The following is a 72,089-nucleotide window of genomic DNA, read 5'->3' as shown; positions in this document are numbered from 1 at the left end:
GTTCTAGATGTCCTCCAGTAGAATGTATCCTTTGTGAGGCTCTTGTGGAAAACAACATTTCAGGGCTCTGGAATATTTTACTTATACAATTCAAGACAAGAGAGAGGAAGAAAGTCCCCACAGTTTGCCAAAAATGCTTCCATTCCCTCAGAGAATTTTATCTGGAGCCTCCTCAAGGAAAGCAGGAGAGACGAAAAGCACCAAATATGCAACTCCTCCTGCACGGGTCATAAGAGTCAAACTCGTGTCCACAAAAAGCCAAGGACTCCAAAAATTCCACCTCAGATGACTGAAGTAACACAAGAGTTGCATAAAGAAGAATAAAGGTGGCAGGAGCAAGGAGGGATACTTAGAAAAACAGGAGAAGAAATGGACCGTCCAGAACCCGGTCAAGATGAGGCGGCTAAGCAAAGACACAGCCTAGACTCTGAAATCTCAAACACACACAACATAATCCACATATAAATAGGAGGGCGCTTCTACGTCTGAACATAGTGAGGTTGGAGAAAATCCTAGCACTGAAAATCCTGGAAATGTAAGTACAACTTTCCGTGATGTCGTCCCATTGCAGCGTGCGAAAATATTTAGGCAGAGTTGAGTAAGAGGGAAAAGCCAGTGCACAGTTTAGCCCCCCCAAAACAAAATTAGGTCGACTTCTAAAGATTCGGCCAATTCTTTGGGACTTCTGTGGGAGACGCTCTGTTGTTTTGGGGTTTTGATTTGGATGACCAAGTAGTATTTAATCAAGTCTTTGAATGGATGTAAATGTATATGCTAAAAAAAATAAATAAATAAACAGGATCAAGGAACTCTGGGAGAGGGAGGGGAAGTCAGAAGGGAGAAGACCTGGAATGAACATCACCCATTGCCTGAAAGTCAAGGACCAGAGCTTATGCTGGAGCTCAGGGAAACACTGAGTCCACAGAGTCTGGTGTTGCAAGCATGATGCATAAAAGTGATCCATAAGGGTGTTGGAAGAGAATGTTAAATCTTTCATCTTTGTTTATTTTTGTCCCCCCCACACAAAAAAAGGCAGAAATTATGATTTTAAACTACCGACTATGTGGATTGACACTGGGGCCCTCCCTCGGAGAGCCCTGTGTCACGGGGGCTCTGTGGTTAGATTCCTTCATAATGCGAGGAGGTCACCAGCAGAACCATTCGATCATTTGCACTGTCCTGCAATGTGGCCTGTTCAATGGGTAGACAGAGTGTATTGTATAGTTTAAAATACTTGTAAAATAGTGCAAACCATGGCACTCACTTAAAACATCACTGCAAAGAGAGTTAGTGAGGAAAACTGTAAATATGGGAGCACCCGGCTGGCTTAGTCAGTAGAGCATGTGACTCTTGATCTTGGGGTTGTGAGCTCAAAGCCCATGCTGGGTGTAGAAATGACTTGAAAATAAAATATTAAAAAAAAAAGAAGGCAAAGAAAGAAAACTCTAAGTCTGGAAATAACAAGTGAACAAGAAAATGTCCTAGCAGAAACCTCTCCTGGACTGTCCTATGTGACAGCTACAAGCTCTGCGTGGCTATTGAGCACTTGAAATATTGCTTAGTGTGAACGAGGAAATGAAGTTTACATTTTATTTCATTTTAATTAATTTAAATTTGTATTTAAAACCTGGTACTCTGTGGATCCTGAGAAACTGAACAGAAACCCAAGGGGGAGGGGAAAAAAAAAAAAAGAGGTTAGAGTGGGAGAGAGCCAAAGCATAAGAGACTCTTAAAAACTGAGAACAAACTGAGGGGTGATGGGAGGTGGGAGGGAGGGGAGGGTGGGTGACGGGTATTGAGGAGGGCACCTTTTGGGATGAGTACTGGGTGTTGTATGGAAACCAATTTGACAATAAACTTCATATATTGAAAAAAAAAAGTCTCTCTAGTTTCCCACCAATAAAAATATGATATTTGTGGCTCAAAAAAAAAATAAAAAAAATAAAACCTGGTACTCAATTCCATTACTGGAAAACTTTTAATTTTTTTTTTAATGTTTATTTATTTTGAGAGAGAGAGAGAGACAGAGCACGAGCAGGGGAGGGGCAGAGACAGAGGGAGACACAGAATCCGAAGCAGACTCCAGGCTCCGAGCTGTTAGGCTCGAACCCACGAGCTGTGAGTTCCAAGACCCGAGCTGAAGTCGGATGCTTAACCAACGGAGCCACGCAGGCACTCCTTACGTATGCTTGAAATGACGAGTATGAAGCTATTCTGGCCAACTCGCATTCTGAAATTGAAATACGGATCAGGAGCTTCCAATGAGTTTTTAGCAGTGGATGAAGATGTGCTGTTAATGTAAAATACACACTGGGCTTCAAAGACAGGGTCTGAATAATACAAAGTATTTCATTGATCATCTTTAGATTATGTGTTGAAGTGGTAATATATGTAATACACAGGGGTTAAAAATATGTATCGCTAAAATTAATTTCACCTTTTAAAAACTGTTCCAATGTGGCTCTAAGACAATATAAAATTCCATGAGTGACTCACATGAAGTTCCCACTGGACAGACTTGGTTAAGATGATGTGCATTTTCCTGAACGAGAAATCCCGGACCAGGCCCCTCGAGGATCTTGGAAAACGTTCAACGTTGTCTACTCGCTTTGAAGTTCTTTGTTTGGTAACAAAGTCACCAACCAGAAAAGAGAAGAAAGAAAAACCAACACGGGCAGACAAAGTGCAGGGGTCATTTACTCGGTGCCAGACGCGGGGCTCCCAAGGCCATCATTCAAATGGCAAAGCCCTTCAAACTTTCAAAGACAATGGAATGACTCTCACCCCACCGCCGCCCTCCCCACCTCCCAGAGCTATTACGAAGCTAAGTGAGAAGCTATCTGTAGAAACACTGTGACATCTGCCCAAGGCCTGAGTAGAATAGCAGCCAAGTACGCACTTTTCCACATGTTCTGTAATCATCACCGCACTCAGTGGGTAGACGATTATCTCCATCTAATAGAAAACCATGGCACGCTGAGGCTGCGTCTCTAGCTCAGGTCACGTAGCTAACATACAATGGCACCTAGACAGCCACTCGGAACTATCAGGGAGTTCACGGACACTGATGAGGTGGATGAGGGATCTCACGCTCTGGCAACAATTCTCAAATGAGACACGGAGGCTGGAGGTCTCTCTGCCCCTCTGATCTGCAGGTAGCCCTTCCTGGTCCTTGGAGGGTAGACATTCTCTGTGGGAGCAATAGATTCCATGACAGCCGGGAGAGAAACTTCCCGAACGTACCAGGTCTTTCCAGATCTTTTCTGGAAGGAGGCTGGTTCTTGAAAGCCAGGACCTCATTCTTGAGCTAGCTCTGCACATTCAGGTATGCCCCCCGGGTGGCCTCAACATGGCCAATGCTCATTTGTCCAAAGCAACAGTTGACTCTCCAGGGCTGATTGGACCTCCAGCCGAGAAGCTGCCCTCATTCCCACAGCCCACAGCCCTCCGGCCGAATTCCTATTACCTTCAGCCCCGACTGCCTGTTTTTTCCCTTCTCAGTCATTACCAGAGGCAGGCCTGGCATGGGTGGTAGAGAAGGACAGCATTCACTTCCAGCCATTGGTGGTGGTGCACAGGGCCCGCCGCAAGCCATGGCTTCCAGGCCTGGACTTCTCTTTTGAAAGGTGGTAGTTTGACTTGGAATGAGGTGCGCCTGCACCTGCCAAGTTCAACACACAGTGGAGACCAACACAGCTCTATCCCTGAGAGGCCCCGCCTAAGGCAAGGCCCAGACAGGGCAGTTCAAATGGCGACCAGGGCGAGGGGGAGGCCCAGGCTCCAGAGCCGCTGGATAGAAGTGGGGAAACAGTGGTTGGAGGGCTGAGTGGCTGAAAAACAAGGAGGCGGCGATTGACTTTCCGCTGTTGCCTGCCTCTATTTTCCAGTCAGCTACTTTCCCTTTGGCTTAAAGTAACCCTATAAGGTTGATTTGATGTCTTGTGTTGTCCTTTGAACTGGTCCTCCTCAGGGAGGGTTTCCTGAGTTTCCGGGAGCTGGCAGGGCCTCAGAACAAAGCAAGCTCTGCCACACCCAGTCCCTTCCTCACGGGACACAGGCCAGCACCCTGGGCTACAGCTCAGCCGAGGACCTCCTCTCCTCCGCTGGCTTTCACCCCTTCTCTGCCACCATTCACGGGGGTGGAGGGGAGAGGCTGGGTGGTTGGAGGGGAGCACCAAGGTTAAAAGACATTCAGCCCAAATCAGCGACAGCCCTGGAATGCAGAAGAAAGTGCTAGCCCTGAGTTATGTGACCTGGGAGGAAGGCAGGAGAGAGCAGATCATATACCACTTCTAGGTGGCTCCTACCCCCCCAGGATGAGTCAGTTGCCCTGGCTTTCTTGAAGAGCTGTTTCAAGGTCTCCAAATGAGCTGATCTGAGGAGTTTTGTTTTGTTTTGTTCTTAACATTTATTTATTTTTGAGAGAGAAAGAGTGAGCACAAGCAGGGGAGGAGCAGAGGGAGAGAGGGAGACACAGAATCCCAAGCAGGCTCCAGGCCCTGAGCTGTCAGCACAGAGCCTGATGCGGAGCTCGAACTCATGAACCATGCGATCATGACCCGAGCCAAAGTCGGACACATAACCGACTGAGTCCAGGCGCCTGGAGCTGATTTAATTTTTAGCTGCTATTTCCTAACAGAGGTGAATAAAAGACCCCAGGCAATTGCCTACCTGGATAGCAGAAAGGGTCTGTAGGGCCCATTTCTAGATCCAGATGAAGCTACCTGAAACACTAAGTGGCTGCATAGTTTCAGTTAAACTTCACAAATTATTACAGAATTACTAGTTCTACCAGTCCTGACACTTCTAATAGCAGCTTAATGGTTGTTTATGAAACTCTCCCCAGTTATGGCTGCTTAGCATATCAAAAGGCTTGGGAAATACCCCCCAGATAACCTTGGGAAGAGAGACAGGCACAACCATAATGGGTGACTTTGCTGGGCTAAACACAGATCTCCAGAGGAGAGCAAACTCCAGTGAAGGTGAAAGCCATCCTTTAAACCAACCACAGATTTAAAAAGTGCTAAAACATAGACATACAGAGGAGCCACCATACAATATTCAACAACTCTCTTCTAAGTAATTTTAGATACCGAAACAAATGTTCTGCCCTTGGACTCCATATTATGTAATTCCCACTGTGATGACAAGGAAAGTCTCATACATACATGTTACAAGATTATAAACACAAAACCCTGTGTACTGTACCCTCTGGACAAGTAAAGGGATTTTAACCCCTAATATTTACCAAGTTTGATTCTCCCCTTTGCTGTCTTTAGAATATAGCAGTTGAATAGAGAGAGAGAAGATACCCCTCGGCTGCCAGTCATGGCTCCATTGAGATTTTACTGCATGTCAGGTGCTTTACGTACATATTCCTCTAGTCCTTAGAATAGCTCTTGGGGTTTTTCCTCCCATTTTACAGATGAGGCACTGAAGGATCCAAAAGGCTTATATAACATGCCATAATTACGGAGCTTAAAAGCGCCCAAAGCCAGGATTTAACCAGGGGCATCAAACTCCAGATCCCATGGCTTGATCACTATGCAACACTTCCCTAATTTGATAGTCAACTTATTTGTTGACTACTGATTTAAAGTTTTAGCTATCTAATTTACTTTCCTGATTGGGGCGGAGCAGAAATTGTGGAGGCACCACCAGGATCCGCCTCAGATGTTTTTACCATTTCCATGTTCCCCTCCCCCAGCTTCAATGCACCTTTACCTTTGAATTCATTTGCCACAAATTTGCAAGAAGTTTTGCAACAAACTCCCACAAATTTCGTGGTTTAAAACAGTATGTATTTACCTCCTTAACAGTTCTAGAAGTCAGAAGTCCAAAATAGGTCTCATGGGATTAAAATCGATATTTTAAGCCTCTATTTCTTCCAGAGGCTCTAGAGGAGAACCCATTTCTTGCCTTTTCTGGTTTCTAGAGATTTCCTTCATTCATTGGCTCATGGCCCCTCCATGTGTAAAGTCAGCAGTGGCATCATTCTGAGCTCTGCATCTGCCGTCACATCTCTGACTTTCCCGCCTCCCTCTTTCAGTTATAAGAATCCTGGTGATGACATTGGGACCCCAGGAAAATACAGGATAATCTCTCCATCTCAAGATCCTTATTTGAGTCATATCTGCAAAGTCTCTTTTGTTATCTAAGATAAAGTATTCACGGGTTCTGGGGATTAGGATGTGGAATTCTTTGGGGGTCATTATTCCACCCACCACACCTAATGGATGCAACAGTTTCTTTTCCAAGGACTTCCCTTCAGCTCCTGGAGCCACTTTGCCCCAGTGCACAGAGAGCTAGAAGTTCCTGTTGCTAACTGTCCTGGTTTGCCCCAGGCTGGGGGGTTCCGGAACATGAGACTTTTACTGCTAAAACCAAGATAGTCCTGGACCAACTAGAGGGGTTGGCTGCCCTACCCTAGAGCCAATGACTGATGGTGATACGTTGTGAAACCCAACTCACTTGCCTCAACAAAGACAAATTCTGAGAGCTAATTTATACTCCAGACTTTCCCTAGAAGATCAGGCTTAGGTTTCTGACTCTGCCTAAAATTACATCCTTGCCTCTCCCATCCCTGTCCTTCTTCCCCATTCCCTTAGTAAATTCTACTGGAAGCATTTCCTTAGCAAACCGCCTACACACCAATCTTCATCTCAAGACCCTCCATTGTGGTGACCCGCCTAAAAGGGGGGGAGGGGCACAGGAGAAGGAATAATAGCTTTGTTTCCATTTATTCAACAAACATTATTAAACTCCTATAATGTATCAGGTCCTACACTGATGAAGAGTCACACAGAAGCCAAACCCAATCCTCAGGAGGCTCACTTAAAAAAAACAAAGAGATAACTGAGTAGAACAATACAATGTGATAAGCATAGAGAGAGACATTCAAAGAAGATCACAGAAAACGAAGGGTGCAAACTACAAGAAAAGAGGTACAGGCAAGCATTGATCATCAAAGAAGCTTGGACTTTTTTTTTTTTTTTAGAGGGAGAGTATGAGCAGGGGAGAAGGTCAGAGGGAAAGACAGGAGAGACAGTCTTAAGCAGGTTCCACACTCAGCACAGAGCCCAACATAGGGCTTCATCCTATGACCCTGAAATCATGACCTGAGCCCAAATCAAGAGTTGGGATACTCAATCAACTGAGCCACGAAGTACCCCAAGAAGCTTGGACTCCTTAAAAGCTACTCAAAACCGTTAAAGGTAACACACATTTCAACCAATTTTTGTAAGTCAGAGGGAAAATCTCTCTGAAGATAGGAGATGGAAACAGAGATGGAAAATAGGAAAGAAAAAAAAAATCAGAGAATCATACATACCAGAAGTTCCAACATCTGAATGATAGAAGTTACAGAAAGAGAACACAGAAAATAGGAAAAAATTTTCAATGAGATAAGGAAATCCTCAAAATTGAAAAATATATCACCAAAAAGTGAAAGGACCACCAATGACCTAGAATGACAAGTGAAAAGACTCAGTAAAAGTGTATCTGTAAAATTTCAGAACCTCAAGAACAAAGCAAAGACTCCAAAGCTTCCAGAAAAAATTTAGTTAGGTACATACAAAAGCCACATTGAAATCTCATAGACACGATTGGTCTATGGTCTGTGCCTTCAAACATCTAACAAATAATTATTCTCAGCCTGGAATTCTATGCCCACAAACTGTCAATCATGTGTGAGTTTAAAATATATTTTAATGCATTCAGGAAACCTAAAACTTTTTATCTCCTGCCTTTTCTTAGAAAGCTACTGCTGACGTGTTCCAGAAAAAATAAGGAAGAAAATGAAGAGAAAGGAAAACATGGAGCCCAAGAAAGAAAGAACCCAAAGGAGGAATGACAGCTACATAGTAGGCTTAAAGAGTAACCATTTCAGGAGAAGTAAACTCGTAGAATAGTGTTTGGGGCTTTTTAAAATACACTTTTAACTACCTAAAAAATCATGTTAATACACTGATTCATCTGATGAAGCATTTGAGAAAAAAATTTAAGGATCAGGACACAGGTAATCGGTTGAAAAGGGAAACAATTATTAACACCAAGAAGAAATAAATAAAAAGGAAATATCATTATCGTGTCTTCCTGTACCCTGTCATAAACAGTATTTGCAGAAAGCTAATGATGAAGAATGCAAACTGACTATTGAATAAACCCAAAGTTTGCAAACATATAAATAAATAGGTGTAGTTGGTGTTACAAGCTGAATGGTATCCAAAATTCATATATCAAAGCCCTAATCCCCAGTACTTCAGAATGTGAATATATTTGGAGATAGAATTTTAAATCCAATATGATATGTCTTTATTTAAAAAAAAGGAAATTAAGACACAGATGGGTACAAAAGACCATTTGAAGACACCAGAAGAAAATGGGCGTCTACAAACCCAGAAGAGAGGCATCAGGAGGAACCAACCTTTACCGATGCCATGATCTTGGACTACCAGCCTCCAGAACTGTGAGGAAATAAATTTCTGTTGTTCAAGCCTCCCAGTCTGTGGTGCTTCGTTATGGTGGCCCTAGCAGATTAAGACAGATGGGAAACATGTAAGTCAAATCTTCCTAAATTATAATAGAGAGTCACTGTGCAAAAATATCCAAAACTGATAAATCAAGAAGCTTAAAACGTGAATATAAACATATTTTTTAAAGTACTTGTTAGCTTTTAATGGACCTCCTTCCACGTGGCTTCAAACTACCAAGACATAAACCCCCACACACCCTTAATCTTCTCAGCTCTTCTACTGAAGAATTTGGCCTTCACGATGACAGGCTATTTGGGGAGCTTTTCCTTTCCCAAAATTTGGCAGTAGCCAGATCACACCACATCAACGACGGGAGAAACTCCAGTGTCGGTTCTGGTACCATTTGCCCATGTCTGCTCACTGACGAGGGTCCGTAGTTTATTGAGGTTGACAGTTGGGCAGAAGCTCTGCTTCCTCTTGAGGAGGTGATGCCTCGTTCCAACTTTTCCAAAGTAACCTGGGTGATACTTGCCGAAGTTGATCCTGTGGTGATGCACGCCACCAGCATTTCCCAGCCCCCTGGGTGCTTCCGGTGCTTGCCTACCCAGCCATGGCTCACGTGGTCCTGAAGTGTCTGGGTCTTCCTCAGGCTGGATGGCATGTTGGAATTTTTTTTTTTTTTTTAATTTTTGTGTTTGAGAAAGAGCGCAAATGAGGGAGGGGCAGAGAGAGACAGTGACACAGAATCCGAAGCAGGCCCTGAACTGTTAGCACAGAGCACAGGGGGGGCTCGAACCCAGGAACCGCAAGATCATGACCTGAGCCTGACTGAGCCCCCCAGGAGGTTAGGCTTCCGACTTCGGCTCAGATTCTGTCTCTCTGCGCAACCCCCTTCTCGTGCTCGGTCTCTCTCTGTCTCTAAAACATAAATAAAAAATCTAAAAAAAAAAATAATTAAAAGCTAAAGGAGGTTAAAGAGTTGCCTGGGGGGGGCAGGGGAGGGGGGGTGGTGGGGAGGGGGGCACCTGAATGGCCCAGTCGGTTGAGCGCTGACTTGGGCTCAGGTCATGATCTCACAGCTCGTGGTTGGTTCAAGCCCTGCATCAGGCTCTGTGCTGCCAGCTCGGAGCCTGGAGCCTGCTTCAGATTCTGTGTCTCCCTCTCTCTCTGCCCCTCCCCTGCTCGTGCTCTGTCTCTCTCTGTCTCTCAAAAATAAATAAATGTTAAAAAAAATAATTTAAAAAAAAGTTGCCTCAGAAGATTGAGGCAGGGTCCCACACTCCACCTTGAATCCTTAAAGACAGATGTATTTCAGAATTCAGATATTTTCCTATCTTTAAAAGATAATATTCACATACTATATCATAAGCACACAATTATGTGCACATAATTAGGGACAGCATCCCATAATTAACACAATAATTTTGCAAAAGGATTTTAAGTTTAGGTCAGGTTTTGCTACCAGAATGAGCTTTGGTGCTAGGGTACCCCCCAAAACTCAATTTTCAAAGCTCTTTTTGATTAAAAAACATGCAAACCAGTGAGTGTAATCTTGTGTTTGATATTTTTAACCATGTATAGCGCTTTGATAAAAATCAAAATCATTTTTGAAAAGGCTACTCTGGCAGAAGTGTGGAAGGAGATTTGGGGGAGTGGAATTATACCAGGGGCAAGAGGAGAGTCAGAGACTCACAAGAGAGCCCATGTGATAATGAAGCCCGGATGTAAGGACGGCAAGTGAGGCAACAACGATGGGTAAAAAAGGAGAAAGAACGACGGATTTCAGAGATCTTGTGAACAAATCAAATGGGATGGGTAAGAGAGAAGGAATAATAATGGACAAAACCCCAACTCTTAACTTGGGAAGTTGTGTCAAGGTACCAGCACTGAATGGAGAAGGCAGAAGGATAGGACATTTGGAGGACAAGGAGACAAATGTCCAAGATAGGACATTTGGAGGACAAGGTGAGGTGGGGCCTCTGAGACTTTCATTAGGGGATGTTTTGGAGGCATCGGAAGGCATCTGGGCTAATATATATTTGACATACCCCACGACAGAATTCCTAATGGGGCGGGGGTGGGGGGGAGGCCAGGAAGGGAAAAGTAGGGACAGGATTTAAGAACACAGCCCTCCTTCCTGCTTTGCTTTCTTTTCTCAATGAAGTCTTGACATGGTGAAGAAAACGACAAGCCCTGCAGTCAGTCCACCCAGTTCCCATGCCCCAAACCCCTGGAGGCAGCTCGCAGGGCCATAGACACTCCGGGGGTTCTCTCATGAAAAAAGGAAATCGCTCCTCAGAAAAGCCAATTCCAGGTTCAGTTAATGGCTGAAGTGATCATCGACAACTCCATTTGATAAGGGAAGCTGAAAATAATTCATCTTCTCCTATCTCCCCAAATCAAAATTAGGGAAACAGAGACTTACTTATCAAAAAGTGCGAGTTTTAAATTGTTTTTGAGGATGAGCTATTTCAAAACCAAAACTCATATGCTATTTAGGACATATCAGAGAATAAGAAAAGAAGGCAAACATCTCCATTCTTTTAAAGACACTGACATAGAGCCGACACCAGATCTTATCCATGATAATTGTTTTAAAAACCAGTCCAGGGGCACCTGCGTGGCTCAGACAGTTAAGCATTCAATTCTCGATTTCAACTCAGGTCGTGATCTTGCAGTTTGTGAGTTCGAGCCCTGCATCAGGCTTGGTGCGGACAGCATGGAGCCTGCTTGGGATTCTCTCTCTCTCTCTCTCTCTCTCTCTCTCTCTCTCTCTCTCCCCCTCTTTCTGCCCCTCCCTTGCTCATGCTCGTTCTCTTCAAATAAATAAATAAATAAATAAATAAATAAATAAAACTTAACATTTTTAAAAAAACGCTCCAATATTTGTAAATATACATAAAATGTCTAAATATAGTGGCAATAGAATCTAAAGGTATTTTAAAATTAGTTCAGTGGCATTTATTCCAGGAAGGTAGGCACAGTTAAAAATTAGGAAATCTTAGTAATATATTTCTTCAATATATTTGATCCACAGTGAATGAAAGGGAGAGATCATGTGATGATCACGAGAGATTTCCAAAAAGCATAAGACCCCGATTTTTTTAGAAACTCAATAAAATTAATAACTAACAGCTGGTATTCTGCTTGATGGCAAAACATAAATATTCCCATTAAAGTTGCAAACAGTATACAGTCGACCTTTCAAACATCACAGGGGTTAGGAGTGCTCACACTCTACGCATTGAAAATTAACATGTAACTTTAACCCCTCCAAAACTTAATGACTAATAGCTTACTGTTGACCAGAAGCCTTACCTATAACAAACAGTTGATTAACACATATTTTAAATATGTATCACATACTATATTCTTAAGGTAATCTAGAGAAAAGAAAATATGATTAAGAAAATCTTAGGGGCACCTGGGTGGCTCTCAGTTAAGCATCTGACTTTGGCTCAGGTCATGATCTCACAGTTCATGGGTTCCAGCCCTGCGATGGGCTCTGTGCTGACAGCTCAGAGCCTGGAGCCTACTAAGGATTCTGTGTGTCTCTCTCTCTGCCCCTCCCCCGCTTATTCTCTCTCTCTCTCTCTCTCTCTCTCTCTCTCTCTCAAAAATAAATAAACATTTTTTTTTTCTTAAAAGAAAATCTCAGGACGCCCGGGTGGCTCAGTCAGTTAAGCATCCGACTTCGGCCCAGGTCATGATCTCGCAGTCTGTAGTTCAAGTCCTGCGTCGGGCTCTGTGCTGACAGCTCAGAGCCTGGAGCCTGCTTCAGATCCTGTGTCTCCCTCTCTCTCTGCCCCTCCCCTGCTCTCACTCTGTCTATCTCTCAAAATAAATAAACACTTTTTAAAAAAAAGAAAAGAAAAGAAAATCTTAAGAGAAAATACATTTTTGGGACTGCGCTGTATTTTTCAAAATAAATCTGTAAGTGGACATGTGTCATTCAAACTTCATTCCAGAGTCAACTGTAAACATATTAACAATAAAATAACTTAGAAAACTAAAAAGTAAAGTAAGTACATTGATATTCTAAATGACAGGGCAAGTTTCCCATATTTGCAGATATTGTCATGACATTCCTCAAAAACCCAAATAAAATCAACTGGAAAACTATCAGAAATAACCAGCAAATTCAATAAAGTGATCAGTTACAAAATAAATGCAGAATACCAGTAGGTTTCTTATACACCAAGAATAAAAATCTAATGCACTCAAAAAAATTAGTGCAGGGGCGCCTGGGTGGCTCAGTCGGTTAAGTGGCCGACTTCGGCTCAGGTCATGATCTCGCGGTCCGTGAGTTTGAGCCCCGCATCGGGCTCTGTGCTGATAGTTCAGAGCCTGGAGCCTGCTTCTGTTTCTGTGTCTCCCTCTCTCTCTGCCCCTCCCCCATTTTCGCTCTGTCTCTCTCTGCCTTTCAAAACTTAATAAATGTTAAAGAAAAAATTTTTTAAAAATTAGTGCAAAAACAGAGCTCACTCTCTCTTTGAGAAGGTCAACTTTTAATAAGACCTACCTATAGCTGTTGAAATTTCAGAAAATGACTTCCATAAACTCACCATACTCTAGTACTACCTGGAAAGTCCTCATGTTTCCCCACTGATATTCACAACCCACTTTGAAGACCAATTCTCTAACAGGGAAGGCTAGAACCAGTGAATAAAGTGTAACAAAATAATTAAAACTCTCTAAACACACAAACAGATCCCACTCACATTAATAAAAGATTCATCTGAGTAAATCCAACAAACATGTACCTTACCTGTAAGATTAAAACCATAAAATTATACTAAAGGATCGAAAAGAACACAGGAACTTATGGAGAGGAATGCCATGTTCTTGTATAGAAAGATTAAAAATGTAACGAAGTCACTTCTTCCTAAATCTATAAATTAAGCCACTGTCAATCAAAATTTCTGGATAAATTTTCAAGTTTGAAATGTGTTAGAATAGTCAAAATATTCAAAAAAGAAGAATATTAAGGGGAATTCATTTTATCATATTAAATGTGCTATAAATCTATAGCACATCTATAGTTATTAAATATTGAAAAATGAATACCCTGACCAATGGAACAATATAGAGGGCATTTGTTTAAAGGGTGGACTTTCAAATCAATGAGGAAAATAAATGCATGAACTGCTTTTCTCACATAAAAACAAAATATTTTTCCTAAGTCCACTTCCTCATAAATCACTTTCAGATGAAGCCACAACTCAGAGTCTGCACTGGTCAGAACCCAGTGTAATCTGCATTGCTTTATTTAATCTCAAATACAAACCTATGAGATAGATGTTATTCTGTTTTACAAATAAAGAAAATGAAAGTTGAGAAACATGCCCAAGTTTAAGGGGTAGATCTGAGAATAAAAACCAGGTCAGAGAGGCTCCAAAGCTAATTCCCTCAGCCCCTTTAGTGAATCATTCCTTTCCTAGTCTCTCATTGGGCTCAAGGTAGAAGCCAAGTAAACCTTTTCTGAAGGTGTATTCCAGTGAGTCACATCTGTAATCGTGGAATGTCATGGACAAAGGCAGATCTTTGTTTAAACAATGCCCCGAGATTCACAAGATAACTGCAAATAAAAATATCCAAAAGTATACAGGTTCGGCTACCTAAAAAAACCCTACAACCATCCACTTACATCAATAGACAAATCATCTAAACAGAAAATCAACAAGGAAACAGTGGCCTTGAATGACACACTGGACCAGATGGACCTAACAGATAAATTCAGAGCATTCCATCCTAAAACAGCAGAATACACATTAGTTTCAAGTGCACATGGAATATTCTCCAGAATATGTCACATGTTAGGCCACAAAACATGCCTCAACAAATGCAAGAAGACTGAAGTTATACATGCACCTTTTCTGACCATAACGCTATGAAACTAGAAGTCAACCACAAGAAAAATTTTAGAAAGACCACAAATACATGGAGGTTAAATAATATGCCACTAAACAATGAATGGGTCAACCAGGAAATCAAAGAAGAAATTTAAAAATACATGGAAACAAATGAAAATGAAAACACAATCGTCCTTTGTGATATAGCAAAAAAAAACCCAAACAAACAAAAACAACAACAACAACAACAAAAAAAAACCTTTGAGAACAAAAGCAGTCCTGAGAGAAAGTGTATAGTAATACAGGCCTACCTCAAGAAGCAAGAAAAATCTCAAATAAACAATCTAACCTTACACCTAAGAGCTAGAAAAAGAAAAGCAAAAATAGCCTAAAGCCAGCAGAAAGAAAGAAATAATAAAGATTAGAGCAGAAATAAATGTTATAGAAACTAAAAACAAAACAAAACAAAATCAAAAAACAAACAAAAAAAATCTCATAGAACAGATTGATGAAACCAGGAGCTGGTTCTTTGAAAAAATTAATAAACTTGATAAACTTCTAGCCAGATTTATCAGAAGGAAAAGATAATTGATAAAGTTCTAGCCAGACTTATCAAAAAGAGAGAGAGAGAAAGGACCTAACAAAATCACAAAGGAGAGAAGAGAAATAACAACTAACACCACAGAAATATAATTATAAGAGAATGTTATGAAAAACTATATGTCAACAAATTGGACAACCTGGAAGAAATGGATAAATTCCTAGAAACATTTAATTACCAAAACCAAAACAGGAAGAAATAGAAAACTTGAACAGACCCATAACCAGCAAAAACAATGAGGCAGTTATCAAAAACTCCCAACAAAAGTCTGGGACCAGATGGCTTCACAGGGGAATTCTACCAAACATTTAAAGAAGAGTGAATAGCTATTTTTTATCAAAAAAATTATTATTTACAAAAAAATAGGGTGCCTGGGTGGCTCAGTCAGTCGAGTGTCCGACTTCAGCTCAGGTCATGATCTCACAGTTCATGAGTTCAAGTCCCATGAGTTCAAGTCCCAGCTCAGAGCTTGGAGCCTGCTTCAGATTCTGTGTCTCCCTCTCTCTCTGCCCTCTCCCACTTGCACTCTGTCTCTCTCTCTCTCAAAAATAAATAAACATTTAAAAATAAATAAATAAAAATAAATAAAAAAGAAAAATGAATAAAAAGAAAAAAGAAAAAAAAACTTCCAAATTCATTCTATGAGACCAGCCTCACCCTGATACCAAAACCATATAAAGACACCATTTAAAAAGAGAACTACAGGCCAATATCTCTGATGTGAAAACCTCAACAAAATACTAGCAAACCGAATCCAACAATACATTAAAATAATCATTCACCACAATCAAGTGGAATTTATTCCTGGGTTGCAAGTGTGGTTCAATATTCACAAATCAATCAATGTGATATATCACAATAATAAAAGAAAGGCTAAGAACCATACGACCATTTCAATAGATGCAGAAAAAGCACTTGACAAAATACACATCCATTCATAATAAAAACCCTCAAAGTAGGTTGAGAGGGAACATACCTCAACATAACAAAGGCTATATATGAAAAACCCACAGCTAATATCCTAAAAGGGGGAAAAACTGAGAGTTTTTCCTTCACAGGGACAAGACAGGCACGTCCATTCTCACAATTGCTATTTAACGTAGTACTAGAAGTCCTAGCCACAACATCAAAAAACAAAAAACTAAAAGGCATCCAAAATGGGAAGGAAGAAGTAAAACTTTCACTATTTATGGGTGACATGATACTACATATAGAAAATCCAAAAAACTGCTAGAAGTGATAAACAAATTCAGTAAAGTCCCAGAATACAAAATCAAGGCACAGAAATTTATTGCATTCCTATACACCAATAATGAAGCAACAGGGAGAGAAATTAAGGAAGAAATCCCATTTACAATTGCACCAAAAACCATAAGATACCCAGGAATAAACCTAACCAACGAGATGAAAGACCTGTACTCTGAAAACAATAAAACACTGAAGAAAGAAATTGAAAAATGACACAAATAAATGGAAAGACATTCCATGATCATGGATTGGAAGGGCAAATATTGTTGATATGTGATTACTACCCAAAGCAATCTACACATTTAATGCAATCTCTGTTAAAATACCAACAGTATTTTTCACAGAGCTAAAACAAACTCCTAAAATTTGTAGGGAACCACAAAAGACCTCAGATAGCCAAAACAATCTTAAAAAAGAAAAGCAGGCAAAGGAAACAATCAACAGAACTAAAAGGCAACCAATGGAATGGGAAAAGATATTTGCAGATGACATATCAAACAAAGGGTTAGTATTCAAAATCTATAAAGAACTCACCAAACTGCACACCCAAAAACCAAATACTCCAGTGAAGAAATGGGCAGAAGACATGAATAGACACTTCTCTAAAGAAGACATCCAGATGGCCAACAGGCACATGAAAAGATGCTCAATGTCACTCCTCATCAGGGAAATACAAATCAAAACCACACTGAGATACCACCTCATGCCAGTCAGAGTGGCTAAAATGAACAAATCAGGAGACTATAGATGCTGGAGAGGTTGTGGAGAAACGGGAACCCTCTTGCACTGTTGGTGGGAATGCAAACTGGTGCAGCCACTCTGGAAAACAGTGTGGAGTTTCCTCCAAAAATTAAAAATAGATCTACCCTATGACCCAGCAATAGCACTGCTAGGAATTTACCCAAGGGATACAGAAGTGCTGATGCATGGGGGCACTTGTACCCCAATGTTTATAGCAGCACTTTCAACAATAGCCAAATTATGGAAAGAGCCCAAATGTCCATCAGTTGATAAATGGATAAAGAAGATGTGGTTTGTATATAAAAATGGAATACTACTTGGCAATGAGAAAGAATGAAATCTGGCCATTTGTAGCAATGTGGATGGAACTGGAGAGTGTTACGCTAAGCGAAATAAGTCACACAGAGAAAGACAGATACCATATGTTTTCACTCTTAGGTGGATCCTGAGAAACTTAACAGAAGACCATGAGGGAGGGAAAGGGGAAAAAAAGTTACAGAGAGGGAAGGAGGCAAACCATAAGAGACTCTTAAAAACTGAGAATAAACTGAGGGTTGATGGGGGGTGGGAGGGAGGGGAAAGTGGGTGATGGGCACTGAGGAGGGCACCTGTTAGGATGAGCACTGGGTGTTGTAGGGAAACCAATTTGACAATAAATTTCATGTCAAAAAAAAAAAAAGCAAGCCTTCAGGCATCACATTTCTGGGCTCCAAGTTATATAACAAACTGTAATAATCAAAACAGTATGGTACTGGCACAAAAATAGACACATAGATCAATAGAACAGAATACAGAGCCAAGAAATGAACCCACAATTATATGGTTGATTAATCATCAACAGAGCAGGAAAGAATATCCAGCGGGAAAAAGACTGTCTCTTCAACAAATGGTATTGAGAAAAATGGACAGCAACATGCAAAAGAAAGAAATTGGGTCACTTACACCATACACAAAAATAAATTCAAAATGGAGTAAAGACCTAAATGTGAGACCTGAAGCCATAAAACTCCTAGAAGAGAACTCAGGGGGCAATTTCTTTGACATTGGCTGTATCAGCTCCTTTCTAAATATGTATTCTGTGGCAAGGGAAACAAAAACAAACATTAACTATTGGGACTACATCAAAATAAAAAAGTTTCTGCACAGTGAAGTAAATAATCAACAAAACTAAAAGGCAACCTAGAAAATGGGAGCAGATGTTTGCAAATGACATATCCGATAAAAGGCTAATATCCAAAATATGTAAAGAACTTCTACAACTCAACACCCCCAAAACAAATAATCCAATTTAAAAATGGGCAGAAGACATGAATAGACATTTTTCCAAAGAATGGACACATGAAAAAAATGCTCAACATCACTTATCATCAGGGAAATGCAAACCCAAACTATAATGAGGTATCACCTCACACCTCTCAGAATGGCTAAAATCAAGAACATAAGAAACAACAGGTGTTAGCAAGGATGTGGAGAAAGAGGAACCCTTGCGCACTGTTGGTGGGAATGCAAACTGGTGCAGCCACTCTGGAAAACAGTATGGAAGTTTCTCAAAAAGTTAAAAATAGAGCTACCATACAATCCAGAAGTCACACTAGTAGTTACTTACCCAAAGAAATCAAAAATACTAATTCAAAGGGAGACATGTACTCCAATGTTTATAGTAGCATTATCTTCAAGAGTCAAATTATGGAAGCTGCCCAAGTGTCCATCAATGGATGAACATATAAAGATGTCGCATATACAATGGAATATTACTTGGCCATAAAAAGGAATGGAATCTCACCATTGGCAATGACATGGATGGAACTGGAGAGTATTATGCTAAACAATATAAGTCAGTCAGAGAAAGGTAAAGACCATACAATTTCACTCATGTGAGGAATTTAAGAAACAAAACAAAGGAGCAAAGGGAGAAAAAAGTGAGAGCAAGAAACAGACTCTTACCTATAGAGAACAAACTGATTGTCACCAAAGAGGAGGGCCTGGAGGGATGAATGAAATAGGGGTTGGCGACTAAGGAGTGCACTTGTGATGAGTGCTGGACATTGTATGCAAGGGTTGAATCACCACATTGCACACTTGAAACCAATATAACGCTGTATATTAATTAGCTAGAACTTAAAAACCTTTTTAAAAAAACCCTACAACTAATAAAAAAATTCCCATGATATCATACAGTTTATTAAAAGCACCAGTTTTAAAATTCTCTAACCATACATTCTGTACCAGAGAATGTTAGGTAAGTTATTCAACTGAGAATCATTCAAACTGCCCTCTCTGCCTACCCTCTCACCCAATAGCATCATTAAACAAAGGACAAGCCCAGAGTTCTGGACTCCACCCAATAGCCCCAGTAGATTAATCACCTCCCATGAAATCTTTAATGATTATACCACTAGGCCTTTCTATATAACTCACCGCTGACAGTGCACTTGTCACACTAGGTACTAAGGGTCTTTCTCATTGTCTGCTAATGGGGTCTCTGAAAACAGAAACTCAAGGTGTGTGGCCCTTGGTGGGTATTTAATGTTTGTTGAATGAATCGGTGAGTGGATGATGAATGAATGCTGACAGACAAATGATTAAGGCGTTACTTTTCAGACTAGACCAAAACAGGAACCAAAGCCCAGAGAGCACACTTGTGGGCTAACTATCGTGTGGCCACTTGCCTAAGGCACTTTTCCATTTATAGAGAAGACTGGGGAGCTTTCCTGTCACATACATCTATTATCATAACATTGTTCCAGATGTATTTTTACATGTCTGTTTTTCACATGTCAACCTTCGGCTCCTTCTCAGAAGGGATTAAGGCTCTGTGCACATTTGTATCACTGACAGCTGGATCGAAGTCTAGAGCAGAGTAGGAGCTCACCATTTGCTGCTCCATGCATGAATTGATGATTGACTTTTGTTCTCTTATTCTACCAGAAATCCAAACACGAAAGCCAAGTTGACAGTCTTCTGCAAGAGCAATGATCAGGGACCCATGCATTTTCTGCAGTTGACTTGGCCTGAGGTTCCCTCCCATCTCCCCTTTGGGAGGTCTAGGGCCACGAAATAGTGGCTTCTGAGCATTGAGGGAGAATCTCGGTTAGACTGACAAGTGGGACAGCCATGGTGGAGCTGGCCCAGGTAGGATACTCTGAATGTACTTCATGTCCCATTGGCCATTCACGGTTGCAGCCAACAAAGAACATAATGTTGTGCCGAGAGGAAAAATAAATTGAAGAGAAACAAGACTTAAGTTTGCAGCTTAGCTGAAAGCCAAGAATACTTTGTTCTTGAACAGGAAGCTGGAGGAATGGGCATGACCCCAGCCTTCCAAAGCTGCAGATGCCATATCAGAGTGACCATCTACAGAGTTCCCCATTCCAAGCTCTGCTGTCGGTCAGAAGAAGCCAGAGAGTGCAACCAGAAGATGGGAGAGAATTGTTCTTGAGCCTTTCAGAGAAATTTAACATTATAATTATAGTGTTACTAATATTTAATCTTGAGGTTTAAAATTGTCCTAGGCCATTATTAGTCCTTTGAGAAACACAGACCTTCCTCTGCTAATAATAACCTAAGACATTTGTGGAATTAATTTGTAGTTGTGTTCTGTTCATGTTTTATCTGCATAAAATTCCCCAAGAAATTCATTAACCAGGATTTTTTTTTTTGTTATAGCAAAAGAGCTCTTATATTAAAAACAAAAAAGTCAGATAAAAGCTACTCCCTAGACCTTTCTCAATACCTAGGAAGCAGGTAACAGCTTAGGATAGTCTCAAAAGACCCCTGCTTATAAATCCCTTATATCAAATACAAAGCCCTTAGAGTAGATCTAAAGCTCCCAACTACCCCAACGTTCTCTCACTTTGTCTACTACTACTATTGGAATTAAAAGGAATCTATGCCCAAATCAATGTAAACATGACTTGAGACATAAAACTCTATTCTTTGTGTATATAGACACATACACCACACACACCCACACACACACACACGCACACGCACACGCACACACACACACAATTTTCCTATCATCTTAGTAATGTTATCAGTTATTTCTAAAGAGTTCTTTCCCTTTAACTCTAGTGACACAAGTAAAAGTCTATCTGTCTGATATTAATATAGCTAAAATTCCAGCTTCTTTGTGGTTTCTGTTTGAATGCTATACCTTTTCTCATCCTTTTCTTTTCAATCTATTTGCATCTTTGAATCTAAAATGTGTCTCCTGTAGACAGAACATAGTTGGATTTTGTTTCTTTTTCCATCCGGAAATCTCTGACTTTCGATTGGATTTTTAATCCATATATATTTAATGTTATTACTGATACAGTTGGATTTACAACTGCCATCTATTTGCTTTCCATACGTCTTCAGTCTTTTTTGTTCCTCTATTTCTTTTACTTTCCTTTTTGTCTGGTTTTTGATTATTGACGTATAATTGACATACAGTGTTACATTAGTTTCAGGCACATAACATACTGACTTGACAATTCTGTACATTACTCCGTAGTCACCATAATAAGTGTAGTCATTGTCCATCACCACACAGAGCTATTACAATATTATTGACTATGTTCTCTATGCTGTACTTTTCATCCCCATGATTGATTTATTTTATAACTGGAAGCTTGTACCTCTTAATCCCCTTCATCTAATTTTGCACATCCCCCCCATCCATCTCCTCTCTGGCAACCACCAGTTTGTTCTCTGTACTTAAGAGTCTGGTTTTTGGTTTGTTTTCTAGATTCTACATACACGTAAAATGATGTGGTATTTGTCTTTCTCTGTCGGACTTATTTCACTTAGCCCAATACCCTCTAGATCTGCCCGTGTTGTCACAAATGTCGAGATCTCATTCTTACGACTGAGCAATCAATACATTCCATTGTATCTATATACCACTTCCTTATCCATTAACCAGTGGACATTTGGGTTGCTTTCATATAGTGGCTATTGTAAGTAATGCTGCAATAAACATTGGGGTGCATGTATCTTTTCAAATTTGTGGCTCTGTTTTCTTTGGGTACATACCCAGTAGTGGAGTTACTGGAAAGGTTTTCTCTTCTAATATCAACTAATACTGGATTCTTTAACCTTTTTTTCTTTTCTTTTTAATTTTTTTTTAACATTTATTTATTATTGAGAAAAGGAGAGAGACAGAGCATGAGCATGGAAGGGGCAGAGAGAGAGAGGGACACAGAGAATCCAAAGCAGGCTCCAGGCTCTGAGCTGTCAGCACAGAGCCCGACACGGGGCTCGAACCCATGAACCGTGAGATCATGACCTGAGCCAAAGTTGGTCCCTCAACCAACTGAGCCACCCAGGAACCCCCCCTTTAACCTTTTTTTTCTAGGCATTTTCCAATTCACTTATCAGCTTGCATTTCCCCTAAATCAATGACAAGTTCTCTTTAAACCTGTAACTACAAAACCTGACCCTGAAGAATATTTCAAATCATTCACTATAGCCACCAATATAAAGGGAGAGGCAAGATCACCAAATATTTAATCAGGATTTCTCTTCAATGCTTTGGAAACATGCAAAACATTTATTCAACAGTCCATAAACACCGTGGGTCCTCTCCCACATCTATCCTCCAGAGCATGAGGCATCACCATAAATGAAATCCTGCTCTTCATTTCTTGCCTGATATAATATTCTTTTCCTTTTCTGCTAGTACTTGTATTCACTGCACACCAATTCTGGGTCTATCTTTGCTCCTTGAGGTATAAAAAATGAGTAAGATTCAGTGCTTGCTCTTTGAAAGTCAAAAAGGAGATAGAGACACACAAATAAAACGCTGCACTATGAAAAGAACAATAAATACCATTATTAAGTATTTACCACATGCTGGCTGGCCATTGAACTGTAAACAGACCTCCTGCAGCCTTTTGCCACGGTCCTATGATGTAGACCCTGTGATGATCCCCATCTTATAGATGAGGAGACCAAAGCTTGGAGAGACCAGGTTCTATAACTAGGTGGTAGAAAGATCATGTTACAGCAAGGAGGGAAGGGTCAGCTCAGCCTGGGAAATGCAGGAAAGACTTCAAGAGGGTTAAGTTTTGGTTGAGCCTTAAAGACTGAGGAGACTTCAGGGTCACGTACATTTGCCTTGCTGGGAATTTAAAACAGACAAGGTTGGAGGTCGAATTTCTAAAAGGGCTTTTAGAACTTCTTTTTGGTGTTTTCCCATTAGCTCTAACAAAGCCACAACATCACTAAAAAACTCAATGATCTGAAATAAGGTATACATGGAAGATCATCTTCTAATGTCCGTCCACCCCACTTGATCTTCCCCTCTTCCTAAAATGTTACAATTAGAGATTCATTCTTTGGGTAAGGTATCTTGTCTGCTCTCTGGAGGTTCCCTATTAAATGCTCAGATGAGACACGGGCTAGTTACTACCCATTAACACTCTAGCCTGAATCCATGTATCCACTCAACGATAGCCCTGGAGTTTGGCCACCAGTCACTACCTTGGTGACCCTGGGCAACGTCCTGAACCATAAATTGGGGATAATAATCATAGCAGCTACCCGATAGGATTGTTGCCAGGATAAAAGATAATTCACGCAAAGTACTTAGTACAATGCCTAGTATTTTGTAAGCACTTAGTAAATATAAGTAATCTTATAATTAACAAGACCGGAAGAAAAGGGAGATTAGAGGGGAAGTTTCTGGATAAGGGAAGGCCAATGAGGGCAGATCAGGGGGAGACTGTTTCTCTGGAGCTGAGGGTCAGACACACAGACATAGGAGACAAGAAGGCAGAGACTGGGTAAGTGGAGACAGCAGGTTACCATCCCTGGTGTGGTATTAGTTAAGTCTCCCGTGGTTACGTGTTAATAACCCTAACCTTAACTGTATCAGTCTCAGTCATCACTGTATCCCCAGCACCCAGTGCCTACTAGGTGTTCCATAGTGTTTGTTCAATGACTTAAGGAATGAATGAGGGACTGCCTTTTGTATTTCAAAATATACACCATATCCATAGAACACATTCCAAAATGTTCGTTGGGGGTTATATTGGCTTCACAAGATATGGCAGATGACTTTTTGCCTTTGTACATCTTTGTTTTTGTTTTTGTTTGTTTGTTTTCAAATTTTCTGCACTGGTCTTTAGTTTTATCATTTGGAGGGGAAAAGTTTTCTGGATGACTAAGGTTAGTCTGTTCTCATGTTGCCCTCATACAAGAGCGAATTTTCTGAAACAGAGCTTCTCAATTCTAATGTCCTTACAAATTGCCTGGGAATCTGGTTAAAACGCAGATGCAAATTCAGCAGGTCGGGGGCAGCACCTGAGTGTCTGGGTTTCCAACAAGCTCCCAGGAGGCTGACAGTGCTGGCCTGGGCACCACACTGTGAGAAGCCAGGTTACAGTCTAATGTAACAGAAACCCAGGCCAAACACACGTACAAAGAAAACAAAAAGCAGGAGGAGAAGATGTGCCAATGGACAGAGGACACCTCATCCGGAAGCCAACATGACTTCAGGACGTTTCTCTCTTAGATTATGGGTTCTTGAGGATTCTGTTTTGTTTGCTTGGTCTATTTGGAGGCTGCGCCGTTCAAAAGAAGAGATTCAAGTCTGTGAAAGCCCTGGGGATGCTCGTATTTTCTGAGCAAAAAGAAGGGCTCATTTTTTTACTCTGTCTTCCATTAAACACTGCCACTGCGGCTGTCAGTCGCATTCGCTTTAGATTAATGTCTCCTAAATTAATTTTGTGTTCAATAAACCTCCATAAATGTTTGTTCAGCAGACCAAATTGGACCCTTCGATTTAACTAAGGGTGCAAGTACAGCCACACAGCTCCCGTCCCCATTCACACACTGTTGGCCCTGCCTTCATTAGTCACTGTCAATGCTGGTGCTCTGCTAAGCTCCTCCATATAATCAAATGTTGCTTCCATTGAAATATAAGCCTCCCAGAACATAGAGGGGCATTTTCTAAATTGGCTGGAGAGGATTACAAAGCACTGGAGAAGAAAATAAGTACAAGTGGAAGCAATCCTTAATTTAAGATTCTTTGACAGCAGCAAATCTTCGCTTTCTTTTTTTAACCCTCATTTTCTCAGAGAATTTTTAAAACACTCCCCTGCTGCCCACCTTGTCCCATTTGGTTCCCATAGTCTAGACCACCAGCCCTGCTAAATCCTGATACTACAGACTTTGGAGTTGGTCCAGACGCCTCGTTTTACAGATTGGGAACCTGAAGCCCAGGAAGGCTGGACAACTTGCCCAAAGCCCTCCAAGGCTGCCCCAGACACCAGGGCTCTGCCATGACCTCAAGCTGTGTTGCTTCATTGTTTTGAGAGCTTGGGAGCGAGCGGACAAACCAGGTTGGTTGTTATTTTCCTATCAGGGTTAAGTCCTGGCAAACGGCTTCAAAAGTCAAGTGGTGTTTTAATAATCAGAGTAGCGGCACAGCTACAGCAGCGGCCCTTGATTTTTACTTTTTCATTACAGAAATTTTCAAAAATACTCAAAAGCAGAGAGGTTGCCACATCTCCATGCGGTTATCATCCCACCAGTTTCAGTGATCACCAACGTTTGATCATTCTCGTTTTTTCTAGTCACCATCTCTTCCCTTTTGTCTCAATTTTTAATACTTTGGATTATTTTGTTCCAGGCTTTACCCACTGTGTCTCCAAACGGTATGCATTTGCTGTTATCTCCAGATTGACCAATTCTAGGTGTCTCCTATTGACTTCCTATTAAGGCAAATCAAGACATAGCTCTCTTCCCCAGTCCAGCATCCTGTCCTCTGGTTCAGTTTCTCCAAAGATTAAATTCTAAGCCTCCTGCATAAATGGAATGAGACTCTAATATCTACCTGCTTCTTATACCGGCTTTCAAACAACCACTCACTGTCTCCCATGCTGCACCTCACCCAGCATTGGAAAGTTCCTGCGTCACCCCCATATGCGAGCCCTTCCTGCATTTTGCATGACAAACACAAGCAAACGAAGTGTGTGTATACACCCTCGCACACGCACACCCCTATTCACAGTCACACGTTCGCACACCTGGCAACCAGTTTTAAGCTTCATCCTGTCAACTAAGCTGTGAACCTTTCTTCCCTCCTCTCTCTGACTTGGTGTTTTGTGATTCAGGGCTTCAAATGTGTCATCATTTTTCTTGTTCTCCTTGTTGATTTTGGATAATTTGGGGGAAAGAAAAAGATCAGAGAAACATCTTTACTGTATCTTCCAGAATTTCTACCAATGAAGATTTGAACCCAGCTCCCACAGCTGATTAGCTTTCTCATTTTGAGAAAGAGACCGGTCTTTTCTGAATCTCAGTTTTCTCAACTTTGCCAATAATCCAGCTTTCCTAGGGTGGTGGATTGAATGATCCTGATGCCTGTGACACAGGGGAGTCCTGTTATCTCAAGGAATGGATAATGGTGGCCACAAAAGGTAGTACCTGGGCTTCTCCAGGCTGGAGGGCAGAAAAGTCCCAGGAATAACTTGGTACCCTGCTGGGCACCACCATGGATATTTGCCCGCATTTCTGATTCAGCTCATTGCCCAAAGGCCACGCAGGGGCGGGTGGGACAAGCAGAAGGCTCACCTTCCAAATCTCCGCAGCGACCACTCCTGTGATGGAGCCTCCCGCTGCAGTGAAAAAAACTCGCTGCAAAATTCATGGTTATCCTCACAGAATTGACATTCTGCATTCCACTGAGTGTTTCATTTTGTTGTTGTTGTTTTCTAGCAAATCAAAAGCTATCTGTTATCTATAAAAATTATTGTTTGATCCAGCAATCTCATTTCTAGGAATCTATCCAAAATATACACTGGCAAAAATAAGAAAAGATATGTGCATCTGAGGCTTTATTGCTGTGTCATATATATTAACAGAAAATTGGAAAAAATGTAAGTGCCCATCAATAGAAAAGTGGTTGAGTAAAATATAATACATCCACACAGCGGAGTGTTATACACCTGTCAAAAGATAGTATAAGGAGATAGTTGCCAGGATAAATAGTTAAGAAAAAATTTTAATGTGGTGATGTTTGCATGGCTCCTAAAAAGTGGTGGATATAAAAATATGCATATATATGCAAATGCATATTTTTAAATGGATGGATGAGCCACACAAATTTTTTAAAGTTTATGTATTTTTGAGAGAGAAAGAGTGCAAGCAGGGTAGGCGTAGAGACAGAGAATCCCAAGCAGGCTCTGCACTGAGCCCAATGTGGGGCTCGAACCCACGAACCGTGGGATCATGACCTGAGCTGAAATCAAGAGTCTGACGCTTAACCAACTGAGCCAACCAGGCGCCCACACACAGCCTTTTCAATGGTTACCTATAAGCAGAGGAGAATAAAAGGAATAAAATTCAGTCTTCTCTTAATACAGCTAGTTTTGAGGACTTGACTTGAACCACGCAAATAATTAACATAATTTCAAAATGAAATTAAAATTTTAAAGTGCAATCCTTAAAATCCAAACAACAAATGAATATATATACACCTCGGTAACAATCCCAAGAAAAAAATATTCCAAATGACTCTAAAGTAATTGCCTGAACATGTCTAGCAGGGTCTATCTTTAAAAAAAGAAATAACTGCAAAATTCCTGCTTTCAGTAACTACATTGTCAAGGAAGCATTGACATTATTACCCAACAGGTTTTATTAAGTGGGTTAAAAAAAAAAAAAAAAAAACAGGCAGTCACGGTGGCGTCACTGAGAATGTTTTTCCACGCAGGGGAAGGCGACACTTTGTCAGGTCAGCAAGATCTACTCTGTAATCCTAAATTTGAGGACAGTATCAATGTAAACTTACAAGGTATTTTACTTTTTAATTTTTTAACTGTTAATTCTAATTTTGCTTATAGTTTATTTATTTCTTGAGAGAGAGCAGGGGAGGGGCAGAGGGAGAGAAAATCCCAAGCTGGCTCTGCACTGAGAGCAAAAAGCCAGATGTGGGGCTTGAACTCAAGAACCATGAGATCATGGCCTGAGCCGAAATCAAGAGCTGGACCCTTAACCAACTGAGCCACTCAGGCGCCCCTTAACCCTTTATTTTAAAATAATTATAGATTCATAGAAAGTTGCGAAAATAGAGGCACTATGAACCCTTCCCCCAGTTTCCCCTAGGGGTTATTTGTTAGATAACATGGTACGGTACCAAAATCAGGAAACTGACATTGGTACGATGTGTGAATACAGTTCTATGCCTTTCTACCACTTGTTTCGATTTTTGAACTACCACGACCATCAAGGTACCGAATTATTCTATGACTGCAAAGATCTCCCTCCTACTAACCCTGCCTAATACACTTCCTCCCACTCATCATCCCTAACCCCTGGCAACCACTAATCTGTTTCCGTATCTATAATTTTGTCATTTCAAGAATGACATACATAAACGGAATCACAGAGTATGTGACCCTTTGACTGGCAGTTTTCATTCAGCATAATGCCCCCGAGATCCATCCAAGTTGGGTGTATCAATAGTTTGTTCGTTTTTATTGTATTCATTCCATGGTATGGATGGACCTGCCGAAACTTTCACTCATTGAAAGACACTTTGGTTTCTTCCTCTTTGGGGGTTATTGCAAATAAAGCTGCTAAGAACATTCGTGTTCTGGTTTTTGTATGGACCTAAGTTTAATTTCTCTGGAGTAAATGTCTAGGAGTGTGATTCTTGGGTCATTCCAGAAGTGTATGTTTCCTTTTTAAGAAATTGTCAAACCGTTTTCCAGAGTGGCAATACCATTTTGCGTTCCCACCAGCAATTTGTGAGAACCAGTTTCTCCGCATCCCTGCCAGCATTTGGTATAGCATTCTGTTTTTAATTTTGGCTGTTCAAATTGTTGTATAGTGATATCTCATCATGGCCCTTACTTGTGCTTTCCTAGTGACCAATGGTATGCAACATGCTTTCGTGTGCTTATTTGCCATCTGTATATCCTTCTCAGTGAGATCATGGCTTTTGACTTCATGACTTTGCCCATTTTCTAATTGGATAGTTGTTGAATTTTGAGATTTCTTTCTATATTCTAGATACGTGTCCCTTGACATCTATGTGGCTTGCAAATATTTTCTCCATGTAGCTTGTGTTTTCTTCTTCTTAACAAGGTCTTTCACAAAGCAAAAGTTTAAATTTTGAGAGGGTCCAATTTTTTTTTAATGTTCACCTATTTAGTCGAGAGAGAGTGTGAGCAGGGCAAAGGCAGAGACAATCCCAAGCAGGCTCCACTCTGACCGAGCCTGACTCAGGGCTTGAGCTCACAAACCATCAGATCATGACCTGAGTTGAAATCAAGAGTTGGATGCCTAACTGACTGAGCCACCTAGGTGCCCCAATGGAGTCCAATTTATCATTTTTTCCTTGTATGGATTTAGATATGTGTCTAAGAATTCTTTATGAAGCTATAGGTCCCAAATATTTTTGCTATGTATTCTAAAATTTTTATGATTTTTTCCCCCAAATGTTTATTTTGAGAGAGAACAAGCGGAGAAGGGGCAGAGAAAGGGGCACAGAGGACCCAAAGTGGCCCTGTGCAGACAGCCCGATGGGGGTTCGAACTCACAAACCACGAGATCATGACCTGAGCCAAAGTCCAATGCTTAACCCATTGAGCCACCCAGGAGTCCTTAAAAATTTTATAACTTTATGTTTTATATTTAAATCTATGACCCATTTTAAGTTAAATTTTATATAAGTTGTGAGGTTTAGGTTGAGGTTTGGTTTGGGGATTTGTTTGTTTTTGTTTTTGTTTTGACTTATGAATATGCAAATGTTCCAACACCATTTGTTTAAAAAGATGGTCCTGGGGCACCTGGGTGGCTCCGTCTGTTAAGTGTCCAATTTCTGCTCAGGTCACGATCTCACAGTTGGTGGGTTGGAGCCCTGCAGTCCTGCATCGGGCTCTGTGCTGACAGCTCGGAGCCTGGAGCCTGCTTTAGATTCTGTGTGTCCCTCTCTCTCTGCCCCTCCCCTGTTCGCACTCTGTCTCTCTTTGTCTGTCAAAAAGAGACGTTAAAAAATTATAAATAAATAAATAAATAAACAAATAAATAAATAAATGATGGTCCTTCCTCCATGAGGTACTTTTGTATCTTTATCAAAACTCAGTGTGGTTTATTTCTAGGTTTTCTACTTTGTTCTATTGATCTGTATTTCTACATAACTGTGCCAGTAACACTTGCCGTAATTATTATAGCCATATAGTACATTTTAAAATCAGGTGGACTGATTTTTCTCACTTCTTTTTAAAAATTTTTTTTTTAACGTTTATTTATTTTTGAGACAGAGAGAGACAGAGCATGAACGGGGAGGGTCAGAGAGAGAGGGAGACACAGAATCTGAAACAGGCTCCAGGCTCTGAGTGGTCAGCACAGAGCCCGACGCGGGGCTCGAACTCACGGACTGTGAGATCGTGACCTGAGCCGAAGTTGGCCGCTTAACCAACTGAGCCACCCAGGCGCCCCCTCACTTCTTTTTAAAAATTCTTTTAGCTACTCTTGTTCCTTTGCCTTTCTATTTAAATTTTAGAATAAGTTTGCTTGTTTCTACAAATAAATCTTGCTGGGATTTTAATAGGAATTGTGTTGGTCTATAGATTAATTTGGGGAGAAGTGACATCTTTTCTATGTTGACTGTGTCAATCCATGAGCATGAAATGTCTCTCCATTTATTTAAATCTTCAATTTCTTTTATTAACATTTTGTACCTTTCAGCATCGGGTCTTTACAAGTTGTTAGATTTATACCTAAAGATTTCCCTTTTCAAGTAACCATAAATGGCATGTTACTGCAGTTTCTGTGCATTCATTGCCAACATATAGAAATACAATTTACTTTAAGGGGCATCTGGGTGGCTCAGTTGGTTGAGTGTCTGACTTCGGCTCAGGTCATGATCTCACAGTTTGTGGGTTTGAGGCCCGCGTCGGGCTCTGTGCTGACAGCTCAGAGCCTGCTTCAGATTCTGTGTCTTCCTCTCTCTCTGCCCCTTCCACAACTCAATCTCTCTCTCTCTCTCAAAAATAAATAAACATTAAAAAAAATTTTTTTTAAAGAAATGCAATTTATTTTTATATGTTGATCTACCTGTGGCCTTACTTGGCTCACGAATTCATTCTAGAAATTTTTATGTAGATTTATGGGAATTTTCTACATAAGCCAGCATGTCATCTACAAAAAGAGAGTTCTTTTCTAAGCTTTATGCCTTTTATTTCCTTTTCTTGCCCTAATGCACTGGCTAGGACTTGAGCACTATGTTGAATAAGAGCGGTGGGAGCACCGGATGAGGGTAGAAGCTAGGTTGCTGGGGGTGAGGAAGAGGCATGTTTTGTTTAACTGATTCAGGGTAATTATCAAAACATTTTCCATCCTTCCAGACCATACCTTTTAGTCCTTTGGCTAGATAGAGAAGGCTTTTCATGGGCCTATTTTTGTCTGTGTCCATTGGCATTTTGAGTTGCCAGCTTCTGGACAAGTAGACAGGGTTACAGCCAATCTGGAACATAATGAGGCAAAGAAAATCCAGAGAACTTACAGCCACATTGTTCCTCGACTCATGAGGTCTCCAGCTGACCCACAACCTTCTCTATATCTTTCAGAGCCTTCATATGTTTACAATGTCCAGAGTTTGCAGCTGTATTTAGTAGAAAGCAGAGGGAGAAATGCATCATATTGTCTGGAATAAGACATTCACCTTTAAAGTGGATTCTTCTTTTTCCTTTTTGAAAAACTCAAAGAAAAGTTTTTTTAACATGACTCTCAATTGATAACTGAGTTGGTGATCCTCAGATGAAGAGGGGCACAAAGTCTCAGGCCTACAATTGCTTGGTGCTCCATCAGAATTCTGCTACTTAATAGAGAGGGGGCTCTGACATCTCTCCAGAAGCTTTCAGAAGCTCAACATTGCTCTTGAGATTGTCCCTAATACAAAGGAAACACTTATTCCAGGGATACCAAAGATAGGAAGGCAGCTGATGAGCAAAACCTAGAGCACACTATTCATCATGTGTCCTGAACTCCCTTAATCCAACCCATGGTCACTGAATCACTGCATTTGGAATTTTACCAAGAAAATCTTCATTCAGACCAAGAAAGATGGTCTATGAGTTGGAAACCTCAGTCAGCATTCTAAACCATTCCTACATGATAGTTTTATTCTCTCTTAAGTGTTCTCATGTCAGATGTCCCTTGGTGCCAACAGAATTTATCTGCAAACTTGGAGACAGGAGCAGGAAAATCAAAAGTCGATCTCGATAGATCTGGGCCTTGACTCCCTTACCTTTCCAATGTCTCCTTTATTTCGAAGACAGGTAGCAATTGGCTGCCCTCTAGGAAGAAGAATGATAGGGGGAGGAGCCCAACCATACCCTAAAAATAGAAAATGGAATTGAACCCCATGTCTCACTGTCCCCAGAAAAAGGAGATAGTTTTTTATCACCTGAAGCACACTGCTGTCTTAGGCAATGGGCAGTGAGATGTGTGCTCTGTTCTAGAGTATTCCACGCCTGCATCACAGAGTGACTAGTCACAAAGGGTACCCAAGGGTGGGGGAGGGGACTCCACCCCTACCACAGAGCCTAAGAGGTCCCACCACCTCCTGAGATTCTAGATGTCTCCCAACTTCTCTGGGACTTCCTACTTGCCACCCTTGTCCTGTCTTCACATCACATCAATACCTTAGTGTAATTCTCTATTTATTCAACCTATAACCCAGACAAGCTGGGTTCCTGTAACCTAGGAAGCCCTTTACAAGCCTTTTGATCTGCTTATACCACATCAATTCCACAGCCTGTGAAAGCCTGGAGTTTTCCTAGGAATTTTGCTCATTCCCAAGCATTAATTACAACAAACAAACAAAAAACACATTTCTGGAGGCATGATATAGAGAAAGTGCACGTATCTTCCACACACGGGTCGATGAGCTTTTATATACAGAATACACCTGTAAAGCTACATCCCAGATCAGGAAACAGCTTATTCCCTGCACCCTAGATGCCTCCCTGGTCATTATTCCCGCCTGCACCCCACAAGAGTAGCCATCTTCTGAGGGCAGGGATTATTACTGGGAACAGTCTGAAGCCTTTATGTGTACTAACTCACTGACTCCTCACCGTGACCGCTGAGATGGTTCTATTACTAACCCACTTACAGGTGAGGACAGCGGGGAGCATGCAGGTTGAGCTACTGGCTGAGATCCCCCTGCTGGGGATTAGCGGAGCCAGGATTCAACACAGCCGTCTGGCCCCAGAGCCCCACTCCTGAACCACTCCTGTTGCCAAAATGTCACGGTGGCTGGAGAAACCATGGGAGTCAAATAAAATTAGATTCTGGAAGAACAGCCACCCACCTCCACAGGGCTCTTTGCCCACAACTTCCATGTGCCCTTTGGTTTACATCTCCTTCCTTGCCGCTCAGAACCTGGTGAGGGGTGTGAGGCTCAGAGCAGGGAAGGGGCTGGCCCAAGGGCCACAGCTGGAAGGACAGAGTCAGGTTTGAGCCCACACCAAATCAAGGACCATTCTTGTTCCCTCATTTTCCATGGGGGAACTGAGGCCAGGAGGGGTTAAATAGACTACATTGCCCCTCCTTCCAATTGTTTTTTTTCATGGCTGGGGCTAATTTTCCTCAGGGCCCATGTCTGTACTGAGTGACCAGAGGCCACTGGATTCTTTTTTCAGACTTCTTGGTGGAAACTAGGACCTTGGCTATGCTTGTGCTGGTGACGGGGGATCACCAGGGATCCAGGCAGGAACTGTAGGAGGAGAGGACAATAAGGAGATGTACACAGCAGAGGCTGAGCAAGGCAGGGAACTCTCTGCATCCAGAACCCACTGGGGCATGACTTATGGGCCCCAACCTGCAAGGACAGCCCGCAACAGCATTGGCCGTTGGCACAGTGGTATGAAGGTGTCAGTTGGACTGCATTCCATTCTGGAACTCAGAGTCGTCTTCCAAGCTCATGTGGTGGGTGACAGCAGAATACACCTCCTTGTGGGTGTAGAGTCAAGGGCCCCTTGTCTTGCTGGCTGTTATCCAGGGACTGGAAGTCACCTTCAGGTCCTTTGCCACGTAGCCTCTCCATGGCCCTTCCCACAATTCTCTTCATTTCAAGGCCAACAAGAGAAATTTCTTTCATGCCCTGAATTTGTTTTGTCAGAGAAGGTTTCCTTCCTGAGGAAAAATTCAATTCTAAGGACTTAATTTTTTTTAAGTTTATTTATTTTGAGAGAGAGAGAGAGAGAGAGAGAGAGTGGGCAGGGAGAGGGAGACAGAATCCTACGGCTCCACACCATCAGCACAGAGCTCAACACGGGGCTCGAACCCATGAACCATGAGATCATGACCTGAGCCGAAAGCAAGAGTCAGACACTTAACAGACTGAGCCACCCAGATGCTCCAAAGGACTTAATTGATTATGTCAGGCCCACCCAAATAATCTCCCTTCTGATCAACTCGAAGTTGACTGACTAGATACCATAATTATATCTGAAAAATCCCTTTTTCTTATTAACATAATCGTGGAAGGGATATCTCATTATATTTAGAAGTGCCAGTCACACTCAAAGGGAGGGAATTATAGAGAGCATGCACACCAGGGAGTCAGGAATGTAGGGGCCGTCTTGGAATTCTGCTTATCACATCAGGTGAGGTTATTGATTTTGTACCAGGGACCTCATCTGAGAACAGCTACTTTAATGCAGCTACCAAATAAATATGAACATTTATGTGACGGTGAACACACTGAGCACAGAAAAGCAATGATTATATATCTCTAGACGAAGATTTCTAATCAAAATGACAAAGAGTTCAAGTGGAAACCCACTCACTACACTGAACATTTATTGATACTGGATACGTTTCTTTTCATTATGAAAATACATGTAAGCTCAAAAAGAGAGAAGAAGGACAAGAAGTTGAATGTAAGTATGCAGGGGTGAATGGGGGCTAAGACCTTTGGCTACTGTACTCTGAGGTTGTAGCCATATGGGACCGAGTCCAGCTGTCTGGGGCACCATGTTATTTGAGTCCTCAGCAGCATGTGAAACTGTTGACTGCCCTCTCAGGTCCACGACACATTTCTCTAAGCACAGGTGGTTCCAGTGCTTCCTGGTTTCTCTCCAGCCACTCTTCACCCTTCTTCTCAGTCTCCTTTGCATGCTCTTCTTTTCCCTGCCCTCAGGTTGTTGCTCAAGGCTCGGTCTTGCATCTTCTTTTCTCAAGGGATATGCTGTCCTGGAATACGCCAACACAATCCATAGCTTCAAAGACCATCCCTGTGTTGAGATTTCTCAGTCTTTATCTCCCTCCAGGTCTCTTTTCCTGAAAAGCAGCCCCGTGTATCCACTCACCTCCAAGACAGCACCACCTATGGATCTTCCAGGCCTTCAAACTCAACATGTTCAAATTTGAACTCATCCCCTTTCCTCTCCCCAGCACCTGCCCCCCCAAAATAAAAATGCTTTTCCTTCCATATTTCTCGTCTCAGTAACTGTCACCATCATCCACCAAGATGTTTCAAGCAAACCTGGAATTCTCCCTTGGTCCGTCAGTCTTCTCACTTGCCTATCTAAGTCATCGTCACCACCTATCAATTTCACCTCCCAAATGATCCATCCGCTTCACTCCATTTCCACAGATACTCCCATAGACCAGGCCATGATCTTCTTTTGTCTGCATGATGGAAATGATTTCCTAACTAATGTCTTCGCTTCTACTATTATTTCCTTCCAACCCATGCTCCACTTCTTAGCTAGAGGGATTCTACTAAAATGCAGACCTCCTCATACTACTCTTCTACTAAGGGCCTCATTGGCTTCCCATTGCTCCTTATGGTAAATTCCATACCGTGGCTTCAACATTCTCCATTACCTGACCCCACTCTAGTTCTCCAGTTCTGGTCTTGCCAATCCTCACTGCACCCTCTATAATACAGCCACACTGAACTTTGGTTCACTCTTCTCATACCCTACCCCATCCTCCCAACTTCTGCTAATTGTCAGGTTAAGTAACTGGATTGCACATCCTAGCCTCTTGGAGGGTCTTTCCTGACTCCCTCAACAAGGCTAAGGCCCCCCACAGAGTATATCATAGCATCCTGTACTTCCCCATTATATCTGTCATACATTATCGTAGATGCTGAAAACTCCTTGAACAAAGACACAGTGCTTGCCATCATCTGGTCCTCCTCTGTGTCCTCAGTGCAGCCATTGAAGCGGTGGGTAAACTATGTCCTTCCAGAAGTGGTAAGTGGCTGAACATCCCAAAGGCATTTCCTTGCTAGACCTACCATGAGAGATGTCACAAGTACTGAATTCTCTCAGGAACAGAAACACAGTCACTAGGAATCAGGCAAACAGAGAGGTTTTTCCCTGAATAAAATATGATTTTAATTTGCACAATACGCACATTTATAATAATAATAGCTGCATGAGACATGCAATAATAAGTTCCTAATGCTAACCTGGGGCAAAATATCTAATACAAATTAAATTGGCTCTGTTCCTAGGAATTTTAGTATATTGCATTGTGGATTTTTAGCCAAAATTGTGCAGAGCATAGCTGATTAATATTCTAATTAAAATCAGAATGGAACTATAGGAAATTGTTGGGTTTCCTCAGTAATGAATAAATAAATGCCTTCCTAATAAAAGTAGGCTCCCAATAGACATTAGTATTGACTCAGATGTCTTCTATGGAAACCACATAGCCCGCCTACCTAGAAGGTCGTGAGGCCTTGAAATGCTGCTGTCTCCAGAATCAACCCCACGAATGCCCTCCTGACTCTAGAGGCATTTTCGGCCTTTGGAGGGACTCAAGATGTATGTGCAATCATTTTCTTCTCTTTCATGCTTCAACAAGAAGAAACTGTCCCACTCAAACTCTTTAAGGGGCAGTTCATTGCACAATGTGATTTCGCCTTTGGCCACAGATGGTTGAAACAGATGTGGATCCTTGTACCAAAACGGGTCAGTCTGAAAGGCATGCGAACATATGGAGCCGAGCTGGAAATCCAAGTGGTCTTGGGGTCTAGGGAACTCCTCGAGGGCAGCCATGACCGTTCGCTGTGAGCCTCAGCGAGTGAGCAGAGCTCCAAGTCTGCATCGGCTGGCAGATGCAGCATTCGCTGTAGCAGAAATAGGAAATCATGAGGATCCAGATGGCAGAGTGAAATAAGAGTACATGGAATGTCTCAGAGTGCTTAAAATAAATCTTCCTTTTCTTATGCTACTTTGAGCCACTTTCTCTCCTTGCTATCCAACAACTCCTAAGATGAAGGGGAGTAGTGGCACCAGCCACGTGATTTCCGGCCCCGGTTCTTTTTTTTCTTTCTTTTTTTTTTTTTTTTATTTTTTTTCAACATTTTATTTATTTTTGGGACAGAGAGAGACAGAGCATGAACGGGGGAGGGGCAGAGAGAGAGGGAGACACAGAATCGGAAACAGGCTCCAGGCTCCGAGCCATCAGCCCAGAGCCTGACGCGGGGCTCGAACTCACGGACCGCGAGATCGTGACCTGGCTGAAGTCGGACGCTTAACCGACTGCGCCACCCAGGCGCCCCCCGGCCCCGGTTCTTAATTTCACTCCTGGTTAAGAGCTGTACCAGTGCCTTGGATGAGGACAGAGAGAAGGCCCTGAGGGAAGATGTGGGGGGTGTGACGCTGGGCAGAGCAGCAGGACCGAGATGAAAGAACTGGGGGCCAACAGAACTCCAGTAACTAGAAATAGGTAAATCTAACAAGAAAAGGGTCAATGTGGGTGAATATAAAACACACACTTGGACCGGAAAGGAAATCAACCAGACAGCCCAAGATGAGTGGTGGACATGGAGAACAGAAGTCACAGCGACGTACGACGAAATGACTGAGGGGGGTTGTTGACAAACATGTCTGACACGTCCGCGCTCATGAATTCGAAGCTACTATCTGCATGTATGATGCGCCAGGCACTCTGTTAGGTACTCTACATCACACGTCAACAATTTTACTATGGCCTTCCTAATATCTTTTTTTTTAATGTTTATTTATTTTTGAGAGAGAGAGAGAGAGAGAGAGTGCACATGCATGAGAGTGGGGGAGGGGCAGAGAGAAAGGGAGACAGAGAATCCCAATCCGCAATGCAGGGCTCAATCCCATGAACAAGGAGATCATGACCTGAGCCGAAATCAAGAGTCGGACATCTAACCAACGGAGCCACCCAGGTGCCCCAGCCTTCCTAATTTCTAATAAACATAGAAGGCCTCATTTTCAACAGAGCAACTGAGAAAAAAGAAAGAACTTAGAAGAGTCCTAAACTCACCGGGTTCAGTGGTTGCCCCTTTAAACTTTGGTCTCTCTTTCACAGCTATGGTGGTCATCTGGCCCTGCTTTTCTGGGGCTTCCTCTCCATCATTTTAACATATGTATTAGTTTGGAGATCCCAAAATCAGGTCCTGTCACGAAGATTCTTCTTCATTTTTTCGGATTTTTTTAATGGTTAGTTATTTTTGAGGGAGGGAGAGAGAGAGAGTGAGAGACAGAGTGCGAGTCGGGGAGGGGCAGAGAGAGGGAGACACAGAATGAGCCGGACACAGGGTTTGAACCCAAAAACCGCAAGATCATGACCTGAGCCAAAGTCAAATGCTTAACTGACTGAGTCACCCAGGCACCCCGTGACACAAAGATTCTAACACAAATGGTTGATTCCGGAGGTGATCTGGGGAACACCAGCAGAGTGGGGAAAATGAGGCAAGGAAGGGAAGGCAGCCAACTTGTTATCCAACAAGTTCCTGCTGGGACAGCTACAGCTTGGGTTTTTAGAGGGACCTCCAGGAGTTAGTGTAGGACACAAACATCAGAGTCGTCTTTCCTAAGGCATGAGAATCTGGGGTGTTTATCCACCACCTACTAACAATGATTGGTCGAGTTCTGCTTCTGGGACACCGATCTTCTGGCTTGCCTTGCCACAGGCTGTGTGCTCCCAGGGCCATATAAAAATCTGTTGGGCAGAGATTTACAGATGTCACAGAAGCAGCCTTTGTCTTACAGAGGTAAATTCTGAGGGGACAGGATGGGACACTGACAACTAGAAAACTCGAGTTTTCTTTGGGATTCATTATCCTTCTCCATGACTGTGCTTTTTAACTTGGTGTATGGAGCAAAAGATAGGCTGATTCTTTTATAGCAAGCAGAAGATGGCATAATCAGGAACCCATGAGAAAGGAAGAGTGTGTTATAGAAGATTCTTGCTGTCATGTTTCAGAAGAAACCTGTCTGGCAGAATCCTAAAGGGGACCTACTCAACAGCCCGCACAAGCGTCCCAGGGTCTGAGTATCTAAAAACCCCCATTCCAGTGCCATATCCTAAGCAGTCTGTTTGTTTTCGAAGGTGGCCCAACGAGTCAACTGGGCCCTAAGACACTGATTAAATTGGCTGAAAGCTGAATGCTTCCTGTTGCTTCATAAAGTCCTTGACGTTGCTCTCTTTTGCACTTGAAATTGGATATATATTAATTTTTTTTAATAAAAAGGGAGAGGAGGAGGTCGTTTTTACCTGAGCTGGTGGAAAAGAAAAATTTGACTAGCGCGAAATACATGTAAATATTACATGAAAATCTTCCTAGTGTGTAGATATCTTATTAAGATTTTTATTGTAATTCCAATATTGTTAACATATAGTGTTACATTAGTTTTAGGCGTACAATATAGTGACTCAACAATTCTGTACATTACTCAATGCTCATCGTAAGTGGTCTTTAATCCCCATCACATGTTTCACCCATTCTCCTCCCTCACCTCCTCTCGAGTGACCACCAGTTTGCTTTCTATAGTTAAGAGTTTCTCTTTTTTTTCTTTGTTTGTTTTGTTTCTCAAATTCCACATATGAGTGAACTTACACAGTATTTGCCTTTCTCTGACTGGCTTATTTCACTTAGCATTATACCCTCTATCTTCTTCCATGCTGTTACAAATGGCAAAATTTCATTCGTTTTTATGGTTGAATAATATTCCTGTGTGTGTGTGTGTGTGTGTGTGTGTGTGTGTTTGATTCTTAGTATTCTTGTATTCTTTGGGTAAATGCACCGTAGTGCAATTGCTGGATCATGGGGGTGGTTCCATTTTTAACTTTTTGAGGAACCCCCATACTGTTTCCCACAGTGGCTGCACCAGTTTGCATTCCCACCAACAGTGCCGGAGGCTTCCTTTTCCTCCACGTCCTCGCCAGCACTTGTTGTTTCTTCTCTTTTTGATTTTAGCCATTCTGATGGGTATGAGGTGATACCTCTTTGTAGTCTTGATTTGCACGTCCCCCTAGTGTGTAGACTTTTAAATCAGTCGGGGGCATTAAAGATGAGGTAGCAATCTGGTTTTTTGGAATAATTGTCTTCATGCCAAAAGAAATGCTCCACCAAAGCTTTTTTTTTAATACGAAAGGAAAAATTCTTAGAAAAAGTCTCCTCCCCTGAAAATATTGCCTTTCCTCTTTTCCTTCATTCCTATTTCTGACATCAGCCCAATCTAGCAGCTTCCTTTCACCATGAGTCAGCTCATAAGCATAGTCCTCTTTCACGACAACTATCCAGAATGAGAAGCAATGTGACAGCTTTCAATCTCTTCCTACCTAAATCCGAAACACCAATTCTTGCTTTACACACTTTTTCATGGATGCTATTCCAGCACTCCATAAATGACTAACTCATTTTGTAGTTATCTACATATCTTTTCCTAGTCTACATCATTGTACTACACTTAATAGCCCCCAAGGAAGACTCTTAACTATCTTATCCATCTAGAACAGTGGCACATGCCACCAGCATGGCTGCCATGTTTCACAGCTCCAGAGGGTACCATTTATGTAGAATACTGCAGAAAGCCTGGAATTGTGAACTTATTGGTGCTGGTCAGCATCAACCCAAGATTACTGCTCAACGGTGACCATGGCAATGAAGTCACTTCTCCATAGCAATTATGACAAATCCACTTATGACAAAGAAAGAATATGGTTTTGCAGGTGAGATAAAACCTAAATAGAAGATGGAAATTCAGAGTTCAACTAGTGCAGCCCTTTCATTTGACCCCACACTGTCCAACATCCAAATGGCTAACCCAGCTTGGAAATGTTGAGCTGGTTTCAGAATATTCTACACTATGTCCTCTGCCACAACACCCTTCATCCCTCACACCCCTACCTTCTCCTCCACTTCTCTCCCCTACCACACACCTTACCATTACTCACAGAGAAATCTGTATCAAAGGTATCAGACTCAAATGGCTGAAAGGCTAGGCAGAGGATATAAATTCATAAAATGGACCAAATGGGGATTGTGGTGACCATGAAGGGTTCTCCCCACCTGAGAGAGGAGCCACTACTCAGCCAATAGCACTATACAAGTGATGTTCTTCAGGAGAAACCCAAAGTCTAGATTATAGGAAATTTCCTGGATTTTAAATGTAGTAAATTAACTTCGATTATTTGTAAGCACCATATACCAAGCAAGTCACATCTGGCCCAGAGTTTTCAGTATCTGCCTCTGATGATGGAGCCCATGAAGGAATCAACATCTCTTCACCACTCACAGCTAGGTGATCTGTTATGCATCAGTGTCTCTGAGCCTTGGTTTCCTCATCCATAAAAATGAGATATTGACTCCTTCACAGGATTTTGTAAGAACTAAGCTTATATAAGAGGTAAAGAACATAGCACATGTGGCTGGCACAGTCAATGCTCAATGAAAGATGGCTGTTCACTTCCCTCTGCAGCAGAGACCTCTCTGCATGTGGGTATCGGTAGAATTCACCACAGCTTTCCACCTGTTCCTTTCTCTGCTATTAAGGAAAAATGCCCACTACTGAAGGCATTACGGAGTGGGGTGGTCTTCAATTAGTCATCTTCACCCCAAAACAGAGTTTTTACAAATCAACAAATTTGGTTTTGCATGCTTTCTAGCCTAAGGACAGTAAGAACAAACCAGTAATAAAAATAAAAGAATATAAGCTAACACATTGCATTTAAAGAGAAAACATAATCGTTATAAACATAAAGGTAGGGTGTTCACTTCAGGCCATATTTGCTGAAGGTCACACCATATCATGTGTGCTTGGATCCAATTTGCCAGGTCCTGCTGGGTGGCCAAGGGCAGAAGTCAGTTGGCAGCTAAGAACACAGTAATGTCTTCTCTCAAAAGGTGAGTGGGTCACTGCCTTTAAAAGAACTGAGCTGGGTTGCATTTAACTGTTGACAACGTAATAGCAGGAAGTGGGGCTAAGGCTTAGGGTCAGGGCAGAGGCCACTGGAACTGGGTAAGTCCCTGGAGCACCAGGCTGGTCCACTCCCTTTCTATCTCCCTCCTCACAGTGATGAAGGATGTCTGAGGGCAGTAAGATGTTTGAGCTCAGACTCAATGCCTGAATTACTAGTTGGACTTCCTGTGTTTCACTCCTATTCCTATTTGGTGATGATTTTCTTTTTTTTTAAGTTTTTTTTATTCATTTTGAGAGAAAGAAGCGGGAGAAGCAGAGAGAGAGGGAGAGAGCGAGAATTCCAAGCAGGCTCCACAGAGCCCAACGTGGGGCTCGAACTCAAGAATTGTGAGATCATGACCTGAGCTGAAATCAAGATCCAGACGCTCAACTGACTGAGCCACCCAGACAGCCTTTTGGTGATGATTTTCATACCTGGATCACAATAGGTAGAAAATATGCAAAAATATTTTGCAAATATGCAAAAAAATATGCAAAAATGCAAAATATGCATTTCCTCAAGGCAGCACAGATTCTGGAGCAAAGTTGCTACAGAGTCAGACAACCATGACATCTCAATTCCTGCCAGGCTAAAAGATCCTCTAATTTAAAATCAATTAAGTAACACAGAGAGTTGGTGATCGTATATACCCACCAGCCCCTTGCACTAGGCCTTCACACAATAAATACTGGTTATTGAATAAAATCAACTCGTGGCAGAGTAAATAATAACCCATGAAGTACACTCAACAGAATGAAGGCTGATACTCTCCAAATGCATGGGTTTACTCCTTCATTTTATTTCTTATTAACAGTATTTCTCCATTGGCATATTCATTCATTCATTCATTCATTCATTCAATAAATATTTATTGAGCACCTCCTGTGCTTCAAGCACACTTAAAAGTTAAATTCTGAGGACAAAAAGATGATCTTCAATTAGAACCTAAGGTTATGTCTACTCTATGAAAAACCACATGGCCCTTAGAACCATAATTGCACCAGATCACCCGTCGCGGATACCAATCTACAAGGCCCATGTGTCTAAGTCAACATATGTGTTAAAAACTGTTTTGCCCTTAAGCTTCCTCTGTGCTGCACTAACAGCATGTATTTCACTTGGTTTGGCCAAATTGAAAAGCAGCTTAAAAGAGGAAGGGGATATTTGCTTATGAATTTATCATTCTTTTGGATTAAAAGTTTATTTCATGTTTGAGCTGATGACTCTCAAACCAAAAGCCTTCAGTTGAAATATACCAAGACTGTCCTAGATCAGTCTGTTATCAAACAGCTGATCAGAGGGGTAGATGTGACAAGAACTAGGAACTTTCTGGTGGCCTATAAACATCATTTAACTACAATTTGCATGAAGAGAATTGTAAGAGCTGGTAATTGAAAGAGCAAATCAGGCTTGCTGCTCATCGAGATCCTTTAACACATATTGATTACTGTGTGCCATCTACTGTGCTCAATGTTTTAGCTAATCTTCTAGAATCCTCACAATAATTCTGTTTTTATCTTTTCCATTTTAGAGCAGAGGAAACTCAGGTCTTTTCGAGGACTTAATCACCTGCCCGAGGTTACAAAGTTAAGAAAAGAGGGAGCCAGGAATCCAACACAAATAATGAGTCCAGAGCCCCAGCTCTGAACCACACAATTTCTGCAGCTCTGTCATATACATCACTTGTGTGTCACCACCAACCTGTGGCAGCCAGACAGCCTCTATTCTCCATTTGACAGATGGCAGACTATAGCTCAAAACCCACAGCTCTGATGGGTTACAAGACAACAGAGCACAGATACACCACCTATGGCTGGCAGAGACTCGAGGAATTTGGAAGGACCGTAGCTCCTACATTGGCATGTTCTAAGATACTACACCAAGACTGGGGTCTGGTCACCCTCTCTCAGCTCAAATGAATGTTTTGGCTGATGCCAGGAGACTTGAGAAATGAAAGCCCAGTGCCAGCCTGAATGTGCCCTATACCCTCCCAGAAACCAGATTCAAAAGAGAGGAACAAATATCCATGCACATTGTAAATACATTTACCTCTTGACTCGATGATCTCCCTTCTAGAAATGTGTTCTACTGATATTCCTGCACTCGTGAAAAGATTATTCTTTGCCACACCATCTGTAACAAGAGTGGAAACAACTCAAGCATCCATCAAGAGGGAACTGGTTAAATTAATTATGGTAAAGCCTTTTAATGGAATACTACATAGTTGTGAAAAAGAGTGAAGTTTTCCATGTACTGATACAGAAAGGGGTCTAAGAATTATTGTTAAATAATATAAAATTCAGAAAAGCATTTTAGTATGCTATTTTTTGTGTAAGAAATGATGTACATATACAATCATACATTTATATATTTATATATTCAATAAATTTGTTTAGATACATTTAAATGACCTCTAAAAGAACACACAAGAAGCTAATAAAGATGGCAATCTCTTTGCATGTTACGGGAGGACAGTAAATAGTGTGGATGGGGCAGAGATGAGAGTGAGTTCTATGTATCTTTTCATAACATTTGCTTCTTCAATTGTGCAAAAAAGATGACCAGGGGCATCTAAGTGACTCAGTTGGTTAAGCATCCAGCTCTTGATTTCAGCTCAGGTCATGGTCTCACAGCTCATGAGATCGAGCTCCGCATAGGGCTCATGCTAACAGTGTGGAGACTGCTTGGGATTCTCTCTCTCTCTCTCTCTCTCTCTCTCTCTCTCTCTCTCCCCTGCCCGTCCCCCACTCGCACTCTTTCTCTCTCAAAATAAATAAATAAACTTTAAAAAGTTTTGACAATAAAAAAAGTACGACCATCTTGAGCCCAACTAAAGATCATCTGCACCTCTATGGAGACTGGGCTGCTGAGTCTGGGCATGAACAAGTGTGTGTTGTAATATGTATACACAGACTTGGGAACGTCTTCTCTACCCTGCCACTCCATGGGCTCATACTTGGAGTACTCTGTATCATTCGGTGTAGACCAAGCTGCTGTGAGAAATAGATCCAAACATGTAATGGTCTGACATGGTAAAAGTTGACTCCTTGCTCACGTACCTGGGAAGGGGTTCGAGTCGGCAGGCGACTCCCCTCCACCAGGAACCTTCCATCTAGTGTCCGCCCCTCTCATTCTCTAGGGCCTTGATATCACATATATCCAGCTGGCAGAAGGGGAACAGGTGCAGGAGGACACATATGCTCATATGCTCCTTTTATCAAAAGCCTTGGCCCAAAACTGACACACTGCACTTCCTCTCACATCCCATTGGTGAGAACAACTCACGTGACTACAGCCAACTACAAGGCAGGCTAGGAACGCAGTCGCTAGCTGGGCAACCTCTTTCCATCTCACCATTTGCCGTGGAAGGGGAGAGTAGACAGTCACCCATCTCTGACACCACCTCTATCCCCATTACTGAAGGAATTCTGGAAGGATTACTAGGGATCATTCATCTAGCAAACCCTTCCAAGGAACCCGTGTGTCAGTCCCTGCTGATATAAAGAATACTGTGATGTGGTTTGTGGTTTGTGGAGACGAAGAAGCTTAGCTCCCATTGGAATGATGAAAAGGGGGCCACAGGAACCAGTTGAAGACCTCAGTTACCCTGAGCCTCCGCACGGCCCAGCACAGGGATCAGAATCACTATCTTTTCCCAGTACCCATCACTGATTCTCTCATCAACGTTTCCTTGTTCCCTTGTACACTTTCTCTGTTCAGTTATCATCTATGGCAAGAGGACCTTTCAATGACCAATAGTGCGTTCTCTTCTTGACCCACCTGACTCCAATTCTAGCATTCATTTCCACGGGCACGGCTTCTTTATTTATTCCCCGGGAGATCACCCTCCTAACCCTGTCTGCCCAGGGCCTTCACACGTGCTTATACTTGTGTGCCCATATGTGCACACACGTACACACACTGAGGCTGTGATGTAGCCCCAAAGGAAGCACAAGAAGAATAGTGCGAGCCCCAAACCTTCCCCCAGCCTTGTAGGAAGGAAGAGAGAGACACATGGACAAGTATGCAAGGGGCAACAATTAGGGATCGATTTTGAGCTGAAATACCTCTGCCAAGGGCCTAAAGCAACACAGACGTGATCTCGTCCGCAGGATACAGCAGGTGAAAGCAACAGATGGGGACTCTGAAAGCTGCCGCGTTAAACTAGAGCATACAAAGGCAAAATTCATCCGGACCATGTAACTCCAGGAATTACTTTTTTACCACCAAGGGCCTGTTTTAATTATTTATATACATCACGTGGGCTTGTGCTTGCAAAGATTTTTCCTCCTAGAGAAATTACATTTATTAGATAGCAAGGTCTCATTTCCCCTGTGTCTTATTAAGCAAAGACACGTGCCACTACCATGCAGGGTTTCTGATCATTCATTTGTTCACTCAACAAACATTTACCGAACCTCTACCATGTGCCAAGCGCTGGGGACACAGTGGAGAATGCAGCAGACAAGGTCCCTGCCCTCCCGTTCTCTCTGCAGATCATCAAAAGATTATAAATACATAAGTATACATTAGAAAGGAGAATAAAGGAAGCCATGAGAGAGCATGAGGTGAGATTTGCATAAGAAGGAGCTTCAAAAAAACGGCATCTCTGCCTTAAGGACCATCCCAGTGGGGGCCAGGTTCTCAAGAGGTGTGACCACCCAAACTTCAGGAATTCCCCCTAAAAGAGATGAAAACACTCAACTTAAAAAGGAAGCTGATAAAGTCTACCTGTCTTCTCTGTGCCAGAGACAGGGCTGGGCCATTTCTCAGCACTGTTTCTTCTCCCGCCCTGCCCGGGGCTCCCCTTCCCAGGTGGGTGACCTGTTCTTCAACTTTCACGGATTAAGAACCAAGGTTCCAAAAGTTTCAGTAGACCGATTGCACCTTCTGCTTAGTAAAAGGCAGACCAGAGAGTCAAACCTGGATCCAAAGCCCAAACGAGCCAGTACCAGAAGGTAGCGATGCTTAGGGGGGACCCTGTTTCAGCACTGGAAGGAAAGTCACCGAGAGGCAGCACCTGCACCTGCTGTGAAGGATGGATGGATGCACCCAGGTGACACTCAGGTGCTTATTCCCCCACAGATAGCGAGTCAGAGGCCCCTTCATCCCTTGGACCACCACATCTGCTGCCCGGGGCCTTGCAAACAGGTGGCCCATGGGAGCAGCCCAGCCAATGAGAGAGTTGTCCTTCTGTACAGATGTCTATAAATGAAATGTGGGCTTTCACAGATTCTGACCTCTCATGCTGAGTCCTTTGCAGGTCCCATCATCATTCCTGGCAGGACTCCCAACCTCCCATAAAAAGGAATGTGTGACCTATTTTAAAATTCCTCCAGGGAAAGAGTCAGCATGTTGCCTTGGCAACTGATGGAACCCTTCTAGGAGTCCTGCTTGGTTCTTCCTTTAGTCTAATGTACTTCCGCCCCAGTGCAATTCAAAGCCTGTGCTGGCCTCCCAGGGGTGCAAGAGAAGACAGAAGTGATTCCCTGTGACCATACCCTCCCACTGTCCCTTGCCCCGTGAGAGTTTCGGGGGACAGAGAAAGGGAAGCCGAAGAGGAAGCAATATGGAAAGCGAGGACAGGAGGACAATAGAAGGACCCTCTACCCAGACGTGGAGGCTTGGCTTGAAAGGCCTGGGCAGTCTCTAGTCTCAAAAATGTGAACCAGTTCTGTCACAGGGTTGCTGACATATCCCTCTGCCTTCTCCTCCACTGACCACTCTAACTTCCTGACCCAGCACTTTAAGAAGCCTGCCTCTCTACCAGCCTCACGGCCCTCCATGAGCCCCCACACCTCTGACCGACCAGATCCCCCATCAGGGCTTGCCCTTGGACCTTTAGCTTTGCCCATACATGCATCCTGTCACCCCTGCTCTAAACCAAAGTTCCTGGGGTGAAGCGCCCGTGCTGATGTTTCATTTCAGCCACCACATCGGCGCGCTGCAATACTCATTTCTACTGACTCCAGAGAGAGTCACAGACTTCTGTCCCTCTCACCGTGCTGTGGAGCACGTGCCTACTTTCCCACCAACCCCTCTCCCTGTGGATGAGAAACACCTGCACCCGCAGGCACCTAGACCTTGATGGGACCACCACAGAGCAAAGTCCTTCTGCCCTGGCCCTGGCCAGAAGGTGGGAGGCAGAGTTTTAAAAAAAGGAGTTTGGGATTAACCTGCCTTCCAGGACTATTTTGTCTACAAAAAGTCCAAGTCAAATTAGCCTACACAAAACCAAAGGAGAAAAGAACCTATGGACTCATTTCACTGAAAACCAGACTGGATCTGGTAGCTCCAACAATTTGATCTCCCTCCCTTGCCTTTATTCTATTTTGACTTCATTCTCAGCAGGTTTTTGCCCACATGGTGACAAAGATGGCCACCAGCAGAACCAGGCATCTGCCCTTCCAGAATTACAATTCCAGCAGGAAAAAATGTCACCTTTCCCAGAGTTCCAACCAAGTCCCAAAGCTGAGCCTCCTGGGTCGTGTGTCCAGCCCTAAATCGTTCCCCCTGGCAGGGCCTGAGTCGTGTGTCTGCTCCCTGGAGCTGGGAGAGTCGCCCCCACAAACCCTGTGACCCTGAATAGGGGAGAGGCGATACCCCAGTGCAAAATCAAAGTGCTGTTAGCAGAAGACATGGAGGCTGGACTGACCGCACAACAGATGTCCCCCACCATCTGCGGCCTTGTCTCTTCCTTTCTCTTATTCAGAATAGTGAGACGTGGAGTTAGAAGTGTCTCCCCCTTAAGAAACATCTTTAGCTCTGAAGGATCGGGCAGGGCCTGAGAAGAACCAAGTTGGGGGGAAGAAAAGTGAGTTGCCTAAAATTGGCTCTGACCCTAAGTTTACAGAGACAGGAGTGAATGGGGGTCGTATTTATTCGTTTTCTCATTGAAATCCCCAGCTCTGTTCCACCTTCAGGCCTTTCTCATTGGCTGTTCATTGCCAGTGGGACTTTGCAGACCTCAGAACAGTTTCCTTAATTATATGTCTGTGTTTAAAAAAAAATAAATAGTGGCGCTTATCACTCTGCCTGCACATGGGGACCTGGATGAGCCCACTGACGCAAAGCAGTTTCTAAGCAACTTGTGGAGTTGGTGCCTAATGCAACAGCCACAAGATTTGGAGGAAAAATAAAATAAAGCCCGTGGACTCTCAATGTGGAGCCAATTGTGATTGGTTCATAGAGGCTGCACGGGGTCCTTCGGGAGGTTAATTCCATCTCAGGCTGACAGAAAGGGGCTTGTTTCTGGAGAGTCGGGATCTCTCTGGTGTGGGATGCTTGATAAGTGGGCTTCTGGAGGATTCCAACAAGCGCTCTGTCCCAGGGAGACCCGATGCTGATGATGTGTGATAACAGATCGCTGACGTTCAGAACTGAGAGAGGCTCTGAGCCATGAGAGCAAGTCCAGGGAAGAAGGTTGGAGGGGGAGAGGGCAGGGCCAGGCTTCCTTGTGTCCCCCACCCCAGCCCTCGGCCCTCAGCCCTCAGCCCAGTGTGGCGCTACTGGTCAGAGGGCGGGGAGTGACGTTCTGACTGAGGAGGAGAGACTCAAAGCCACGGGACCGACCTTACGGCGCACAGAGAGAGTGAACCACGGCCAGCAAACGGGCGTCATGAATAAATGATACCAGCATTTGTATCTGGCTGCAATGCTCACACCTGTATGACCCTCGGAGAAGCATTTAAGCTCTCCTTGCCAAAGGTTTCTGGTTTTTACAGTGGAAATGATAACAGGATCGTCATAAAGATTAAGTGATTTGTGGAACACACAGCATTTTTCTCTGCCATAAAGGGTCATACCGGGCCTCCGTGGCCACTGCACTAAGATTCTGGAGAGTCTATTGGTCATTTCCATAATGGACTATATCCGTTAACTTTTTTTTTAAAAGATTTTATTTTCATAGGCCGTTTTAGGTTCACAGTAAAACTGAGAGGGAGGTACAGGGTCCCCACACACAGCCTGCCCCCACACAACCTACGCTGACGCATCATAACCACCCAAAGTCCTCGTCTTACTTTAGGGTTCACTCTTGGTGGTGTACATTCTGTGGGTTTTATGTGGTAACTTTTGCCGTGTGACGAATCCCCCAAAACTTAGTGACTTGAAACAACAACGTATTTAGCTCCTGAGTCTGTGGGTTGACAATTTGAGCCGGGCTCAGATGGCTGGTTCTTCGGACCTCAACTCACTCATGCCTCCGCAGTCAGCTGCCAGGCCATCTGGGAACCGACTGATCTAGGACGGCCCCAGCCAAGATGACCTATCTCTACTCAACATGGCCTCCATCCTCTATCTTGCTCGTCTGAATATGTCACGGGATGGCTGGTTATGCTCTGGGCAGGCACAATGTCCCTTCTACCACATTCTCTAGGTCAGATTAAGCTACACGACCCTCTTGGACTCAGAGAGTAAGGAAACAGACTACATCTTCCTGAGAGGAGCTGCAAGGTCACATTGTAAAGGGACATAACTACAGAGAAGGGAATCATCGTGGCCCTGTTTGCCATCCACCATAGCTCTGTTCAGAGACCTTTTTAAAAAAAAAATTTTTTTTTAATGTTTATTTTTGAGACAGACAGAGACAGAGCTTGAGTGGGGGAGGGGCAGAGAGAGAGGGAGACACAGAATCCAAATTAGGCTCCAGGCTCTGAGCCGTCAGCACAGAGCCCGACACGGGGCTCGAAGCCACGAACCGCGAGATCATGACCCTGAGCCCAAGTCGGACGCCCAACCGACTGAGCCACCCAGGCGCCCCTGTTCAGAAACCTTTGAGGGAAAAAACATTGGTTTGCATCCATCTCTAGACCTTCTTGGGAATAGTTCTTAGTCAAGTTGCTGACCAAGGACACCGTTCCATTAGAAAAGGCTGTGGAACTGCCCCCACAATCCCTGATATCCAAATCCAGTATCTATCTATATACAGCTAAAGCATAGGTGTGAATATAAACCAAGGGGAACTTAGGGATGACAAAATAAGGTATAATTTATAGATAAATTTGCTAACAATAAAAATCACTGACTCTCAGAAGAGAAATGGCCTTAGAAGTAATTTGATCTACCAGTTTTTCAACTTGTGTGACATGGAACCATGGAGGTTTCAAGAAGGTAAGTCATGGGCTCACTGAAGAGAAAATCAGATACCAAACAGCAATGCAGAGAAGAACTCTGGGCCCCTCACCCCTATGTCAACCAAGGTGTCCACAACTTTTTATAACAAGTCATTAGACACTTTATTGCAAAGATTCTTCTACTCCCTGTACAAATGTTCTAGGATTTCCCTGTGGTTACTTGGCTTCATTTGATTTTTACTACCCAACATCTTTCAGGGAACTAATATATGTTGAGGGCCTACACCAAATAAATCATTGTGTTGGGTCCTTCAGTATTGAGTCTGATTCTCTCTTCCATGTGGGTCTAAGGGTCTTTCAAATGTCTTCTTCAAGTCTGCCTTTATTCCGGGCAGCCACTAGTCAATTCGCCTCTTGTGTTCCAGCAAATTCTCAGTTTCTATCACTGCCCCCAGTTCAAGAGTTCCTTCTGTTTGTAGGAAACATCAACTTGGTTTTTAAATCCAAACACCACCAGCTCTATTCTGTTTCCATCAGCTCCAGCCCACCCAGGTATCCAAGAGCAATCCCAGTATAAGTGGCAGGAAATTGTCAGTAAATCCCCCATACTCCCACTTTCCACCTACAGCCAAGACCCTTCATTGCTAACACCTGCCCCAAGCCAAACTGGTATTAACAACACATATCTAGCCAGGAATCAGGGCCATTTCTCCTCAAGCCTGGTCCTCTTTGACTCACATGGCATCATCTCATTTCTGAAAATCCATTGCTAGATGATAAATAATAAAAATATTAGTAAGAAATGACTGAAATCTTTATTCTGAAACAAAAATCCCACAATGCAACATGAGGACAGTTGCTGTGAGAGAAATTTGCACCATCTGATAACTAAAATTTTATTCTTGGCCTTGCCATCAATTTAGCAAGAAGCATTAAGTGAGTCACTTTATCTCACTGGGACTTTTATTCCTCGTCTCCCTGGTCTGCTCCCCATGTCTTATGGAAGAGGGCCACCAGCTGCCTCCAACTTCTCTAGATTTCCAGCTCCCAGGCCAAAGAGCCAGAAGTACTGGTGAACCAGGATGCTAAGGGTTAATAGGAATGTCCCCATCTCAAGAGAGTGCTGGGACTAACTGACTAATTCTAAGATGACTGACTGACATTCCTTATCTGTTGAGACTCCATGAAGGTCAGAAATTAGTACTCAGCCCTGATTAGCACGTGATGGGGTAACACGTCTAGCTGGTCAATCCAGTGGGAGTTTCCTACGTGCATTAATATCTACCTCCTAAATGATGTGACCGCTAGGGAAAACAGTATGGAAGTTCCTCAAAAAATGGAATTAGAACTACTATATGATCAACGATCTCACTTCTGTGTATTTATCCAAGAGAATTGAAACCCAGATCTCGAGAAGATATTTGCACTCCTATGTTCACTGCAGCATTATTTACAATAGCCAAGAGGTGGAAACAACCTAAATGTCCATCAGTGGATGAATAGACAAGAAAAATGTGGTGTATACATACATTGGAATATTACTCATCCATAAACAAGAAGGAAATCTTGTCACATGCTACAACATGGATGAACCTCAAAGACGTTATGCGAAGTGAATTAATCCAGTTACAAAAGGACGTGTACTGCATGTTTCCAATTATATGATGTATCTAAAGTAGTCGAAGTCGTAGAAACAGAGAGTAGAATGGTGGTTGCCAGGGCCAAGGAGATGCAAATCAGAGGGCTGTTCAATGGACACAGAGTTCCAGTTATGCAAGACAAAAAAGTTTTAGAGCCCTTCTGTACAGCATTGTACCAAGAGTTAACAATAGTGGTCTGTATACTTCAAATTTTGTGAAGAGCGTATACTTCATGTTATATGTTTTCTACTGCAATAAAAAAGGATAATAACAATAACTATTTCCTACCTTCCCACGTTTGGGTGTTAGAGATATTTCATGTGAAAATGGTTTGGAAGCAGGCCAAGTACTATGCAAATGTAATGGATTATTACTTTGATTATTACATTACCTCACCCATTTTTTTTCCTGTTTCAGAATGCAAGATTATCCTATAATTAAATCTAAATCAGAAGAAGAGGCTACACTTTACACCAAATCCTCCAGTAGTTTTCTGGTGCCACAGACCACACAGGGCAGCGGCACAAGTGAGCCCACACAGGCAAGACCCCTTAACCACAGACAGAGAGGAACTAATGGGCAAAGCTGAGAAAACACTGTTTTGTAGAGCTGCCTCCAGCTTGTATATGGTACCCAAAGGCAGAGCTGTGCTCTTCAGCGAGAAAATCAAAGATATTTTTCACACCCTGGCCAGAGATGTTTCAAAGGAGGAGTCAGAGACAGGAGCGTTGAAAAAATGCCATTGCATATCCACCTTAAAAGAAAATAAAATTCATCTCCAGAAACTAGTACAATTCCCAGTACATGGCATTCACTAGCCAATGTATACAGAAAATATTGGTTGCATGGAGGATGGGTGGATGGATGGAAGGAAGGAAGGAAGGAAGGAAGGAAGGAAGGAAGGAAGGGAGTAAAAGGGAGTAAACATGAATGAATGAACATAAAAATGCTCCCATGTCGGGCTTCTATCTTTAGGATTCTGTCTGGTCACCAAAATGATCAGAAGCTGCTATTTCAACAAGTACCAAGGCAGGCTTTCATCATGAACAGCTTTTCATGACCCAATGTTAGCCACAAGGCCACTGTTAGCTTGAAGGATAACTCTCCACAATATTACAAAAATGATCCCCTCTTGGAGGGTGATTAAGAAAAGGCACCTGCTCTGGGCTGGCACCACCAGAGCCCACACCTTTCATTGCCTGCTCATTGCCTCTGTGAGGTACTTCTGTGCAGTGCACAAGATGAACATCAGGACTAAGTGGCTCTGATTAGTTGTATGAGGAAGCAAAAGCTAACAACTTGGGAGGAGACAGACTGTGGCTCAGTGGTTTGCAGACTCTTTTCTCCAGTCCCCTTTCAGGCTAGAATTGGGGTTTGCTAGCCAGTGGCCCTAGGTGAGCACACATAGAGGTGTTCTGGCAAAGAGACAGAGAAAAGAAATCCTATGTAATCTTTACCCAGATCAAGATAAACAATACTTCCATTACCCACAGAGACTTCTCTCCTGCCCCTTTCCAATCAACATCCCCAACTCTAGCTTCTTTGGCAATCACTCCTAAGACCTCTATCACATAGATCAGTTTTGTCTGTTCTTTCATAAAAATGGAATCATATAGTATGTTCTCTTTTGTGTCTGGCTTCTTTAACTCACGATAACGTGTTTCAAATTAGTCCATGATTGTGAGTAGCAGTAACTCATTCCTTTCGTGCTGAGAAGTATATTCAAATGGCCAAATCACACACAAAAAGATGTTCAAAGTCATTAGCCATCAAGGAAATACAAAGACAAACAATGAGATCCCTCTACGCCTTCAAAGGACCAGCTAAAAATAAAGACTGACCATACCAGGCGTTGGTGAGGATATGCAGAATCTGGAACTCTTGGATACCGCTTGTAGGAGAGTGCACTGGTAAAAATCACTATGGAGAACTGGTTGGCTTTCTAATAAACTTAAACATACACCTCTTCTCTTCTATGACCCAGAAATTCTACCTCTAGGTATTTACTCAAGAGAAATGAAAACAGAGAGGGAGGCAAACCATAAGAGACCCTTAAATACGGAGAAAACTGAAGGCTGCTGGAGGGGAGGTGGGTGAGGAATGAGCTAAATGGGTGATGGGCACGAAGGAGGGCACTTGTTGGGTGTTACATGGAAGGGGTGAATCCCTGGGTTCTACTCGTGAAACCAAAATACTACACTGTATGTTAACTAATTTGAATTTAAATAAATAAATTGTTTAAAAAGAGAGAAATGAAAACATAAAACCACAAAACGACCTTTACAAGAATGTTCATAACGGCTTTGTTTATAAAAGCCCCAAGTGGAAACAGCCGAGAGGTCCATCACTAAGAGAATGGATAAATAAACCGTGATACGTCCACACAACGGACATGTGACTCTTAACTCTCTGGGGCTTCAGTTTAGGGGAAGAATGATTTTAGGCCACACACAGAATCACTAGAGGAATAACGTGGAAAGTGGCTTACAAATACAGGATTTATTTTTGGCTTTATTGCGACATAAGTAAGAAAAAGACAAAGAAAAGGTAAGTGAAAAAAAAAAAAGTCACAAACCAACATGCTCTTGGCCGCCAATTCCCAAACCTACTTATCCCTCTGGATCCACCTGCCATTTTCTATCTGCAAGCAAGAAACAGTCCCGAAATGAAACCATTTTTGCCAAAACAAAAACAAGGTGACCAGAAGGGTTGGCCTTAGAGCCTCAACCTTTAAAGAAAGCACCAAATTTCCGGCACATGGTTAATCTGCTCGCTTAGAAATCTCAAAGCATCCGCTGCTGCATCCTTCCCATAATATTGATTTTGTTTTATTATTAACTGCCTCATCTTTTATTCTGTTTTAATCCGCAAACCACCTTAAAACTCTGGAAACAGGCGGGAAAATAATCAGGTGCACACACACGTGCACTCACACACACACATGCATGTGCGATGCCTTCCCCACCTGCATGTACATGGAGGCCTTCACGTTTTCTACATCTGTGTACAATCAGCATAGTATAAACCAATGAGTCACTTGAGAGCAAACATGGCAGAACATATACGTCTCAGCGAGGTCCCCAAAGTGGAGAGTTTCTATCCTTCTTCCCACGATGCTGTTCTCGCTCAAAACATTTTTGGATCTTTGGAAACGATGTTCTATAAAGAATTGTGAAAATAGCAGAGCCTATTAACCTGGGAGGAGAAAAGCCCGCCCTTCAATATTTGAAGAGCCACTGTGCAAAAGAAGAAATACATGCTTTATAGCCATTTTCCACTTGAGGAAACGGAAGTTACGTCACTTGCCTGCGGTCACGCAGCCAATGAGCAGTGCTGGCTTGCTTTGAGCGCAGGCAGTCTGCCCCTGAGCTGGCCTCATAGAACAGAATGAGACAGACTAATGATGAAGAATGATATTGTATCTCAGGTGTTCTGGTGGAAGACTACTGGGGGACAGTGGGTGCTTCAAGGGGAGTGCTCAGTCAGCCCCAGGGACTGGGGGGATGGTGGTAGGTGCCGGGAAGGACCTCACAGAAGAGCTGCCATTCACAAGGAAAGGGCTGATAAAACCTGATTCATCTCTTTGCAGACCGGTGGGTTCTTACATTCTCACCTTTTCCCAAGGATGTTTCAGAAAAAGCCAGGTAGGACTTGTAACATCCCTCACCTCGTCCCTATCCTTATGCTTGTCTGGTCCTCAAAGGGCACTTAAACTCTCTCCTGCAGATCGGGATCTTGTGACAGCTTTGGAAAATGGGGTCACTACAAGGATATGAGTGACCTGCCAATGCCTTCTCCTGTCTGCCTCCCAGACTCTGGAAATCCGTCATGAGATCTTTCTTCAGCAGTCAGGTGGTGGTCCAAGGAGTGTGTGTGCATGTGTGTGTGTGTGCGTGTGCGTGTGCGTGTGCGTGTGTGTGTGTGTGTGTGTGTGTGTTGAAAGGGAGGCAGGGAGGGGGGCTGCCTCTCCCTCAGCCCCAGAGCATCCAGCCTCTGCACACACAAAGCCGAAGCTGCCTGGCCCTTTGATCGGGACCCCATGCTGTGCCTTGTTCAGGGAATTTTTAAATTCTCTTTCATTTTATTGAGCGGCTTTGCTCCCCACCTCCCATGCCTGAGTCAGTTCTCAGGATTATTGGGTCCTTCTCTTCATTGATTTGTTTTTCTGACCTTTGTAGTAGATACCAAAATATATGGATGGAACAAGAAAGGAAGGAGGAAAGGGAAGGGGAGGGAGCCCAGGTAGCCTCTGAAAGGGAGGGCCGATGGTGAGGATCTTGGGTCTGGCCACATGTCACAGAAAAGAGAGAAGTCAGGTGGCAGACACCTAGTGCTCCGGAAGAGGAAGTCCCTGGCTTGCGGGGGTTGACCACCGAAGACCAGGCTGAGGCCACTAGGCTGAGTCCCCCGCACACGCCGGAGACTGATGCTGGACCTCTGCATCTCTATGCATTTGCTTTCTGTTGGAAAAACTCCTGTGTCAGCCCCGTCTTTCATTCTTTCAGAGAATGCTCACTTGACTCAAGGCCCTGCCCTAAGAACGCACGCACACCCCTCTTTCCCCGTGTCAGGGAGCCCGTTTTGTATTAAACCCCACGTCCTCAGAACAGCCACACTGGTTGGTGCATGTTCCATCACGGACACTGAGAAGGAGGAAATGAATGCCTGCGGAGTACCCACCGCCTGTCACTGTGAGGTGTTTCATTTGCATTACGGGTTACTAGGCGACACTTTGCCTGCCATTCCGGAACCGAAGCTAGACTCACAGCAGAGCCACCAACTGGAAGGCGGTGCTGGATCTAAGAAGTACGCTTCCTCCCGGTGGGTGTGAACGCTGTTCCCATCTCAAAGCCAAGTGAGAAGGCTTCGAGAGTCAGTGGTAAAGATCTGGGATTCCTGCAAGATGGGGAGTTTGGCCCCAGGGAGGCACAGGGCAGAAGGGGAGAGCCTGGAATAGCCCGTACCTCAGTATTTGGTGAGGCTGATGACATGGGTCCCCTAAAGGTCAAGAACGTGGCTGGACTTGACTTGTTTTTCCTATACTCGGCTCAGGTGGGCTGCCCGCTAGGCACAGGGAGGCAGGAGCAGGAGGCTGTATGGTAGACCCTACAGTGGAAGTCGAGTAGGGGGTGGGAAAGGGCGGCCTCCATCAGGGACTTACCGCGGGGCCCCTCAAAGCCCCTGACGCACACCCTGCAAGAAAGCCTAGCCTTTGGACTCATGTCACAAAGAGTATCGACGACAGGTCAGTGCTGGCCCAAGAAACACCAGCATCCACCAAAGGGAGCACCAGAGGTGGGCACAATTATGTAAAGAGAGGCTTGTCCTTTTCCTCTTCCTCTGACCAGAGAGGCCATTCTGGAAGAGCTAGACTCTGAAGGATAGATGCTCCAAGCTACCTAGAAGGAGGGAGGTCATGGAGATGAGATTTAAATGGAGTTTGAGAGTTACGAGGCCCTGCAAACACCCCTATCCGCACACTCTCATCTTTACCTTTGGGTTCACACAGGCCTGACCTCCGGCTGCCAGAATCTGCATCTCTTTGCCTACAGCCTTCCTCTGGCCACTGAAGCCCTCTCTGCTCACAGACAAAGGCTGGGGAATTGACACCCCTAGAAGCAGCCCTCACCCACTGACAGGTGGGTTTCCATGTATAAACACCCCAGCTCCTTCATTTGGATAGGATAACTCTGAGTCACTTGTCCTACACTGTATTAGTTATCAATCGCTGTCTAACAGCTTATCCCCCAAACCTAGCAGGTTAAACAACAACAAACACGTATTACCTCACAATTTCTGCTGGTCAGGAATTCAGAGGAAGCTTGAATCGGTGCTTCTGGCTCCAGGTTGCTCATGATTCTGCAGTCAAGATGTCAGCCAGGGCTGCAATCAGTTGAAGGCCTGACCGGGGCTGCATGGTCTGTTTCCAAGCTGGCTCCTTGACATTGATGGCTGCTGGCAGGCCTCAGACTGCCACCACTTACACTTCTTCGTGATCTGTGGCTGGAATCCAAGAGAATGAGGGACCAAAGTGAGAACAGCGAAGTCTTTTATGACCCAACCTTAAAAGTCGGATACTGTGTTAATTGTCTATGGCTGTCTGACAAATTACCCCGAGACTTAGCAGTTTTCAGAAATGTATTAACTCACCATGCCTATTGGTCAGGAATCTGGCACACCTTAGCTGGGTGCCCCTTGGTGCCTCTGACTCAGAATTCCTCACCAGCCTCTTCCCCACGTGGGCCTCTCCATAGCATAGCTCACAACATGGGGGCTGTTTTCTTTTTTCTCAGAGCTAGTGAAGGAAAGAGCAAGAGAACATAAGCCAGGCAGAAGCCAGAATCTTTTTCTGACCTAATCTCAGAAATGACATCCATCACTTTTGTCATATTCTATGGTTAGAACTGAGTCACTTCTTATGTGGTTATAAATGGCCTACACTCAAGGGGGTGGATTGTGCGAGGTCACGAATACCAGCAGGAAGAGAGAATTGGGGCCCTCTCAGAGGCTGCTCTCCATGGTATGGCATCACTTCTGCCATATCCTACTGGACACACGGGACACACGCATAGTTCAGTGTGGGAGGGAATTACACAAAGGCACAAATACCAGGAGGTGAGGATCACTCGAGCCGACCTGAAGGCTAACCCCCACAAAAACTGTTTCCAGAGTTCCCCACTGAAGTTACGCATCTGTTGAAAACGTACTTTTGAATGCCTTCCTTCCTTCCCTGGCTCACTTCCCCACTCCCCTACGGGTCTTTCCTGACAAAGAAACCACTTTCTTTGTCACTTTCCTCCCAAATAAACCACTTGCACATGAATCCTTACTCCAGGGCCTATTCTGGGGCAAACCCAACTAAGACAAAGAGTGATACATTAAATTAGACTTTGATAGGGGCACCTGGGTGGCTCAGTTGGTCGGGCGTCCAACTTTGGCTCAGGTCATGATCTCGTGTTTTGTGGGTTCAAGCCCCGTGTCGGGCTCTGTGCTGACAGCTCAGAGCCTGGAGCCTGCTTCCAATTTTGTGTCTCCCTCTCTGCCCCTCCCCCACTCGCGCTCGGTCTCTCAACAATAAATGAACACTAAAAAAAATGTTCTTAATTTTTTATAAAAGTGTGTGCCTATGTGTGAGCGTGTGTTAGGGACTAATGCAAAAGTTATTTCTTGCTGTGAGACACAGCAAAAAATTTGAAAGCCATTGTAGTTAGCATCACAGAATTTCAGGGCACAAGTGGTTCATTTAACCCTGATGATATCTAGAAAGACTAGACCTTAGAGAATTCAGTGGAGGTAGAGAGAAGACAAAGAAACATGAAAAACTGGAAAGTGCATGGTGCATCCAGAAACAATGACGTGTGAAACTAGGGTTGTTACTTCCTGAGTTAATTCCCCATTTTCTGTTGGAGTTTTATTTCTATCTTCTCATCACCTTATTTCAAGGGGGACCTTGTGTCATGATGCCCATATCCTGTCTGAGCTCCAGCCAGGCCTCATGCCTAGCAAATAGCCCATACTTTCATGAAGGAGACTTGCTCTAACCAAATTGTAGAGGCGAAATGTGAGAAAACTTCATAGCGCTTGCGGGGGGAGGAGTGGAGCTCCCAGGAGTAAGCTAAGTCACTTGAAACAACTGTACATTTTCATACACTTTTCAAAACTCACTTTGAGACTGACTTTAGATAGATAGGTACCAAATGACTCTTGACCTCTAAGTACCCCCAAAATGCCCGGGAGAAATCAAGGCATTCCAAAGCACTCAGTTGTGGGCCTATCAAGGGCTGGCTAGAGGAGCTTAAATCCAAATTAATTACCCAGATATCTCTAGTTCAGAAGTTGGGCCACAGACAAACTCATCAGCATGCAACAACAGCACCAGTCCCACGGTGAGAAGAAAAGGAAGCAGGATAATGAGGACAGTAGATAAAAGGGAGACCATGGAGGAGGATCTTAATTGTATCTTAATTGAGTCACACACTTTCTCCTTCATGCAGATCCCAGCCCTCAAGTCAGAGCAAGAGTGGCCTCTCTGCTTGGGTGCTTCCTGTGTCCCAGCCATGACTGGTGTCCAAGGTCAACATACTGTGGCTTTCCATTAGGAAATAAGTGTATCGGTTAATGGTTGCTGCAGTCATGCTGTACAATAAACCACCCCGAATCTTAGTAGTTGTCACTCGTGTCACCCATGTACCTGCAGGTCTGTGGGTCTGCATGTCAGCCGGACGCTGGTTGGTTCAGGCTCCGTCTCAAGCTTTGGGCGTAGCTTATCTTGGCCCTCGCTGAGGCTTGGCTCATCTCTGCCCCCCAAGTATAAACCTCAGGGCCCAGAGACCTAGAAGGTCTTCTCTGACACACAGGGAAAAAGCAGAAAATTCAAGGGCTCTCAAGACTTGAGCTTGGAACTGGCAACCCCTCGCTTCTATCCATGTATCACTGGCCCAAGGATGTCACATGGCAGAACCCAGAGTCAAGGGGTTACACTCCACCCACAGCGAGGCCGTGGGAAGGGTGAGGACAGAAGGCAGAGTGATGGATGTAGAGACAACGATTCCATCCACCAGGGTCCGGGCCCTGCCTCCAAACCCAAAGTGAAGCCATGAGACTTGATAGAGACTCTGGAATTCTGATCCATTGGTTATATTTCTGATAACGAGGAGGCATGAAGATGAGGGTGACACGCTCACACACCAGGCCACCGTGAAAACCAGCGGACGCTGATGGGGCACACACCCATTCCATCTGCACTTTGGAACTAGTCGGGGTAGACCCCCGCGCTCACGGGCCCACATCGTCAGAACTTGTCATTGCTTGCCGTCCAGAGAGGCGTGGCGTCTCCTCTGACGTCAGACTGTGAGGGGAAAGAAGCAGCTCTTTCTTCAAAGACACATGTGCTGCTCTGCAATCAGGAACGTTCCATAATCATGTCATTTCTTTCACGTTGACTCTGGCCTATGTGGTTGGCTGGGAAGGCTGCTTCTGGGAAGGAAAAAATATATATTTCTTTCCTGAAGGTAGAGTCCAGACGAATCCAGCTTTTTGACCTGGATGGTCAAAACCAAGAAACTACCCCAGACGGCTCCCACCTGAAGAGCTTGGAGCTGGTGGTAACAAAATGCACTCCCAGGCCTTGTGAGTCACTCCTTGAGAGGGTGCAGGGTCGCAGCACCTAGACCTGCAGCTTGACCCTGCACCAAAGTGCCCGCCCAGGGAGCAGGTGGGGGCTGAATTCCACACTGTCTTCCACTCTCCAAGCCAAGCACCCAGACCGGGGGCTGCATTATCCCAAAGCAACTTTGATAACTCATCCGCCCACAAGGGGCACATTTTGGTAATTCACAGAGAGATGACTTAGCACCTCCTTGGCCGTCAGATGTTCGGTTCTCCCGGATCTCTCAAAGCTGCCCAAAGCACGGGGCCTGGCAGTGTGTGAAACTGGATTCCTCTTTCCAGCTCTTCGCTACTCCACCCCTCCCCTTAGCCCCCCCCCCCGCCCCCCGCCCCTTAGCACTGACATCCACACCCTTTGCATGTGACTCTGCACTGCCCTCCATTGGAAGAGGCAGGATGTACATCTCCATCCCACCCACAGTGGACTTGACCATGGACCTGCTTTGCCCAGTAGCATGTGAATGGATGTGAAGTGAGCAGAGAGACTTTCAAAGCGCTTGCTTCGTCTAGCTTGGCCTCCTGAGTCTCAGCCATCTGCTACGAGAAGGGCATGCTCCTTCTGGTACCAGAGCGAGGAATCCCACGGTGACCCACAGTCTGAAACAGAGCCACCCTCACTGCCCCACAGATCGATAAGCAAAAACAACAGATACGTGTTGTTTATCATGCAATAAAACCTGATACACATGGCAATTCATGGAAGAGGACAAACTCTCCTCTCAAAGCAAGAAGCCTCAGTCATCCAGTTAAGAGGAGGCATCCAGGGGTGAGCAGAAAATGTGAACGCCCAATTGATATCCCACCAGAGAACTGATCAGAGACACAGACCCTGGCTGGAAAGGAAATTTGAGGACACCAGATGAGATCAAATGCGCTCAGAGAAAGGTCAGAAGTCATGCCTCGCCAGACTCTGGAGCTGAGCTTCCAGGACTTTCCATGGCATGCCCGAGGCTTCCGTTGTGAGGGAGAAGGGGCTGCCGGGAGTTCTGAGTGTGCCCAGGTACAGTGATGTCCATCTAGGTGGCCCCAAACCCAGTGCCACCCGACCGCTGCAGCAAAGGCCACCATGCTGGGCGGGCCTGTCTGCTCCAGCACCCACACCTAGGTTTCCTTGTGGAGAGCTACGACACACGCCCAGCTCACCCCTCCAAGGATGGCAGACGTTTTGTCTGCGGGAACCTTTCCACTGAGTCGGCCAGGTTTAAAGGAGGGCTGTGCACCAGATAGTGCGGCCACCTCGACACGTTTATCAGACCTTGGTCGCAGCTCTACCCAACTGCAGTCTATTTGGCTTTTGCAAATGCAGATGCATTTCTCACCACTCGTGGTAATCAGCTGAAGAACATTCAGGTTCAGTAGCGTGTGGGAAGAGATTTTGGGAAGGAGAAAGGAAGGGAATTCCTTTACTCGCTGCTTCCAGCCCCCAAACAAAGACCAAAGTCAAATGCTTAATCCTCAAGGGTCAGTTTGGAAAACAAGCCCTCGCCCAACATGCGCCGTGCGTGGACAGAAAGAGGCAGGAGACGGCCACCTTCCGAGTGACCGCCCCCACCAGGTGTGATGGTGCCAGACCCCAGGAGAACAGTGACATCTGGGTTCACCCTCCTTTAAATCCTTTTAGAACCGTACCCAGGAGAAACATCTTTGCTAAGAACTTTTTGAACAACAAAGGAACCTGTTAAGGATAAGAGGACCAGTCCCACTTCGGCTCAGGTCATGATGTCACTGTTCGTGGGTTCGAGCCCCACGTGGGGCTCTGTGCTGACAGCTCAGAGCCTGGAGCCTGCTTTGGATTCTGTGTCTCCCCCTCTCTCCACCCCTCCCCTGCTGGCACTCTGTCTCTCTCTCTGTCTTTCTCTAAAATAAGTAAACATTAGGGGCGCCTGGGTGGCGCAGTCGGTTAAGCGTCCGACTTCAGCCAGGTCACGATCTCGCGGTCCGTGAGTTCGAGCCCCGCGTCGGGCTCTGTGCTGATGGCTCAGAGCCTGGAGCCTGTTTCCGATTCTGTGTCTCCCTCTCTCTCTGCCCCTCCCCCGTTCATGCTCTGTCTCTCTCTGTCCCAAAAATAAATAAACGTTGAAAAAAAAAAATAAAAATAAAAAAAATAAAATAAGTAAACATTAAAAAAATTTTTTAAAGAATAAGCAGATCAGCACCACATAAAGAAAATTAAAGTTTAGCCAAAAAATGCATATTGAAAACCCACGATGGGGCTTTCGCATGAATCATTGCGAATCCCTCAACAACTCTTTAGGGCAAGTGGTTTGACACATGCAGGAGGGGAGGTCAGAGAGACGATGTGATTAACCCGCAGTCACCCAGCAACTCAGTGACAGGACCCGAATTCAAATCCAGTGCTAGTCTGACTCCAGAATTTATATTCTTCCCATCATATAGACTAACATAAGTTAACCTTAATATTTTATATAAAGCAGATATAGAATCTCAGTCTACAAACACAGGTGTCTAACAAATATAGCTTTCTTTAGTTCTCTATTATTCAACTTAATTTCTCTTTCGAGCTCATTCCAGCAGCAGGGAGGTAACTTAAACTCAAGCCAACTTCTTGCCCTGTCCTTCCCAGGGTTGTGCAGCAGGCCCTCGGATGCTCTGCACCATGTCCCCCTGGGCAGTCGTTGGGGACAGCTCCACATAAGTCCACGCACACTGACAGTACCCAAGTCAGGCACGGGCCACCGTGCCTCTCTTCTCTGCTGCCTCAGTGGGGAGGTAACAAGCCTCTTCGCCCTGTTAAAAGAAAACCACGGGCCCAAAATGGCATCACTTAGGCCAAGTCATGAAACCAGGGTTTAATCCCTAATCTAATTACAGTCCCAACCTCCCCCAGAGATGTTAAGTCCTAACCACTCAGGAATTTTCTGACTGGTGCCAATGAGGTCCTCTGTCACACGGGCCCTCTCCATCCCCCAAAGGAAGATGAGGTGATCTGTAGGATCAGATCCCCTGCCCTTCCCCCTAAGGGAAAGTGACCTTGCCTGGAAAAATCTTTCTCTTTTGCTAATAACTTTCTTGCCCCACCCTCCTTCCTATAAAAATCTTCCATTTTGTACAATTCCTTGGACCCCCCCCCCAGTTGCTAGATGGGATGCCACCCGATTCACGGATCAATGAATAAAGTCAGTTAGATCTGTAGATTTACTCGGTTAAATTTTGTTTTTTAATAGTCCTCTGGGAAGACAATTTTGAGGCCTGTTCTTCAGAGGGTCCCCTGAGACACCGAGCCCCAGCTGCTTGCGGCATAACCTGATCATCGATGCCCCCTTTATCGGCTGCTGCTCCTTCCCTGACTCATTCCTCCCACTCACTCACTCCTGCTTCCTGGGATCGCCTTCCAAATAAACTACTTGCACATGAATCCTTGTCTCAGGCTCTGCTCTCGGGGAACTCAAACTAACATGCAACAAGCCCAAGTTCCTGGGAACTTCCACAGGGCCACGGCATAGCAAGGGCAGAGCAGGATGGAACAAGGAATCAGTAAGTCACCTGCCCCTTCGGAATCAGCTAAGCCATCCCCATCTTACCATCCCTGGCCACCAGGCTGCACAGATTGCTGCTCAGTTGTCCCTTGTTCCCATCATCTGGCTGCCTCAGGCCCAGCTTTTCTCTTCCCTATTTCTACGCCGCGACACCATGTGGGGGTGACAGAATCCCTCTGCTGGACTGTCCCATAGCCATCCCATAGCCATTCCCACCTCCCCAGGGCTCTACCCAAGAAACAGAACATAGCATGCATTCTTGGGTCTCATCTGCCCGTGTTGGCTTTGGCTGCTTCCCAGGTGCTCCCCTGAGGCACCAGAACGACCATCCCTCTTTCTAGGACCATCAGAACCTGTGCTCTCATCTCTTTCCCTCTGGCTCCCTTCCTCCCCAAGCCTGGGAGAAGCCCTCTCTCAACACTCTGCTCTCCCTTGTGCTGTGTTCCCTGAGTGTTCTGTCTATGCCGAGTCCCCTCCATCCCCTGAGGGCTCTAGGGCTCTGGGGAGTTCTCTCAGGATGGTACCCTAGCTCCTTGAAAGATGGGAAGTGGGGGAGGAGGGAACCACTGTGGCAAAAAGGAGGTAACTGAAACCATAAACCTCAGTTGACATTTTTTTCAATATCATTCTTCCACATTTGTGAGACACATGACAAATAATCCATAGTACAGTGCAGTCCCGGTAGGGAACCCCCGCGTTTCTTCACCAAGCGGTTGGAGGAAACCCCCCTCATTTCCTCCAGATCTTTCCCACGTCCACTACCATCCTGGGTTGGCTTCTTCATTTCCTGATGTTGGCGTATCTGTACTATGAGAAGGGGCCCATCCTGTTCATACTCTGACTTCGGGGGTAACCGACTACAATCCTTTTTTTAAAAAAAAATATCTATTTATTTATTTATTTACTGAGAGAAAGAGAGAGAGCATGGGAGGGGCAGAGAGAGAAGGAGCGAGAGAGAGTCCCAAGCAGGCTCCACGGGGTCAGCACAGCACCGGATACAGGGCTGAACTCCCGAACCGTGAGATCATAACCTGAGCCAAAGTCAAGAGTCTGACACTTAACCAAACGAGCCACGCAGGCGCCCCACAACCAGCAGCCTTTCTGTAAAATGACTGTGATGACGGCTACTTGCCCCAGAACCATCTCCTGTCCCTCGGGGGGTGGGCACCGTGGTGGGAAGGGTACCTTTGGCTCCGGTGGCAGCTGTCCCCGAGCCCAGGGGAGCACACAACTGGTCCCCGAACACATTCACACTCCAGACCAAGAAGATAACAATTCCGTCCCTTCTCGAGAGAAACTGAGGCACAGTTCCTACTGAAAATGGTTTCCAAATTCACGGAATCACTGACTACCTGAGGCCCACGCCTTCGACTGCCTTGGAAAGCAGAATCCCTGGTCAAGAGGAAACACTGCCTCTGCCGCTTCCAGTGCCCTGACCTTGCAGCCCAGTTAAGGCTGGTGGGTGGCTTGTGGCTGCTGCTTTTAAGTACAGCTCAAAGTCTCCTCCTTTCAGAACCTTTCCCTCACTCTGGTTTGGGGGCTGAGGAAAGATCACCGCTTGTAAAGAGATCACGAGCCAGGCTCTTATGGTATAACTGCCAGCTTCGATTTGGAAACCTGGGGTAAGCCATGGCCAATGCTATAGTAACAGAGTCCCTAAGGGCTGCTGCACCCGGTGTTACAGTCCCCAGGGCTTCCAGGAATACTTCGGTGCCCTCTGCTGAGGGAATGTCCCCACCAAGTTGGCCCTCCCTTTGTCTCTTCTCTTGAGGCTCCTCAAGATGAAAAATCTCTCAGACTAACTCAGCTTTCATGCTCATTCCCCTCTACCCTCTCAATGACCAGGTCCTTGGAACAGGGTCCCTTTGCTCCAGGCAGATGCTCTTTGTGCCCACCTGGAGTGACAGCCCTTTGAGGTAATCTGTTTCAGATGGCCTGGACCGGAAGGATGAAAACACTGGCCAGTCCCAGCGATGAAAGTCTTATGTTGGGCTAAAACGCCCTTCTTGGGACCGTCGCTACCCCTCCCCCTCCTGCTCTCCACGAGAGGAGGTCTCTCCTCCACTCACTGCCCTCCTAGCTCTTTCACTCCCCGCAGAGAGGGGGAGATGCTTGGTCAGAGCCAGGGTTGTAGACTGGGCACCATCGCTAGGTCTTGCACTCCACTGGCTCCCATTCATTCTCCCCTCACGCTGTCATTCTCAATCCCAAGTGGCTGGGGGAATAAGAGAACCAGGGTCCTAGAGAGCCTGTCTCTCCACAGGCATGCTCAAGCACATGAGCACCACCATTCACATTCAGGGACATCAAGAAATCCCAGAAGTCATGGGTTGAATGGCGTCTCCTCAAAAGATACATCCACTTGAAACCTGTCACTGTGAGCTTATTTAAAAAAAGGGTCTTTGCAGGGGTGCCTGGGTGGCTCAGTCAGTTTAGCTTCCAATTTCGGCTCAGGTCATGATCTCACAGTTCGTGGGTTCGAGCCCCACATCGGGCTCTGTGCTGACAGCTCAGAGCCTGGAGCCTGCTTCGGATTCTGTGTCTCCCTCTCTCTCTGCTCCTCCCCTGTTCGCACTCTGTCTCTCTCTATCTCTCAAAAATCAATAGACATTAAAAAATTATAATAAAAAAGCGTCTTTGCAGCTGTAAGTAAGTTGGGAATAGCCAGATGAGACCATCCAGGGTTACCCACGTGAGCCCTAAGTCCAGTGGCAGGTCTCCTTATAAGAGTCAGAAGAGGAGGAGACCCAGATACAGAGAAGAAAGACATGTGAAGACACAGAGGAAAAGACCATGTGGAAATGGAGGCAGAGACTGGAGGGATGTGGCCACAAGTCTAGGAAATCCTGGAGCCACTTGAAGCTGGAAGATGCCAGGAAGGGGCTCCCTCAGAGCCTCCGGAGGGAGTGTGGCCTTGCCCGTACCTTATCGTACTTTTAAGTGTTAAGAAAGTCCAGTCCAACTCAATGGCAAAACTTTAAAGTTTCTCCCCTTTCCCCAACTTGAGCCTGACTTAGGGCCAGAAACCTATAAACCTCCAAAGTGGAGTAGGAGAGAGAAGTTAAGGAACAAAGTCCAGTTTGAGAGTGCTCCATGATGTGGCATCCCAGCTTAATGGAGGGGTACAGGACTTTGATGGGGAGGAGTCCAGGACAGGACCCCCCACAGTAGAAGAGCCTTGCAGGGGGCTCAGGTCTGGTGGGAAACTGTAAAAATGTAATGCTCCAGAGACGGTGCGGATGAGCCGTGAGCTAACCCCCAATCTGCCTTGACTTATCCCCGCCAGGTATATCTAGTTCTAGGGTCAGCGAAGAAAAGTCAGATAGGAATTTCAGGGTTGGGACAACGCATGGAGATCTTTCAGTCCCCTCCCTCCTTTGATTTTACAGATGGGAAACAGGGACCCAGAAAAGTTCAACGTATCCAAGTTCACATAGTAAGTTCATTCCTAAGTTTCCTGCTCCCCCGCCCCTGTTGGTATGCTTTTGTTGTTTAGTTTTGTCACGCTGCTTTGGGGTACATATTCCCAGCAGATTCTGCCCCAAATGCTCAGTGGGGTATGCACGGAATTGAGATGTCAAGCCTTTGCCCTGGCACAGAACACCTGTGTGCTCTGTCCCCACACCAGCTGGGTTTGGGCAGAGAACTCTCTGAGGACAAATTAGCCCAGGGCTGGAAGCCTTTGGCTCCATTTGGGGTCATGCCAACAGAGCACAGGCAACCTTCCAAGGGCCCTGCCTCCTTCCCCGGGCAGATCAGCAAGGACCTCTATTCCCTGCCTCCTATCAGCTTCCCAGCAATGGGAGGCCTTCACCTTCTCTGATCCTTGACATCTGCTAGCCCTCTTCCTACTGCTGCCCAGTGCTGCATGTTTTAGATTGGGCTCCCTCGAAACCAATCCCTGAAACAGAGACCAGGGTATGGGTAGTTTATTTGGGAGGGGAGCCCCAGAAAGTAAGGGTGAGAGGAAAATGGGAAGGCAACACGGGGAAAGGAGAAAAGCCAATGAAGGGTGCACTCGTGAGCAGTACTGGGGTTCAATCATGCTGGGGACCCTCTGGGATACGAAAGATGTGCCTCAGAATCATCCCTCTGGAAAAGTGAAAGACTGGGGCATTTATACCGACTCCTGTCCCCATTGGTCACGGGCATCTGGAGGGCATGGCTCCCTCTTGGCAGGGTGAGATTCCCTGCAGGCACGTTCCGCCCTCCATGCCAGGCTCCCTCTGAGGTTGATGTTCAGCCTTATGGAAATTACACCTCCACAGCCATCAGAAAGGTACAATAATAAAGAAATTTCTTCCATTTTGGAAGGCCTTCCTCTTTCCAAAGCCCTTTCCCACATGCCATTCTCTGTAGTCTTCACAGCAAGCCAAGGAAGAAGGTATCACAATCCCAATTCTACAGAAGAGGCAACGGAGGCTTGGCAGGGGGGACGGGGGTGCTGCTTGCCAGACAGCATGATTACAATAGAAATATCAGAGCTATTCTTGCCAACCCATATGGCAACACGCAATCCCTCTGCCATTTTCTTCCTCCCCTGGTGAAAGAGATGTGCCCATCAGTAGCTAAGACTTTGTTTTTCCCCTTGCCATTCAGTTGACTCTGGGAAAGGGGCCAAGCCCCCCCAGAGGGGGCTAATTTGGGTAAGAAGAAGGCCAACCAGAAGATGCCTGAAAACAGTGGCCTTGCAACTACTGGGAATCACACGGGATCAAAATCGCTGTGCACCAGGGGCTAACTTGGCCACTCTAGGCAAGTCGGCTCATCTCTCTGGGCATCCCATCCCCCTCCCCTAGGCAGAAGGCTTGGTGGGAAGGAGGTGGGCCCAACAGGCCAGCCCCTGGGGGCAGGGGGAGGTAGGAACCTCAGGTTTATAAGCCTGAGAGCAAAGGGTAACAGGGGAAGGAATGTGCTGAGCTTGACAGCAAATGAGTTGAAGATGCACCAGAGACCAGGTTGGGAGCTTCAAGGTGGGATCAAAGGGGGCTGGAGGAAAAGGGACTCGAGAATGTATCCTTAAAGCACAGAATCAGAGCATAGGGATGGAGGTCTCTGCCATTTTCATCTTCTCCACGATTGGGGTCTTACAGCCCAGGGTGCCTCGGTCGGGTTCCCTGGACCATTTAAAAAAGCCCCAACACGGGGCGCCTGGGTGGCTCGGTCGGTTAAGCGTCTGACTTCGGCTCAGGTCATGATCTCGCGGTCCGTGATTTCGAGCCCTGCGTCGGGCTCTGTGCTGACCGCTCAGAGCCTGGAGCCTGTTTCAGATACTGTGTCTCCCTCTCTCTCTGTCCCTCCCCCGTTCATGCTCTGTCTCTCTCTGTCTCAAAAATAAATAAACGTTAAAAAAAAATTTAAAAAAAAGAAGAAGCCCCAACACAGGACAACAAGGGGCCCCATCTCTTCCTTTGCTCATTGAAAAGGGATGTACCAGGCCAGTTGTTTATAAACAGCCCCTGCTGAGTCTCCAGGAGCCTGGGGCTGTCGGAGGTGAGCAAAGGAGGATGTGGGTATGACCTGATCCCAAGGGACGGCCTGGGTCCCCCACCAAATCCCACTGGCAGAGCACTCTGCTTTCATTTGACAAAGCTTTTGAGCATCATTCTCTTTACAGAAAGGGTTTCAGAGGCTACATATGCTCAAAGCCAATGAACTATGCAACCTTAAGAATCTTTCTGACTCTAAATTCCAGGCTGTTTTTGCAAAACAAACAAGGTAGTCTTGCTACCATGGGATCAAAGGGTTTGCTTCTCTCCTGATGGAAAGGATTTGCCTGGGAAACATTTTGTTCCTATTCTTGCTGCCATCTTGGTGCCACGTGGGTTGGTCTGAATTTGACTTTGGCATTTGTAGAGACTAACATGAGTGACTTCAGGGACTGGGGGTGATTTGGTGATCTCAGGCAGGCTGTGAAGGAGGCAAACTGGGTTCCTTCCCAGAGGGTCAGATGTTAGGCCATAAGAGTAGTCACCCATGTGCAGAGCTCTGAAGCCCTTTTTCCAAAACTAGAAATCCGATTCAATCCGCAAAGCTATCCTGAGAGGTAGGTACTACCAACCCCATTTTCCAGATGGGGACAGTAAAGCTCCATAAGCTTGAATGACTGAACTCAGTCAAGGTCACCAACCAGTAGGAACAGAACCAGGAATAGATTCTCTTTTTCGGGTACCACATCCGTGTCAATTGCACTTTTTAAAAAAATTTTTTTTAACATTTATTTATTTTTGAGACAGAGAGAGACAGAGCATGAATGGGGGAGGGTCAGAGAGAGAGGGAGACACAGAATCTGAAACAGGCTCCAGGCTCTGAGTGGTCAGCACAGCGCCCGATGCGGGGCTCGAACCCACGGACCGCGAGATCATGACCTGAGCCGAAGTCGGATGCTCAACTGGCTGAGCCACCCAGGCGCCCCTCAATTGCACTTTTTTAAAAAATTTTTTGTGAATGTTTTATTTATTTTTGAGAGAGAGAGAGAGAGACAAAGCATGAACGGGGGAGGGGCAGAGTGCAAGTGAGAGCGAGAGAGAGACACACACACAGAATCTGAAGCAGGCTCCAGGCTCTGAGCTGTCAGCACAGAGCCCAACATAAGGCTTGAACCCACAA

General features: G+C 44.4%; 1 long non-coding RNA gene and 1 pseudogene across 1 annotated transcript; both read right to left on the bottom strand.

Annotated features, from left to right (window-relative positions):
* Positions 1-8,704: 8,704 nt before the first annotated feature.
* On the bottom strand, positions 8,705-9,135 carry LOC124526570 (60S ribosomal protein L27a-like; annotated as a pseudogene).
* Positions 9,136-44,152: 35,017 nt separating this feature from the next.
* Positions 44,153-61,099, bottom strand: LOC124526071 (uncharacterized). Its single transcript, XR_006965606.1, has 4 exons — positions 61,007-61,099; positions 58,966-59,110; positions 58,602-58,818; positions 44,153-44,234 (listed from the first exon to the last, which is right to left on the bottom strand). It is a non-coding gene; the product is annotated as an uncharacterized LOC124526071 (long non-coding RNA).
* Between the last annotated feature and the right edge of the window lie 10,990 nt (positions 61,100-72,089).

The sequence above is a fragment of the Lynx rufus genome, unplaced genomic scaffold (genome assembly GCF_022079265.1).
Source record: "Lynx rufus isolate CCGP_SWC_20201006 ecotype Redwood Valley unplaced genomic scaffold, mLynRuf1.p SCAF_5, whole genome shotgun sequence".
Lineage (NCBI taxonomy): Eukaryota > Metazoa > Chordata > Mammalia > Carnivora > Felidae > Lynx > Lynx rufus.
This window is presented reverse-complemented; position numbering and strand designations above follow the sequence as displayed.